This window comes from Triticum urartu, chromosome 3A (genome assembly GCF_056163025.1).
Source record: "Triticum urartu cultivar PI428250 chromosome 3A, HENAU_Tu73, whole genome shotgun sequence".
Lineage (NCBI taxonomy): Eukaryota > Viridiplantae > Streptophyta > Magnoliopsida > Poales > Poaceae > Triticum > Triticum urartu.
The window spans coordinates 389,979,608-390,051,696 of NC_141875.1; the positions used below are offsets into that span (position 1 = coordinate 389,979,608).

The window sequence follows — 72,089 nt, forward strand, 5'->3', positions numbered from 1 at the left end:
GTGCTGGTTATATTGTTAAATTCATTCATGATGCTACTGAAAATTATTATGAGGGAGGAATATGTGCTTGTAGGAATTGCAATAATATCAAGTTTCCTCTCTATGTGCTTAAAGTTTTGAAGTTATGCTTGTTTTGCCCTCCTATGCTAGTTGATTATTGTTCCCACAAGTTGTTTGCTCACAAAATCCCTGTGCATAGGAAGCATGTTAGACTTAAATGTGCTAGTAATATTCTTCATGATGCTCTCTTTATGTTTCAATTCTTATCCTTTATGTGAGCATCATTGAAATCATCATGCCTAGCTAGGGGCGTCAAACGATAGCGCTTGTTGGGAGGCAACCCAACTTTATTTTTGCTCCTTACTTTTTTCTCCTGTTTAGTAATAAATAAATCATCTAGCCTCTGTTTAGATGTGGTTTTATGCTTTTAATTAGTGTTTGTGCCAAGTAGAACCTTTGGGAAGACTTGGGGAAAGTCTTTGTGATCATGCTGTAAAAAACAGAAACTTTAGCGCTCACGAGAATTGCTGCCATTTTTATTTGGAGAGTGCTATTTAGTTAATTCTTTTTGCAGATTATTAATAGATAAATTACTCAGGTCCATCAATTTATTTGATAATTTTATAAGTTCCATAAGTATACGTTTGATCCAGATTACTACAGACTGTTCTGTTTTTGACAGATTCTGTTTTTCATGTGTTGTTTGCTTATTTTGATGAATCTATGGCTAGTAAAATAGTTTATAAACCATAGAGAAGTTGGAATACAATAGGTTTAACACAAATATAAATAAAGAATGAGTTCATTACAGTACCTTGAAGTGGTGATTTATTTTCTTATACTAACGGAGCTTACGAGTTTTCTGTTAAGTTTTGTGTTGTGAAGTTTTCAAGTTTTGGGTAAGGATTCGATGGACTATGGAATAAGGAGTGGCAAGAGCCTAATATTGGGGATGCCCAAGGCACCCCAAGGTAATATTCAAGGATAGCCAAGAGTCTAAGCTTGGGGATGCCCCGGAAGGCATCCCCTCTTTCGTCTTCGTTCATCGGTAACTTTACTTGGAGCAATATTTTTATTCGCCACATGATATGTGTTTTGCTTGGAGCGTCAATTTATTTTGTTAGGATTTGCTTTATTTCATTTATAACAATGTTTTGCATCTTTTATTTCAATAAAAGTGGCATTGATAGCCCTTACTATGCCTATGTTACAAGTATACATGTTGCTGTTTGAAAACAGAAAGTTTACCGCTGTTGCAATAATTCCCTAGAAAAGTCAGAATGTGATAAAATGTTGAAACCTTTTGCATATTAAGATCTGATAAATTTACTACAGTGGGAATTTTCTTTCATAATTTTTTAAGCTAGGGAAGTATGGATGTTGCAGCATTCTTTACAGACTATCCTGTTTAGGCAGATTGCTGTTATGTTTGCATTGTTTGCATATGTTTGCTTCTTTAATGATTCTATTTGAGGATAGGACTATTAAATATGCAGAGGAATTTAGTTTGAAATTTTTAATAATAATCTTAGTGATTTGCTACAGTATAGTATGATAAGGTTTTTGTAATGTTTTATACTAACTTATCTCACGAGTCCTTGTTGAGTTTTGTGTGGATGAAGCTTTTGAGATTTAGGGAGACCGTGATATGAGAGGAATTAAGGAGACACAAAAGCTCAAGCTTGGGGATGCCCAAGGCATCCCAAGATAATATTTCAAGAAGTCTCAAGCGTCTAAGCTTGGGGATGCCCCGGTTGGCATCCCACCTTTCTTCTTCAACAACTATCGGTTAGTATCGGTTGATCCTAAGTTTTTGCTTCTTCACATGATGTTTGCTATTCTTAGATGTCATTTTATTTTGTTTTGCTTGATGTTTGGATAAAATACCAAGATCTGAAATTATTAAATGTTAGAGAGTCTTCACATAGCTAAATAATTATTTAACTACTCATTGATCTTCACTTATATCTTTCGGAGTAGTTTGTCGTTGCTCTAGTGCTTCACTTATATCTTTTTAGAGCACAGTGGTGGTTTTATTTTATAAGAAATAGATTAACTCTCATGCTTCACTTAGATTATTTTGAGAGTCTTAATATCATGGTAATTTGCTTAAAATCCTAACATGCTAGGCATCCAAGAATAGTAAAAACTTTCATACAAGTGCATTGAATACTAAGAGAAGTATGATGCTTGATGATTGTTTTGAGATATGGAGGTAATAATATCAAAGTCCTGCTAGTTGAGTAGTTGTGAATTTGAGATGTGCTTGTGCTGAAGTTTGCAAGTCCCGTAGCATGCACGTATGGTAAACGTTGTGTAACAAATTTGAAACATGAGGTGTTATTTGATTGTCCTCCTTATGAGTGGCGGTCGGGGACGAGCGATGGTCTTTTCCTACCAATCTATCCCCCTAGGAGCATGCGCGTAGTGCCGAGGTTTTTGATGACTTGTAGATTTTTTCAATAAGTATGAGAGTTCTTTATGACTAATGTTGAGTCCATGGATTATACGCACTCTCACCCTTCCATCCTTGCTAGCCTCTTCGGTACCGTGCATTGCCCTTTCTCACATTGAGAGTTGGTGCAAACTTCGCCGGTGCATCCAAACCCCATGATATGATACGCTCTGTCACACATAAACCTCCTTATATCTTCCTCAAAACAGCCACCATACCTACCTATTATGGCATTTCCATAGCCATTCCGAGATATATTGCCATGCAACTTTCCATCATTCCGTTCATCATGACACATTCATCATTGTCATATTGCTTAGCATGATCATGTAGTTGACATAGTATTTGTGGCAAAGCCACCGTTCATAATTCTTTCATACATGTCACTCTTGGTTCATTGCATATCCCGGTACACCGCCGGAGGCATTCATATAGAGTCATCTTTGTTCTAGTATCGAGTTGTAATCATTGAGTTGTAAATAAATAGAAGTGTGATGATTATCATTATTAGAGCATTATCCCAAGTGAGGAATATAAAAAAAGAGAAAGGCCATAAAAAGAGAAGGCACAAAAAAGGCCCCAAAAATGAATGAGAGAAAAAGAGAGAAGGGAATTTTTCACACTTGTGCTTCAAAGTAGCACCATGATCTTCATAGTAGAAAGTCTCTCATGTTATCACTTTCATATACTAGTGGGAATTTTTCATTATAGAACTTGGCTTGTATATTCCAACAATGGGCCTCCTCAAGTGCCCTAGGTCTTCGCGAGCAAGCAAGTTGGATGCACACCCACTAGTTTCTTTTGTTGAGCTTTCATACATTTATAGCTCTAGTGCATTCGTTGCATGGCAATCCCTACTCCTTGCATTAACATCAATCGATGGGCATCTCCATAGCCCATTGATTAGCCTCGTTGATGTGAGACTTTCTCCTTTTTTTTCTTCTCCACATAACCCCCTCGTTATTCTATTCCACCCATAGTGCTATATCCATGGCTCGCGCTCATGTATTGCATGAAAGTTTATAGGTTTGAGATTACTAAAGTATGAAACAATTGCTTGGCTTGTCATCGGGGTTGTGCATGATGAGGGCATTCTTCTGTGAGGAAAATGGAGCATGACTAAACTATATGATTTTGTAGGGATGAACTTTCTTTAGCCATGTTATTTTGAGAAGACATAATTGCTTAGTTAGTATGCTTGAAGTACTATCATTTTATGTCAATATGAACTTTTGTCTTGAATCTTATGGATCTGAATATTCATGCCACAATTAAGAAGAATCACATTGAAATTATGCCAAGTAGCACTCCGCATCAAAAATTCTATTTTTATCATTTACCTACTCGAGGACGAGCAGCAATTAAGCTTGGGGATGCTGATACGTCTCCAACATATCTATAATTTTTGATTGCTCCATGCTATATTATATACTGTTTTGAATGTTTATGGGATTTATTATACACTTTTATATCATTTTTGGGACTAACCTATTAACCCAGAGCCCAGTGCCAGTTTCTGTTTTTACCCTGTTTTAGGGTTTCAAAGAAAAGGAAAATCAAACGGAGTCCAATTGACCTGAAACTTCACGGAACTCATTTTTTGGAGGAAAGAAGCCCAGAAGACTTGGAGTGCATGTCGGGGGCTCTACGAGGAGGCCACGAGGCAGGGGGTGCGCCCACCCCCCTAGGCGCGCCCTCCACCCTCGTGAGCCCCTCGTGGCCCCCCTGACGTACTTCTTCCGCCTATATATCTCCATATACCCTAAAAACATCCGAGAGCACAATAGATCGGGAGTTCCGCCGCCAGAAGCCTCCGTAGCCACCGAAAGCCAATCTAGACCCGTTCCGGCACCCTGCCAGAGGGGGCAATCCTTCTCCGGTGTCCATCTTCATCATCCCGGTGCTCTCCATGACGAGGAGGGAGTAGTTCTCCCTCGGGGCTGAGGGTATGTACCAGTAGCTATGTGTTTGATCTCTCTCTCTCTCGTGTTCTTGAGGTGATACGATCTTGATGTATCGCGAGCTTTGCTATTATAGTTGGATCCTAGGATGTTTCTTCCCCCCTCTACTCTCTTGTAATGAATTGAGTTTCCCCTTTGAAGAAATCTTATCGGATTGAGTCTTTAAACATTTGAGAACACTTGATGTATGTCTTGCCGTGGATATCTGTGGTGACAATGGGATATCACGTGATTCACTTGATGTATGTTTTGGTGATCAACTTGCGGGTTCCGCCCATGAACCTATGCATAGGGGTTGGCACATGTTTTCGTCGTGATTCTATGGTACAACTTTGGGGCACTCTTTGAGGTTCTATGTGTTGGTTGAATAGATGAATCTGAGATTGTGTGATGCATATCGTATAATCATACCCACGGATACTTGAGGTGACATTGGAGTATCTAGGTGACATTAGGGTTTTGGTTGATTTGTGTCTTAAGGTGTTATTCTAGTACGAACTCTAGGGCTGTTTGTGACACTTATAGGAATAGCCCAACGGATTGACTGGAAAGAATAACTTTGAGGTGGTTTCGTACCCTACCATAATCTCTTCGTTCGTTCTCCGCTATTAGTAACTTTGGAGTGACTCTTTGTTGCATGTTGAGGAATAGTTATGTGATCCAATTATGTTAGTATTGTTGAGGGAACTTACACTAGCGAAAGTATGAACCCTAGGCCTTATTTCCTATCATTGCAATACCGTTTACGCTCACTTTTATCACTTGTTACCTTGCTGTTTTTATTATTTCAGATTACAAATACCTTTATCTACTATCCATATACCACTTGTTTCACTATCTCTTCGCCGAACTAGTGCACCTATATAATTTACCATTGTATTGGGTGTGTTGGGGACACAAGAGACTCTTTGTTATTTGGTTGCAGCGTTGCTTGAGAGAGACCATCTTCATCCTACGCCTCCTATGGATTGATAAATCTTAGGTCATCCACTTGAGGGAAATTTGCTACTGTCCTACAAACCTCTGCACTTGGAGGCCCAACAACGTCTACAAGAAGAAGGTTGTGTAGTAGACATCAGTCTCCCGAGCGGAGACGAGGCGCAAGCGGCTGGGCCGGCTCGGCTGGGCTTCGGCCCAGTCGGGCGCTAAAACTTAAAAAAAATTCCGCCGAAACTAAAAAAAATCCTAGAAAATAAAATAAAATTCTAAGAATGCCAAAACAATTTTTCACCGTCTAAATAAAATATTTAGAACAAGGTGAACATTTTCTTGGCCCTAAAATGCAATTTTGAAAAACGTGCAATTTTTCTAATTCAAATAAAATAGCAATAAACTCCGGATAAAAATCAAATATTTGATTTTAATCTTTTTCCTCCAATATTTCGTTTATTTCGAAGAAGTCATATTATCTCCTCTCATGTATTTTAATATGAAATATTTTCGGAGAGAAAAATAATTAAAACCAAAAATCCTCATTTCAATATTTGATAAAACTCAAATATGAAAACAGGGAAATCCCCAACTCTCTCCGAGGGTCCTTGAGTTGCTTAGGATTTCGAGCATCGCAAAACGAAATGCAATAAAATATGATATGCATGAATGATCTATATATAACATTCCAAATTGAAAATTTGGGATGTTACAGTCACGAAGTTCCAGTATCCTATGAAGACGCACTTCTCCGATTTGGGTTCGAGCTTATCAGGTTGAAGCTTTTTCACATAAGCATCGCAACCCCAAACTTTGAGAAACAATAGCTTAGGTTTCTTGCCAAACCATAGTTCATACGGTGTCATATCAACGGATTTAGATGGTGCCCTATTTAACATGAATGCAGATGTCTCTAATGCATAACCCCAAAACAATAGAGGTAAATCAGTAAGAGACATCATAGATTGCACCATATCTAATAAAGTACGGTTACGACGTTAGACACACCATTAAGCTATGGTGTTTTGATACGTCTCCAATGTATCTATAATTTTTGATTGCTCCATGCTATATTATCTACTGTTTTGGACATTATTGGGCTTTATTTTCCACTTTTATATTATTTTTGGTACTAACCTATTAACCGGAGGCCCAGCTCAGAATTGCTGTTTTTTTGCCTATTTTAGGGTTTCAAAGAAAAGGAATATCAAACGGAGTCCAAACGGAATGAAACCTTCGGGAACGTGATTTTATCGCCGAACATGATCCAGGAGACTTGGACCCTACGTCAAGAAACAAAGGAGGAGGCCACGAGGTAGGGGTGCGCCTACCCCCCACCCCCCCCCCAGGCGCGCCCTCCACCCTCGTGGGCCCCCTGTTGCTCCACCAACGTACTCCTTCCTCCTATATATACCTACGTACCCCCAAACGATCAGATATGGAGCCAAAACCCTAATTCAACCGCCGTAACCTTCTTTATCCACGAGATCCCATCTTGGGGCCTGTTTCGGAGCTCCACCGGAGGGGGCATCCATCGCGGAGGGCTTCTACATCAACACCATAGCCTCTCCGATGAAGTGTGAGTAGTTTACCTCAGACCTTCGGGTCCATAGTTATTAGCTAGATGGCTTCTTCTCTCTTTTTGGATCTCAATACAAAGTTCTCCCCCTCTCTTGTGGATATCTATTCGATGTAATCTTCTTTTTGCGGTGTGTTTGTTGAGACCGATGAATTGTGGGTTTATGATCAATATTATCTATGAACAATATTTGAATCTTCTCTAAATTCTTTTATGTATGATTGGTTATCTTTGCAAGTCTCTTCGAATTATCAGTTTGGTTTGGCCTACTAGATTGACCTTTCTTGCAATGGGAGAAGTGCTTAGCTTTGGGTTCAATCTTGCGGTGTCCTTTCCCAGTGACAGTAGGGGCAGCAAGGCACGTATTGTATTGTTGCCATCGAGAATAACAAGATGGTTTTTTTTATCATATTGCATGAATTTATCCCTCTACATCATGTCCTATTGCTTAAGGCGTTACTCTGTTTTCATGAACTTAATACTCTAGATGCATGCTGGATAGCGGTCGATGAGTGGAATAATAGTAATAGATGCAGGCAGGAGTCGGTCTACTTGTCTTGGATGTGATGCCTATATACATGATCATACCTAGATATTCTCATAACTATGCTCAATTCTGTCAATTGCTCAACAGTAATTCGTTCACCCACCGTAAAATATCTATGCTCTTGAGAGAAGCCACTAGTGAAACCTATGGCCCCCGGGTCTATCTTCATCATATTAATCTCCTACTACTTAGTTATTTCCTTTGCTTTTATTTTACTTTGCATCTTTATCACAAAAATACCAAAAATATTATCTTATCATATCTATCAGATCTCACTCTCGTAAGTGACCGTGAAGGGATTGACAACCCCTTATCACATTGGTTGCGAGGAGTTATTTGTTTTGTGCAGGTACTAGGGACTTGCGTGCAGCCTCCTACTGGATTGATACCTTGGTTCTCAAAAACTGAGGGAAATACTTACGCTACTTTGCTGCATCATCCCTTCCTCTTCAAGGAAATCCAACGCAGTGCTCAAGAGGTAGCAAGAAGAATTTCTGGCACTGTTGCCGGGGAGGTTCGCGCAAGTCAAGATCTGACTCCCGACAACGAGCCATTTCTGGCGCCGTTGCCGGGGAGTCTACGCAAAAGTCAACATACCAATTACCCATCACAATCCTTATCTCCCACATTACATTATTTGTCATTTGCCTCTCGTTTTCCTCTCCCCCACTTCACCCTTGCCGTTTTATTTGCCCTCTCTCTCTATCCTCCCTCTCTTTCTCTTTTTGCCTCTTTTTCCCTGCTTGCTTTTTTTTGCTTGTGTGTTGGATTGCCTGCTTGTCTCGATGGCTCTTCCCCGATTTGGTGATCTTCACCTTAAAAGGTTAGAAGAAATCGAAAACAACGTTAGGAGTTTTATGGTCTTCCAATTTGAGCATAATAGTTTCTTTAGAAACGAGCTTAAGGAACAAAAAAGTTTTATGAGTTTTATGAATAAAGAGCTCGATGATATGTCTAAAGAATTTGATGGTTTAAGATCCCAAATTGCTCGTCTTGAGAAATTGACTGCTGAAATTTCGGATAAGCAAGCTACCTTAGTTAATAGGATGGTCGCTAAACCAGATTTTTATGAAAATAAAGATGAATATCTAAAAGTTATTGATGTGTCCCCTATTAAATCTTTGTTTTGCAATATGAATCTTGATAATGATGGGACCAAATATGATCCACCTTTACCTAGAAGACGTTCCAAAAATTCGGAGTTTTTTAGATCTTGATGCTAAAATTGATGAAAGTGGGATCGAAGAAATTAAAACCCTAAATGTTGCTAAACCCACTATTTTGGATTTCAAGGAATTTAATTATGAAAATTGCTCTTTGATTGATTGTATTTCCTTGTTGCAATCCGTGCTAAATTCTCCTCGTGCTTATAGTCAAAATAAAGCGTTTACTAAACATATCGTTGATGCCTTGATGCAATCTTATGAAGAAAAACTTGAGTTGGAAGTTTTTATCCCTAGAAAACTTTATGATGAGTGGGAACCAACTATTAAAATTAAGATTAAAGATCATGAGTTCTATGCTTTATGTGATTTGGGTGCTAGTGTTTCCACGATTCCAAAGACTTTGTGTGATTTGTTAGGTTTCCGTAATTTTGATGATTGCTCTCTAAACTTGCACCTTGCGGGTTCCACTATTAAGAAACCTATGGGAAGAATTGATGATGTTCTTATTGTTGCAAATAGGAATTATGTGCCCATAGATTTTATTGTTCTTGACATAGATTGCAATCCTTCATGTCCTATTATTCTTGGTAGACCTTTCCTTAGAACGATTGGTGCAATTATTGATATGACGGAAGTAAAAATATTAGATTCCAATTTCCATTAAGGAAAGGCATGGAACACTTTCCTAGAAAGAAAATTAAATTACCTTATGAATCTATTATGAGAGCCACTTATGGATTGCCTACCAAAGATGGTAATACCTAGATCTATCCTTGCTTTTTATGCCTAGCTAGGGACATTAAACGATAGCGTTTGTTGGGAGGCAACCCAATTTTATTTTTATTCTTTGATTTTTGCTCCTGTTTAGTAATAAATAATTTATCTAGCCTCTGTTTTGGTTGTGTTTTTTGTGTTTAATTAGTGTTTGTGCCAAGTAGAACTGTTGGGAAGACTTGGGGAAAGTCCTGATATCTTGCTGTAAAAAACAGAAACTTTAGCACTCACGAGAATTGCTGCCATTTTTATTTGGAAAGTGCTATTTAGTTAATTCCTTTTTGCAGATGATTAATAGATGCATTCCTCACGTCCAGAAATTTATTTTAGAATTTTTGGGGTTCCAGATCTTGCGCTAGCTACAGATTACTACAGTTTGTTCTGTTTTTGCTAGATTGTGTTTTTCGTGTGTTGTTTGCTTATTTTGATGAATCTATGGCTAGTAAAATAGTTTATAAACCATAGAGAAGTTGGCATACATTAGGCTTAACACCAATATAAATAAATAATGAGTTCATTACAGTACCTTGAAGTGGTCTTCTGTTTTCTTTCGCTAACGGAGCTCACGAGATTTTCTACTTTGAGTTTTGTGTTGTGAAGTTTTCAAGTTTTGGGTAAAGATTTGATGGATTATGGAACAAGGAGTTGCAAGAGCCTAAGCTTTGGGATGCCCATGGCACCCCCAAGATAATCTAAGGACACCTAAAAGCCAAAGCTTGGGGATGCCCCAGAAGACATCCCCTCTTTCGTCTACTTCTATCGGTAACTTTACTTGGAGCTATATTTTTATTCACCACATGATATGTGTTTTGCTTGGAGCGTCTTGTATGATTTGAGTCTTTGCCTTTTAATTTACCATAATCATCCTTGCTGTACACACCTTTTGAGAGAGCCATACAAGATTTGGAATTTGTTAGAATACTCTATGTGCTTCGCTTATATCTTTTGAGTTATATAGTTTTGCTCTAGTACTTCACTTATATCTTTTAGAGCACGGTGGTGGATTTGTGTTATAGAAACTATTGATCCCTCATGCGTCACTTAGATTATTTTGAGAGTCTTAAATAGCATGCTAATTTTCTTAAATAATCCTAATATGCTAGCTATTCAAGATTAGTAAAAAAATCCTATGAGTGTTTTTAATTCTAAGAGAAGTTTGATGCTTGATGATTGTTTTGAGATATGGAGGTAATAATATCAAAGTCGTGCTAGTTGAGTAGTTGTGAATTTGAGAAGTGCTTGTGTTGAAGTTTGCAAGTCCCGTAGCATGCACGTATGGTAAACGTTATGTAACAAATTTGAAACATGAGGTGTTCTTTGATTGTCTTCCTTATGAGTGGCGGTCGGGGACGAGCGATGGTCTTTTCCTACCAATCTATCCCCCTAGGAGCATGCGTGTAGTGCTTGGTTTTTGATGCCTTGTAGATTTTTGCAATAAGTATGTGAGTTCTTGATGACTAATGTTGAGTCCATGGATTATACGCACTCTCACCCTTCCATCATTGCTAGCCTCTTCGGTACCGTGCATTGCCCTTTCTCACATTGAGAGTTGGTGCAAACTTCGTCGGTGCATCCAAACCCCGTGATATGATACGCTCTTTCGCACATAAAACTCCTTATATCTTCCTCAAAACAGCCACCATACCTACCTATTATGGCATTTCCATAGCCATTCCGAGATATATTGCCATGCAACTTTCCACCATTCCTTTTATCATGACACATTCATCATTGTCATATTGCTTAGCATGATCATGTAGTTGACATAGTATTTGTGGCAAAGCCACTGTTCATAATTCTTTCATACATGTCACTCTTGATTCATTGCATATCCCGGTACACCGCCGGAGGCATTCATATAGAGTCATCTTTTGTTCTACTATCGAGTTGTAATCATTGAGTTGTAAATAAATAGAAGTTTGATGATCATCATTTTCTAGAGCATTGTCCCAAGTGAGGAATATAAAAAAAGAAAATAAAGGCCATAAAAAACAGAAGGCCCAAAAAAACAGAGAAAAAGAGAGAAGGGACAATGCTACTATCCTTTGCCACACTTGTGCTTCAAAGTAGCATCATAATCTTCATGATAGAGAGTCTTTTGTTTTGTCACTTTCATATACTAGTGGGAATGTTCATTATAGAACTTGGCTTGTATATTCCAACAATGGGCCTCCTCAAGTGCCCTAGGTCTTCGTGAGCAAGCAAGTTGGATGCACACCCACTTAGTTTCTTTTGTTGAGCTTTCATACATTTATAGCTCTAGTGCATCCGTTGCATGGCAATCCCTACTCCTTGCATTAACATCAATCGATGGGCATCTCCATAGCCCATTGATCAGCCTCGTTGATGTGAGACTTTCTCCCTTTTTGTCTTCTCCACATAACCCCCAACATCATATTCTATTCCACCCACAGTGCTATGTCCATGGCTCGCGCTCATATATTGCGTGAAAGTTTATAGGTTTGATATTACTAAAGTATGAAACAGTTGCTTGGCTTGTCATCGAGGTTGTGCATGATGAGAGCATTCTTATGTGACGAAAATGGAGCATGACTAAACTATATGATTTTGTAGGCATGAAATTCTTTGGCCATGTTATTTTGAGAAGACATAATTGCTTAGTTAGTATGCTTGAAGTATTATTATTTTTATGTCAATATGAACTTTTATCTTGAATCTTTCGGATCTGAATATTCGTGCCACAATTAAGAAGAATTACATTGAAATTATGCCAAGTAGCACTCCGCATCAAAAATTCTGTTTTTATCATTTACCTACTCGAGGACGAGCAGGAATTAAGCTTGGGGATGCTTGATACGTCTCCAACGTATCTATAATTTTTGATTGCTCCATGCTATATTATCTACTATTTTGGACATTATTGGGCTTTATTTTCCAATTTTATATTTTTTTTGGGACTAACCTATTAACCGGAGGCCTAGCCCAGAATTGTTGTTTTTTTGCCTATTTTAGGGTTTCGAAGAAAAGGAATATCAAACAAAGTCCAAACAGAATGAAACCTTCGGGAACGTGATTTTCTCGCCGAACATGATCCAGGAGACTTGGACCCTGCGTCAAGAAACAAAGGAGGAGGCCACGAGGTAGGGGGCGCACCTACCCCCCCCCCCAGGCACGCCCTCCACCCTCGTGGGCCCCCTGTTGCTCCACCGACGTACTCCTTCCTCCTATATATACCTACGTACGACCAAACGATCAGATACGGAGCCAAAACCCTAATTCCACTGTCGTAACCTTCTGTATCCACGAGATCCCATCTTGGGGCCTGTTCCAGAGCTCCGCCGGAGGGGGCATCCATCACGGAGAGCTTCTACATCAACACCATAGCCTCTCCGATGAAGTGTGAGTTGTTTACCTCAGACCTTCGGGTCCATAGTTATTAGCTAGATGGCTTCTTCTCTCTTTTTGGATCTCAATACAAAGTTCTCCTCCTCTCTTGTGGAGATATATTCGATATAATCTTCTTTTTGCGGTGTGTTTGTTGAGACCAATGAATTGTGGGTTTATGATCAAGATTATCTATGAACAATATTTGAATCTTCTCTGAATTCTTTTATGTATGATTGGTTATCTTTGCAAGTCTCTTCGAATTATCAGTTTGGTTTGGCCTACTAGATAGATCTTTCTTGCAATGGGAGAAGTGCTTAGCTTTGGGTTCAATCTTGCGGTGTCCTTTCCCAGTGACAGTAGGGGCAGCAAGGCACGTATTGTATTGTTGCCATTGAGGATAACAAGATGGGTTTTTTTCATATTGCATGAATTTATCCCTCTACATCATGTCATCTTGCTTAAGGCGTTACTCTGTTTTCATGAACTTAATACTCTAGATGCATGGTGGATAGCGGTCGATGAGTAGAGTAATAGTAGTAGATGCATGCAGGAGTCGGTCTACTTGTCTTGGACGTGATGCCTATATACATGATCATACCTAGATATTCTCATAACTATGCTCAATTCTGTCAATTGCTCAACAGTAATTCGTTCACCCACCGTAAAATATATATGCTCTTGAAAGAAGCCACTAGTGAAACCTATGGCCCCCGGGTCTATCTTCATCATATTAATCTTCCAATACTTAGTTATTTCCTTTACTTTTTACTTTGCATCTTTATCACAAAAATACCAAAAATATTATCTTATCATATCTATCAGATCTCACTCTCGTAAGTGACCGTGAAGGGATTAACAACCCCTTATCGCGTTGGTTGCGAGGAGTTATTTGTTTTGTGCAGGTACTAGGGACTTGCGTGCAGCCTCCTACTAGATTGATACCTTGGTTCTCAAAAACTGAGGGAAATACTTACGCTACTTTGCTGCATCATCCTTTCCTCTTCAAGGAAATCCAACGCAGTGCTCAAGAGGTAGCATGTTCCAGGTGGCGTGAGTTGTGAAACTATTCCACATTGTTTTAACTGAAGGCCAAACTCGTAACTCAAATATTCGCCTCTGCGATCAGATCATAGAAACTTTATTTTCTTGTTATAATGATTCTCCACTTCACTTTGAAATTCTTTGAACTTTTTGAAAGTTTCAGACTTGTGTTTCATTAAGTAGATATACCCATATCTACCTAAATCATGTGTGACGGTCAGAAAATAACGATACCCGCCGCGAGCCTCAACACTCATCGGACCGCATACATCGGTATGTATTATTTCCAATAAGTCATTAGCTCGCTCCATTGTACCGGAGAACGGAGTTTTAGTCATCTTGCCCATGAGGCATGGTTCACAAGTATCAAATGATTCATAATCAAGTGATTCCAAAAACCCATCTGCATGGAGTTTCTTCATACGCTTTACATCAATATGACCTAAATAGCAGTGCCACAAGTATGTTGCACTATCATTATCAACTTTGTATCTTTTGGCATCAATATTATGAATATGTGTATCACTATGATCGATATTCAATAAACCATTTATATTAAGTGTATGACCATAGAAGCTTTTGTTCATGTAAACAGAACAACAATTATTCTCTAACTTAAATGAATAACTGTATTGCAATAAACATGATATAATCATATTCATGCTCAACACAAACACCAAATAACATTTATTTTTGGTTCAACACTAATCCCGAAGGTAGAGGGAGTGTGCAATGGTGATCTTATCAACCTTCGAATCACTTCCAACACACATCGTCACCTCACCCTTAACTAGTCTCTGTTCATTTTGCAACTCTTGCTTCAAGTTACTAATCTTAGCAACTAAACCGGTATCAAATACCCCGAGGTTACTATGAACACTAGTAAAGTACACATAAATAACATGTATATCAAATATACCTTTGTTCACTTTGACATCCTTCTTATCCGCCAAGTATTTGGGGTAGTTCCGCTTTTAGTGACCATTCCCTTTGCAGTAGAAGCACTCAGTTTCAGGCTTAGGTCTAGCTTTGGGTTTCTTCATGGGGGTGACAACTTGCTTGCCATTCTTTCTTGAAGTTCCCTTTCTTTTACTTCGCCCCTTTTCTTGAAACTAGTGGTCTTGTTAACCATCAACCCTTGATGCCCTTTCTTGATTTCTACCTTCGTCGATTTTAGCATCGTGAAGAGCTCAGGAATCGTTTTCATCATCCCTTGCATATTATAGTTCATCACGAAGTTCTAGTAACTTTGTGATATTGACTAGAGAACTCTGTCAATCACTATCTTATGTGGAAGATTAACTCCCACTTGATTCAAGTGATTGTAGTACTGAAATATTCTGAGCACATGCTCACTGGTTGAGCTATTCTCCTCCATCTTGTAGGCAAAGTACTTGTCAGAGGTCTCATACCTCTTGACTCGGGCATGAGTCTGAAATACCAATTTCAGCTTTGGTAACATCTTACATGCTCTGTGATAACCCACAAGTATAGGGGATCACAAAAGTTTTCCAGGGTAGAGTATTCAACCCAAATTTATAGATTCAACACAAGGGGAGCCAAAGAATATTTGAAGGTATTGGCAGCTGAGTTTTCAATTAAACTACACCTGGATATTAATTATCTACAGCAAGGTGATCAGTAGCAAAGTAATATGATAGTTTTGATAATAGTAGTAGTAGTAGCAATGGTAACGGTAACAGTGATAGTAGTAGTTTTGTAACACGTGCAACAGTAACGATAGTAGTAGTAACTTAGCAAGAACAATATAGGATAAATTTGTAGGCATTGGATCGGTGACTTGTTGGATGATATTCATCATGAGACAGTTATAACCTAGGGCGATACGGCACTAGCTCCAGTTCATTAATATAATGTAGGCATGTGTTCCGTAAATAGTCATACGTGCTTATGGAAAGAACTTGCATGACATATTTTGTCCTACCATCCCATGGCAGCGGGGTCCATATTGGAAACTAAAGGATATTAAGGCCTCCTTTTAATAGAGAACCAGAACAAAGCATTAACACATAGTGAATACATGAACTCCTCAAATTACAGTCATCACCGGGAGTGGTCCCGACTATTGTTACTCCGGGGTTGCCGGATCATAACACATAGTAGGTGACTATAACTTGCAAGATCAGATCTAGAACATGGATATAATTGTGATAACATAAATGGTTCAGATGTGAAAACATGGCAAACTCATAGCAACATCAATCTTAGAACATAGTGGGTACTAGGGATCAAGCCCTAACAAAACTAACTCGATTACATGATGAATCTCATCCAACTCCTCACCGACCAGTGAGCCTACGAAGGAATTACTCACTCCCGAGGGAGCATTATGGAATTGGCGATGGAGAATGGTTGGTGATGACGAAGAATGAAGACCCCCCTCTCCGGAGCCCCAAAGGAACTCTAGATCTGGCCTCCCGATGAAGAACAGGAGGTGACGGTGGCTCCGTCTCGTGGATCGTGATAATTCTTTCTCCCTGATTTTTTCTGAAAAAATAGGATTTTATAGCGTCGGTTTCAGGGTCTACGGGGCCACCAGGTGGGGACAACCCACCTGGGCGCGCTAGGAGAGGGGGCGCGCCCTGGTGGGTTGTGCCCACCCAGGTGCCCCTCTCTTGTAGGTCTTGGCTCCAGAAATTCTTGTTTATTGTATAAAAATTCCTCACAAAGTTTCGTTCCATTCCGAGAACTTTTATTTCTGCACAAAAACAACACCATGGTAGTTCTGCTAAAAACAGCGTCAGTCTGGGGTTAGTTTCGTTCAAATCATGCAAATTAGAGTCCAAAACAAGAGGAAAAGCGTTAGGAAAAGTAGATACGTTGGAGACGTATCAACTCCCCCAAGATTAAACCTTTACTTGTCCTCGAGCAATTCAGTTGATAAACTAAAAGTGGAAAAGAAAAACTTTTACGAACTCTTTTGCTCTTGTTTACATAAATAAGCTTAAACGGCACCCAGGTTTTCAGCCAACATTATAACTAACCATGCCGACAATAACTCTTAAAGATTATATTAACTCATATCAATGACATAATCAGCTAGTGAGCAATAATAAGGTATCTCAAACGGAAACACGTTGTCAAAACAACCATGATATAATATGACAATAGCGGTATCTCGCTAGCCCTTTCTTAGACCGCAAAACATAAATGCAGAGCACCTCCAAAGTCCAAGCAGCGACTAAACACTGTAATTCATGGTAGAAAAGATCCAGCCATGATGCACCCAACATTAGCTACACACAATGCATAAGTCATGACAGTAGTGCTCTTAGGTTCTAGCGCTTGTTTTAGAAGGTGATGACACAACATCGAAGTAAATAGATAGTCCCTTCACATAGGGAAGCAGTGATTTGTAGAGGCGCCAAAGCTCAAGTTTTTAAAATAGAGGTAAATGATATTTTGAGACATGCACACTTCTCATTTACTTCACGACCATCAGTTATCAATATCTTCCATGCTAAGCATGTTAGTGGCGGTTCCCAAGCGATAAAAGTAACGGTTTTGTCTCCATTGGGAGTTTTTGTTTGATTATTTGTAAGCTTTTTCTGTTTGCAGTTTGGGATTGGGCATCCCTATTATCGCCCTTTTCTCGTGCGATGGCGAGTGAATAAACACTTGACCTGAGAATAACCCGCTCAGCATGGAAGATATCGGCCACCTCCTGTCGTTCCATGAACGATCCAGGCACACAAAAAGGATATATTTTTTAGAAGTTTTTAGAGGTGGCACATGCAAATTTACTTAGGACGATAGGGTAATACCGCATATAGGTAGGTATGGTGGACTCATCTGGAATAACTTTGGGTTCAATGTTTTTGATGTACAAGCAGAATTCCCACTTAGTACAGGCGAAGGCTAGCAATTAGATTGAGAAGCGACCAGGTAGAGAGCAACAACGGTCATAAACATGCATTATGCATAAGTAACATTGGACACTAGCATGAGTAGGATATGAACACCATGAACATAAATATCATAGAGGCTATGTTAGTTTTGATTCAACTACATGCATAAACATGTGTGCCAAGTCAAGCCACTCGAACATTCAGAGGAGGATACCATATCATCATACTACATCACAATCATTTTAACGCAATGTTGATATCCAAGAAAAATCATTATCCACTCCCAGCTACTTAAGCATGGCATGAGAAACTATAATCTTTAATTGTCATTACAAACATGTTTAATCATAATGGGCTGAATCATGGATACTAGGTTAAACATATTTACACAAATAGAACAAGTCGAGTTCATACCAGTTTCTCTCTGCCACGGCCAGTTCATCGAATATCATCATTATTGCCTTTCACTTGCACGACCAAATGATATGAAAATAATAATAGTGCAAGAGTGCCATGGACTAAGCTGGAATCTGCAAACATTTTATTCAACAGGAGAAGACAAGGTAAAATGGGCCCTTTATTAGAACAACAATTATTCAAACGAGAGCCATTCAACATTTTCATCATGGTCTTCTCCTCGGTACAACTCGAATAAAAAGAAAAGAAATTCAGAGAAACACACTGAAATATTTTTGGAGTTTTTGGTTTTCTTGAACAAGCAAATAAAAGGGAAAAGCTAAAACGAGAAAAACTATTTACACGGGAAAGCTCCCAACAAGCAAAAGAAGAACAAGGAGATCTTTTTGGGTTTTATTTTTAATACTACAACTAAGCGTGCATAGAAAGTAAACTAACAACAACTAATTTTTTTGGTTTTTCTAAAGTTTTTCAAACACACAAGAAGAAAGCAAGAAAAATAAATCTAAGCATGGATGATACAATGAAAAAGTGTGAACACCGACAAATGGAATAAGTGAACATGAATATAAAGTCGGTGGAAACACGTACTCCCCCAAGCTTAGGCTTTTGGCCTAACTTGGTAATCAATCAGAAGCCTGGATAGTAGTTGGGGTACTGAGGAGCGGGCATCCACTGATCCCACTGCCGAGGCTCTTCCTCCTCCTCTGCAGCAGCATGATCATTCTGGTAGGCGATGATGTCCGCAGGCATTATCCTATATCCGCCCCTGGCAACAGTATCTAACAAAGCAGGAGCAGGCAATGGAATAATATCACGAGTTCCAATGCTAAAAACCAAGTTATAAGGAATAGGGATGTCGGGGTAATCTCGTGCAATAAAATGGTGGTGATCCATGGCTGTGCGGTCGAGGTAAACCTTGGTCAGAGGGTAATCATGAAGGCGTATCTCAACATTGAAGTGAGCCGCCAAACAAGTAGCAAAAATCCCACCATGTATTTTGCCCTTGGACTTATTAATGTGGAGACGACGTGCCACATTAGCTCCCAAGCTATAAGTGTTGTCGCCCTCTAATGCATGATGCAAAATAGCAAGGTCTGGTGAGCTGAGCGCACCCACCTTCTCTCTAGCAAGCAAGCATTTTGCAATGAAAATAGCAAAGTAGTGAATAGCAGGAAGATGCAAGCCAGTGGTAGTGATAGCAGACACCGCTCTCTCATCTCCCAATGTCACGGTACGATATAAGTCCTCAAACTCTGCTGACCTAGGCTCAGCTAAGCTCCCATCAGAAGGGATCATGCATGTATTACAAAATTTAGTAAGTGGTATCTGACGGGTTCAACATATAAATCAAACCGCACTTCAGGAGGATTATTTCTAGGAAGGAAAGTAAAGCTTTGAACAAAGGAGTTTGTGAGGAGATGATACTGTTCGCATTCAGCTGCGATGAAGTCGGTGAGTCCAGCATTAGTAGCATATTGTGTGAACTCCTGAAGGATTCCCACCTCTTCCATGAACGGGGTGTGCGGCCATTCGCATGGTCGTACTTCCGTCAACCTCCGAGGATGGAGATCACTGTCAGATGACTCCCCAAAAACACCCTTGGAGTTCTTCTTGGAGCCAAACTTCCTAAAGATATTCATGGTTTTCCTATGAACAAAAATTCTGGAATTTTTAGTCCACAAAATTTTCTCAACAAAACTTCACAAAAATGATACCAACTACTCATAGGGATCCATAGAGGCCACATCAAGCATACAAACTACTTAGAACTCTAAGAATTTAACATGCAAGCTCATCCACAGCAGCACCAAGAGTAGCTAATTACCCAAATTATAAACCACTAAAACAAAAACTAATTGGACAAATGGTCGAGTCACATACCAAGCAACAATCCCTCAAAACAGTTTTGGAAATGGAGCTTCGAGCAAAGAGATCGAAATCCGCGGGCTTGAGAGCAAGAACACGAGAGAGAGAGAGAGAGAGAGAGAAAGAGAGAGAGAGCTATGGGGAAATTTTTCTGGAGGTAGGTGATGATGTGGTGTTAAGAGATAAGTGAGGGAGCCCACGTGGGGACCACAACCCACCAGGGCGTGCTTGGGGGTCCTGGCGCGCCCAGGTGGGTTGTGCCCACCTGGTGCACCTCCCTCTAATATTATTTGCACCAGAAATTCTTAAATTTTCAGAGCATTCTGAGAACTTTTATTTTTGGGTCCTTTTTTATTGCACGGGAAATTCAGAAAACAGACAAAACATGGCATTTTATTTTATTTAACTAATAAAAACAAAAAACAAAAAGTAGAGACAGAAGATAGTGCTTACTAAATTCATCAACTTCATACCTCTCAACAATGATCCATTAATAAGGTTGATCAAGTCTTATTAACAACCACTTTCGGTTAGCATGAAACCGAAGAACTTTTGTAAATCACTAACTTACCTCAATAGGGATATGAATGTCCCCAACAATAAGCATTTCATATTTCTTTTTGGCAGTAGGTAGAGGTATTTGAAAACTTCCAATAGTGATTGTCAGAGATTTTTCAATAACATTAATACCATTCACTTGGAATTGTTTCTTCGGAAAGTTGATACGTCTCCAACGTATCTATAATTTTTGATTGTTCCATGCTATATTATATTCTGTTTTGGACATTATTGGGCTTTATTATACACTTCTATATTATTTTTGAGACTAACCTATTAACCGGAGACCCAGCCCAGAATTGCTGTTTTTTTTGCCTATTTTAGGGTTTCGCAGAAAAAGAATATCAAACGGAGTCCAAACGGAATGAAACCTTCGGGAACGTGATTTTCGGAACGAACATGATCCAGAGGACTTGGACCCTACGTCAAGCAACCAACGAGGAAGGCACGAGGTAGGGGACGCGCCTACCCCCCCCCCCAGGCGCGCCCTCCACCCTCATGGGCACCCTGTTGCTCCACCGACATACTCCTTCCTCCTATATATACCTACGTACCCCCAAACTACCAGATACGGAGCCAAAACCCTAATTCCACCATCGTAACTTTCTGTATCCACGAGATCCCATCTTGGGCCTTTTCCGGAGCTCCGCCGGAGGGGGCATCGATCATGGAGGGTTTCTACATCAACACCATAGCCCCTCCGATGAAGTGTGAGTAGTTTACTTCAGACCTACGGGTCCATAGTTATTAGCTAGATGGCTTCTTCTCTCTTTTTTGGATCTCAATACAAAGTTCTCCCCCTCTCTTGTGGAGATCTATTCGATGTAATCTTCTTTTGCGGTGTGTTTGTTGAGACCGATGAATTGTGGGTTTATGATCAAATTTATCTATGAACAATATTTGAATATTCTCTGAATTCTTTTATGTATGATTGGTTATCTTTGCAAGTCTCTTCGAATTATCAGTTTGGTTTGGCCTACTAGATTGATCTTTCTTGTAATGGGAGAAGTGCTTAGCTTTGGGTTCAATCTTGCGGTGTCCTTTCCCAGTGACAGTAGGGGCAGCAAGGCACGTATTGTATTGTTGCCATCGAGGATAACAAGATGGGGTTTATATCATATTGCATGAGTTTATCCCTCTACATCATGTCATCTTGCTTAAAGTGTTACTCTGTTCTCTTGAACTTAATACTCTAGATGCATGCTGGATAGCGGTCGATGTGTGGAGTAATAGTAGTAGATGCATGCAGGAGTCGGTCTACTTGTCTCGGACGTGATGCCTATATACATTATCATACCTAGATATTCTCATAATTATGCTCAATTCTATCAATTGCTCAACAGTAATTTGTTCACCCACCGTAAATACTTATGCTCTTGAGAGAAGCCACTAGTGAAACCTATGGCCCCCGGGTCTATCTTCCATCATATTAATCTTCCAATACTTAGTTATTTCCTTTTCCATTTTTTTTACTTTGCATCTTTATCATAAAAATACCAAAAATATTATCTTATCATATCTATCAGATCTCACTCTCATAAGTGACCGTGTAGGGATTGACAACCCCTTATCGCGTTGTTTGCGAGGATTTATTTGTTTGTGTAGGTGCGAGGGACTTGTGCGCGGCCTCCTACTGGATTGATACCTTGGTTCTCAAAAACTGAGGGAAATACTTACGCTACTTTGCTGCATCACCCTTTCCTCTTCAAGGGAAAACCAACACAGTGCTCAAGAGGTAGCAAAAGTGCACCGTATGCTCATTACCTTTGATATGAAAAATGACCTTGCTTTTATTGCAATCAATAACAGCCCCTACAGTATTCAAGAAGGGTCTACCAAGGATAATCGACATGTTGTCGTCCTCGGGCATCTCGAGTATAACAAAGTCCGTCAAAATAGTAACATTAGCAACAACAACGGGCACACCCTCATAGTTACTGATAGGTATGGCAGTTGATTTGTCGGCCATTTGTAAAGATATTTCAGTAGGTGTGAGTTTATTCAAATCAAGTCTTTTATATAAAGAGAAAGGCATAACACTAACACCAGCTCCTAAATCACACAAAGCAGTTTTCACATAATTCTTTTTGATGGCGTAAGGTATAGTTGGTATTCCCGGATCTCCAAGTTTTTTAGGTACTCCATCCTTAAAAGTATAATTAGCAAGCATGGTGGAGATTTCAGCTTCCGGTATATTAGTGATGATGTCTTTCATATACTTTGCATAAGGAGGCATTTTCAAGATATCAGTCAAGCAAGTACGCAAAAAGACTGGCCTCAGCATTTCAGCAAAGCGTTCAAATTATTCATCATCATTCTTCTTAGTTGACTTAGGTGGAAAAGGCATTGGTTTTTGAACCCACGGTTCTCTTTCTTTACCATGTTTTCTAGTCACAAAGTCTCTTTTATCATACCTTCTATTCTTGGGTTGTGGGTTATCAAGATCAACAGGTGGTTCTATCTCAACATCATTGTCTGGTTCTTTATTATTATCAGGTTGAGAGTCTTCATGAACATGAACATTATCTTTTTCATTATCACTAGGTGAATGTTCATTACTAGACTGAGTTTCATCATCAGAGATAGGAACTTCATTATCATTGTTAGGAGGTTTTTCTATTCTAGGTTCACTAGGAACATGCAAAGTCCTATCAATTTTCTTTTCCTTTTTTTCTTTTTAGAAGAACTAGGTGTAATGGTGTTGTTACTTTGTGAATCTTGTTCAGTTCTTTTTGGGTGTCCCTCAGGAAAAAAGTGGTTCCTGAGTCATTTTACCTCCTCTAGTTGCAACTCTAACATCAAAGTCATGTATATTATTATTAATTTCATCAAGCAACTCTCTTTGTGATTTAGCAACTTGTTCTAATCGAGTTTGAACCATAGAAGCATGCTTTCCAACACCTCTAACACCATTTGAGATTCTAAATAACAAGTCACTCAAGTGAGCAATCATATCAGAATTGTATTTCAATTATTTCATAACATTTGCATTGAAGTTGTCTTGTTTTCTAATATAGTTTTCAAACTCATAAAGGCATTGGCTAGGAAGCATATTGTGAGAATTGTCATTATCATTCAACTTCATAAGAAAAATTACCTCTACCACCTTAGGCAGTGGTGGTTTATTAAGCCCATGTATTTCTTTAATAGGAGGTAAATTTTTAACATCCTCAGCTTTAATACCTTTTTCCTTTATAGATTTCTTTGCCTCTTGCATATCTTCAGGACTGAGATATAATATACCCCTCTTCTTCGGAGTGGGTTTAGTCGGTGGTTCAGGAAGAGTCCAATTATCATAATTTCTCAATATGTTATTCAATAATTCTTCAGCTTTCCAATAGTTCGTTCCCTGAAAACACAACCAGCACAACTATCTAGGAAATCCCTAGAAGCATCGGATAGTCCATTATAGAAGATATCAAGTATTTCATTTTTCTTAAGAGAATGATCAGGAAAAGCATTAAGTAATTGGCAAAGCCTCCCCCAAGCTTGTGGGAGACTCTCTTCTTTAATTGGAACAAAGTTAAATATTTCCTGTAAAGCAGCTTGTTTCTTATGAGCATGGAAATATTTTTCAAAGAAGTAATAAATCATATCCTGGGGACTACGCACACAACCAGGAGCAAGAGTATTGTACCAAGCTTTAGCATCACCCTTTAATGAGAACGGAAATAATTTGAGAATAAAGTAATATCGAGTTTTCTCATCATGAGTAAAAAGGGTGGCTATGTCATTCAACTTAGTAAGACGTGCCACAACAGTTTCAGTTTCATAACCATGAAAAGGATCATATTCAACCAAAGTAATTAACTCTGGGTCGATAGAGAATTCATAATCCTTATCATTAATAAAGATAGGTGAAGTAGCAAACTTAGGATCACATTTCATTCTAGCATTCCGAGATTTTTCTTTATACTTGCATAATAATTTCTCTAGATCATCTCTATCCCTACAAGCAAGAATATCTCTAGTTGTCTCCTCATTCATAACATAACTTTCCAGTACCTTAGGCAATTCATATCTAGGAAGGCTAGTTCTAGAAGGTGTTTCAGGAGTTTCAGTTTCAAGCTCGTCATCAGATTCAACAACATCATGTTGTATTACTCTAGCAATTTGTTTATCGAGAAATTCACCAAGTGGCACATCATCATTATCAAGCAAGGTACTAGCATCATCATAAGCATTATCCATAATAGAAGTAGCATCATCAATAACTTGCGACGTATCAGAATTGATAGCATGTGGTGGTGTTGCAAGTTTACTTATAACAGAAGGTGAATCTAAAGCAGAACTGGATGGCAGTTCCTTACCTCCCCTCGTCTTTGAGGGGAAAATGTTAGTCTTAGCATCCTTCAGATTCTTCATAGTGATAAATTGATAATAATCCCAAGTGACTCAACAAATATAGCTATGCTCCCCGGCAACGGCGCCAGAAAAAGGTCTTGATAACCCACAAGTATAGGGGATTGCAATAGTTTTCGAGGGTAGAGTATTCAACCCAAATTTATAGGTTCGACACAAGGGGAGCCAAAGAACATTTGAAGGTATTAGCAACTGAGTTGTAAATTCAACCACACCTGAAGATTAATTATCTGCAACAACGTGATCAGTAGCAAAGTAATATGATAGTTTTGATAATAGTAGCAGTAGCAATGGTAACGATAACATTGATAGCAGTAGTTTTGTAACAAGTGCAACAGTAACGATAGCAGTAGTAACTTAGCAAGAACAATATAGGATAAATTTGTAGGCATTGGATCGGTGACTTGTTGGATGATATTCATCATGAGACAGTTATAACCTAGGGCGATACGACACTAGCTCTAGTTCATTAATATAATGTAGGCATGTATTTCGTAAATAGTCATACGTGCTTATGGAAAGACTTGCATGGCATCTTTTGTCCTACCCTCCCGTGGCAGCGGGGTCCATATTGGAAACTAAGGGATATTAAGGCCTCCTTTTAATAGAGAACCGGAACAAAGCATTAACACATAATGAATACATGAACTCCTCAAACTACGGTCATCACCGGGAGTGGTCCCGACTATTGTCACTCTGGGGTTGCCGGATCATAACACGTAGTAGGTGGCTATAACTTGCAAGATCGGATCTAGAACATGGATATGATGGTGATAACATAAACGGTTCAGATCTGAAATCATGGCACCCAGGCCCAAAGTGACAAGCATTAAGAATGGCAAACTCGTAGCAACATCAATCTTAGAACATAGTGGATACTAGGGATCAAGCCCTAACAAAACTAACTCGATTACATTATGAATCTCATCCAACTCCTCACCGACCAGCGAGCCTATGAAGGAATTACTCACTCCCGATGGGGAGCATCATGGAATTGGAGATGGAGAAGGGTTGGTGATGACAAAGAACGAAGATCCCCCTCTTCGGAGCCCCAAATGGACTCCAGATCTGGCCTCCCGATGAAGAACAGGAGGTGACAGCGGCTCCATCACGTGGATCGCGATAATTCTTTCTCCCCAATTTTTTTCTGGAAAATAGGATTTTATAGCGTCGGTTTCAGGGTCTGCGGGGCCACCGGGTGGGACAACCCACCTGGGCGCGCTAGGAGAGGGGGCGCGCCCTAGTGGGTTGTGCCCACCCAGGTGCCCCTCTCCGGTAGGTCTTGGCTCCAGAAATTCTTGTTTATTGTATAAAAATTCCTAGCAAAGTTTCGTTCCATTCCGAGAACTTTTATCTCTGCACAAAAACAACACCATGGTAGTTCTGCTGAAAACAACGTCAGTCTGGGGTTAGTTTCATTCAAATCATGCAAATTAGAGACAAAACAAGAGGAAAAGTGATAGGAAAAGTAGATACATTGGAGACATATCACACCGTGGTGTTCAAAATGTTTTTGAAGTCCCGGTTCTAAGTCGTAAAGCATGGCGCACTAAACTATCAAGTAGTCATCATACCAAGCTTGTCAAACGTTCATAATGTCTGCATCTGCTCCTGCAATAGGTCTATCACCTAGCGGTGCATCAAGGACATAATTCTTCTATGCAGCAATGAGGATAATTCTCAGATCACGGACACAGTCTGTATTATTGCTACTATCATCTTTAAACTTATTTTTCTCTAGGAACATATCAAAAATAAAGGGGAGCTACATCGCAAGCTATTGATCTACAACATAGATATGCAAATACTATCAGGACTAAGTTCATGATAAATTAAGTTCAATTAATCATATTACTTAAGAACTCCCACTTAGATAGACATCCCTTGAGTCATTTAAATGATCACGTGATCCATATCAACTAAACCATGTCTGATCATCACGTGAGATGGAGTAGTTTTCAATGGTGAACATCTCTATGTTGATCATATCTACTATATGATTCACGTTCGACCTTTCGGTCCCCAGTGTTCCGAGGCCATGTCTGTACATGCTAGGCTCGTCAAGTTTAACTCGACTATTCCGCATGTGCAAAACTGTCTTGCACCCATTGTATGTGAACGTAGAGCTTATCACACCCGATCATCACATGGTGTCTCGGCACGACGAACTGTCGCAACGGTGCATACTCAGGGAGAACACTTATACCTTGAAATTTTTAACGAGGGATCATCTTATAATGCTACCGCTGTACTAAGAAAAATAAGATGCATAAAAGATAAACATCACATGCAATCAAAATATGTGACATGATATGGCCATCATCATCTTGTGCCTTTGATCTCCATCTCCAAAGCACCGTCATGATTTCCATCGTCACTGGCTTGACACCTCGATCTCCATCGTAGCGTCGTTGTCGTCTCACCAACTATTATTTCTACAACTATCGCTAATGCATAGTGATAAAGTGAAGCAATTACATGGCATTTGCATTTCATAAAATAAAGCGACAACCATAAAGCTCCTACTAGTTGCCGATAACTTTTACAAAACATGATCATCTCATACAATAATGTATATCACATCATGTCTTGACCATATCACATCACAACATGCCCTACAAAAACAAGTTAGATGTCCTCTACTTTGTTCTTGCAAGTTTTACGTGGCTGCTATGGGCTTCTAGTAAGAACCGTTCTTACCTACGCATCAAAACCACAATGGTGTTTCGTCAAGTTTGATGTTTTAACCTTCAACAAGGACCAGCCGTAGTCAAATTTGATTCAACTAAAGTTGGAGAAACAGACACCCGCCAGCCACCTTTATGCAAAACTAGTTACATGTCTTTCGGTGGAACCGGTTTCATGAACGTGGTCATGTAAGGTTGGCCCGGGCAGCTTCATCCAACAATACCGCCGAATCAAAATAAGACGTTGGTCGTAAGTAGTATGACTATCACTGCCCACAACTCTTTGTGTTCTACTCGTGCATATCATCTACGCATAGACCTAGCTCGGATGCCACTGTTGGGGAATGTAGCATGCAATTTCAAAAATTTCCTACGCTCACGCAAGATCTATCTAGGAGATGCATAGCAACGAGAGGGGAAGAGTGTGTCTACGTACCCTCATAGACCGAAAGCGGAAGCATTTGTTAACGCGGTTGATGTAGTTGAACTTCTTCTCGTTCCGACCGATCAAGCACCGAACGTACGACACCTCTGAGTTCTGCACACATTCAGCTCGATGACGTCCCTCGAACTCTTGATCTAGCAAAGTGTCGAGGGAGAGTTCCATTGGTACGACGGCATGGTGACGGTGATGGTGAAGTGATCTGCGCAGGGCTCCGCCTAAGCACTACGTGAATATGACCGGAGGCGTAAACTGTGGAGGGGGCACCACACATGGCTAACAATGTTTGTTGTGTTTTCTAGCCCCCCCCCCCACATATATAGGTTGGAGGGGAGGAGAGGCAGCCAAGGGGCGCCCCAAGTAGGAGGAATCCTACTTGGGGTCCTCCCAATTCGGCCTCCCCCTTTCCTATTCCTATTCAGAGTAGGAAGGGAAGAGGGGGAAGGGGGAATCCTATTCCCTTTTTCCTTTCCTCCTTCCCCTTTTCTACTCCAATTTGGCCAGCCCATATGGGGGGGGGGCGCACCAGCCCCTTTGTGGCTGGTGTGTTTCCCCTTTTGGCCCATAAGGCCCATATCTTTTGTTGGGGGTGCCCCGAACCCCTTCTGGTGACCCGATAAGTACCTGGTGCATCCCGAAACACTTCTGGTGTCCGAATACCATCGTCCTATATATCAATATTTACCTCTTGACCATTTCGAGACTCCTCGTCATGTCCATGATCTCATCCGGGACTCTGAACAACATTCGGTCATCAAGTCACATAACTCATATAATACAAAATCGTCATCGAACGTTAAGTGTGTGGACCCTACGGGTTCGAGAACTATGTAGACATGACCGAGACACCTCTCGGTCAATAACCAACAGCGGAACTTGGATGCTCATATTGGTTCCCACATATTCTACAAAGATCTTTATCGGTCGTACCGTAATGACAACATACGTTATTCCCTTTGTCATCGGTATGTTTACTTGCCCGAGATTCAATCATTGGTATCTTCATACCTAGTTCAATCTCGTTACTGGCAAGTCTCTTTACTCATTCCGTAATGCATCATCCCGTAACTAACTCATTAGTCACATTGCTTGCAAGGCTTATTATGATGTGCATTACCGAGAGGGCCCAGAGATACCTCTCCGATACTCGGAGTGACAAATCCTAATCTCGATCTATGCCAACCCAACAAATACCTTCGGAGATACCTATAGAGCATCTTTATAATCACCCAGTTACGTTGTGACGTTTGATAGCACACAAGGTATTCCTCCGGTATCTGGGGGTTGCATAATCTCATAGTCAAAGGAATATGTATATGACATGAAGAAAGCTATAGCAATAAAACTGAACGATCAAAATGCTAAGCTAACGGATGGGTCGTCTCCATCACATCATTCTCCTAATGATGTGATCCCATTCATCAAATGACAACACATGTCTGTGGTTAGGAAACTTAACTATCTTTGATTAACGAGCTAGTCTAGTAGAGGCTTACTAGGGACACAGTGTTTTGTCTATGTACCCACACATGTATCAAGTTTTCAGTTAATACAATTTTAGCATGGACAATAAACACTTATCATGATATAAGGCAATATAAAATAACAACTTCATTACTCCCTCTAGGGCATATTTCCTTCAGGAAGTGCACTCAACTATTTGAATTTGAGATAATGGCATTTGTAAATCACATCTGAAAGGGGGCATCAATCTTTGTTGTGCGTTTGAACATGCTATATATTTATAGGATGTCTAACTATTTTTTGCAACCAAGGAGATTATATCTGGAACCATGCAAGCTAAGCTGCATTTTTTAATATATACTTGCGTACAATGTAGATTCAAATGTACCCTCTAGATTCCAAAATAATCGTAGTTTTAGGGTTTTTAAGAGTCAAGATTTTTAAAGTTGACAAATCCTGAAAGTTCAATTCAAGTGCCAAATAAGCCCGTGGTCACCCAAAACCGTGCGATACCAATGTTTGGTGGTAGGAAGTTCCTGTCCTACTCTGACCCGTGTAGCCTATAGGCCCGATGTCCAAAGGTCTAAACCGTGGTAGGTTTGTAACTCCACAAAACGCCAGTCAACCACCTCTGAAAAACATTCATACACCTTGGGTGCCTAAACACCCATGCGCTCGGCCGAAATCACTCCCATCCACTATTTGGGACACTTGAGATTGTCGTCCTACCCCCGACCCGCAATATGTCTGAAATTTTAGACGGGGGCAAACTTTGTAACTTCCCCAAATTTCAAACAAGCGCCTCCCAAACTGAAAGATTGTTCCCCTTAGCCCCCTCCCTTCGTTACCCCATTCATCCTCCATGGGCACCAAAATGCCCTCTCCACCAGCCGCGAAAACCCAGCCTCCTTCGTCCTCCACCCCATGGCACCCAATCCACCATCGCCCTCCTCCAACACGCCGGAGATGGTACCCCGACGTCGTCGTCCACCACAACCACAACCGCAACACCCTCAAGGACTTAGTAGTTGAAGCCGAGGCAGGGCTGCCTCCACGACGCCGACACCAACATGCACCGTGCCTGAACCACTTCGACCACACTGTCCTACGCCTCACCGCTAACGCTCAATTGTTGCAACCGTCCACCGCACTGGAGTTGTTCCCGCTACGCCGTCGTTCGCCGCCTTGGATTTGCTTCCCCGCCGCCGACAGATAGCCACCGCACCACACTCAACAACTTGGTCATGGGTTCGTCCAAGGCTCCACCTTCCTTCACAATATCTTGTTTCCAGCGAACCACAAGAAGATCATCAAAAAACAGAAGAAGGACACAACACTGCCAGCCGAAAGTGGTACTCCTATTCCCTTATTCGTGCAAATCTTGCGTCTCTGCTCACACCGTATTAATCCGACGAAAGAAACTAGTTGATCGCTTCTTACTGCACCTTCTTTGTGATACTAAATGCACAAGGTTTCCCCCATTTACTATTTCATCTTAGCTAGAGGTCAGTCACCCGTCTGGATTTCAATTTAGGGTCAGCTGATTTCCAATTAAAAGAAGTAGTACTCACTGAGGTGCGCGGAGCACCTAGTCCGCCTGTTCGGTGGGGAATCGGCGCATCGATGTCTATCTTAGGGGTGTGGGGCGTAGGAGCTGCTAGCGCCCAATCTGGAGGTCAGCGGGGCTTAAAGGGATGGCCGAGGGCGGTGCCAAGCACGACAGTGGGGTGAGGTCGAGTGGAGGGCGGAGGCAGGGAACTGGGCCGGTGGTCGCTGGCGGTTCGAGGAAGATCATCAACATTGACTGGCTGGATGTAGATGAAGGTCATATGCCCGTTCTTTGTACATCGGACGATGCAGAAAAAATGGACTGACCTATTTTTTTCAGTCGACTCTTATTTTCATAGGACCACATCTTGTGGTGTGCTGGAGGAGTACCTGCATTTCCCAGCCATCCCTGTGACCATATTTCAAAATCCTAGAATCTAATTTCATGTGACATGCATGTTGTAGAGCTATCATATGTCTCCCATCATTTATTTTTCACCCACCTACTATCTGCTACTTTTACAGTGCCCTACTTGTGCACACACTTCACCCATACTCACACTATTATTTTTTATGCATGGGTATTTCAGACTCTGGCGCACTATTGTCAAATTCACAAAAGAAAATATAGAAGCTACTCCAGTCTAATTCGAGGATATGAACGAAGCGTTTGAGCGTTCTAAAGGATGCGATGTCAGTACATGGAGACAGTAAACATAGCTCTGTAGTTGATAATCTCAATTGCCACACACACAACCATCCCAAGTGCTTGCTTTAACTTCACAATGTCAAATGTGGTTGCATGTTGCATATGGTGTCTAGCTTGTATTGCTTCCAATTTGGTTAAATTGCATCTGCTTACTTTACACATTATACCTTTGATAATGACATACCTTCTGATGTCTACTACACAACTTGTTCTTGTAGACTCGTGTTGGGCCTCCAAGCGCGGAGTTTTGTAGGACAATAGCAAATTTCCCTCAAGTGGATGACCTAAGGTTTATCAATCCGTGGGAGGCGTAGGATGAAGATAGTCTCTCTCAATGATTAATATAATAGGTAGCATTCTGTTTTTATCATTTACCTACTCGAGGACGAGCAGAAATTAAGCTTGGGGATGCTTGATACGTCTCCAATGTATCTATACTTTTTGATTGTTCCATACTATTATAGTATCAATCTTGGATGTTTATTATGAAATTATATATATATATATATCATTTTTTGGGACTAACCTATTAACCTAGTGCCCAGTGCCAGTTGCTGTTTTTTTTGCTTGTTTTTGGCTTTTCAGAAAATCAATACCAAATGGATTCCTGTGACGCCCCCGATTTGACCGTACACTAATCATGCATGCAAATGTGTACGATCAAGATCAAGGACTCACGGGAAGATATCACAACACAACTCTACAAATAAAATAAGTCATACAAGCATCATATTACAAGCCAGGGGCCTCGAGGGCTCGAATACAAGAGCTCGATCATAGACGAGTCAGCGGAAGCAACAATATCTGAGTACAGACATAAGTTAAACAAGGTTGCCTTAAGAAGGCTAGCACAAACTGGGATACAGATCGAAAGAGGCGCAGGCCTCCTGCCTGGGATCCTTCTAACTACTCCTGGTCGTCGTCAGCAGGCATCACGTAGTAGTAGGCACCTCCGGTGTAGTAGGAGTCGTCGTCGAAGGTGGCGTCTGGCTCCTGGGCTCCAACATCTGGTTGCGACAACCAGGTAGAAGGGATAGGGGGAAAAGAGGGAGAAAGCAACCGTGAGTACTCATCCAAAGTACTCGCAAGCAAGGAGCTACACTACATATGCATGGGTAAATGTGTAAAGGGCCATATCGGTGGACTGAACTGCAGAAAGCCAGAATAAGAGGGGGATAACTAATCCTGTCGAAGACTACGCTTCTGGCAGCCTCCATCTTGCAGCATGTAGAAGAGAGTAGATTGAAGTCCTCCAAGTAACATCGCATAGCATAACCCTAACCGCTGATCCTCCCCTCGTCGCCCTGTGAGAGAGCGATCACCGGTTGTATCTGGCACTTGGAAGGGCGTGTTTTATTAAGTATCCGGTTCTAGTTGTCATAAGGTCAAGGTACAACTCCAAGTCGTCCTGTTACCAAAGATCACGGCTATTCGAATAGATTAACTTCCCTGCAGGGGTGCACCACATTCCCCAACACGCTCGATCCCATTTGGCCGGACACACTTTCCTGGGTCATGCCCGGCCTCGGAAGATCAACACGTCGCAGCCCCACCTAGACCAACAGAGAGGTCAGCACGCCGGTCTAAACCTAAGCGCCCAGGGGTCTGGGCCCATCGCCCTTAGCACACCTGCACGTTGCGAACGCGGCCGGAAGCAGAACTAGCCCCCTTAATACAAGAGCAGGCTTACGGTCCAATCCAGCGCGCGCTACTTAGTCGCTGACGTCACGAAGGCTTCGGCTGATACCACGACGCCGGGATACCCATAACTACTCCCGCGTAGATGGTTAGTGCGTATAGACCAGTAGCCAGACTCAGATCAAATACCAAGATCTCGTTAAACGTGTTAAGTATCCACGAACACCGACCAGGGCCAGGCCCACCTCTCTCCTAGGTGGTCTCAACCTGCCCTGTCGCTTCGCCTCAAAGTAACAGTCGGGGGCCGTCGGGAACTCAGGCCCACCACTACCTGGATGGAGCCACCTGCCCCTTCAGCCCCCATGTCCGAACAGTATCACAGGTAAGGTAACTGTGTAGAGTATATAGTATATGCCCGTGATCACCTCCCAAAGTGATCACGGCCCAGTAGTATAGCATGGCAGACGGACAAGAGTGTAGGGCCACTGATGGAACACTAGCATCCTATACTAAGCAGTAGGATAGCAGGTAAGGGTAACAACAGTAGTAGCAAGGACAGGCTATGCATCAGGATAGGAATAACGGAAAGCAGTAACATGCTACACTACTCTAATGCAAGCAGTATAGAGAAGAGTAGGCGATATCTGGTGATCAAAGGGGGGGCTTGCCTGGTTGCTCTGGCAAGAGAGAGGGGTCGTCAACACCGTAGTCCTACTGGGTAGCAGCGGCGTCGGTCTCGGTGTCTAGCGAGAGAAGAGGGGGGAAGAAACAATAAATATAATGCAAACAGATGCATAATGATGCATGACATGACAAAACGTGATGCTAGGTGTGCCCTAACGCGGTAAGAGGGGGTACCGGTGAAGGGGGGAAACATCCGGAAAAGTACTCCCGGTGTTCCGCGTTCTCGGACAGATGAAACGGAGGGGGAAAGTTGTGTGTTCGCTATGCTAGGGATGCGTGGCGGATAAACGGGCTGCGTATTCGGATTCGCCTCGTCGTTCTGAGCAACTTTCATGTACAAAGTATTTCCATCCGAGATACGGTTTATTTTATATGATTTTTCAAAGTTTATAGTATTTTCTATGATTTTCTGGAATATTTTTATTTAATCTAATCCGAATTTGACCAAGTCAATTTGACTAGTCAAAAGGGAGGATGTGGCCCACATGTCATTGACACATAATTTAATTGATGAATAAACTAAAATGGAGGGGTTAAATTAACATAAGGGGCCACATGTCATAGGCTAGCAATTATCCAAAGTACTAATTAGTCTAACTACTCATTAGCTACTAACCTAAATAGGGCCGGTCACATCCAGAGACACAGCCGGCCACACACACGCTGCACACACACACACAAGCACACTGGGCCGGCCAGAGGCACACAGCCGGCCACACACGGCGCACACACACAATGCTTGGGAGTAACTCTATTCCTTTTAACACAAGATAGCATTTTGTGATTTTTGTAGGATTTAATCCATGCATTATCTGAAACAGGTCCAATGAAACAAAATGAGGCTTGTTACGTCTACTTTCCGTTCATATAATTTTTACCCATTTTAGGACTTGCCTTATCGCTGTTTAGTGGCAGTTTAGAAGGCTAGTCATTGTAGAAATACAAAAGCTAGCTACTGCTACAGTAACTGAATGTTACTGTAGCCGTGTAGCATAGCAGACAGCGGCTGCGGGAGCAGCGAAGCAGGCAGCATGCACACGGCCGCGCATGCTGGGCGCAGGGTGGGACGGACGCGAGGCGTGGGCAGCCGCGGCGCGAGCAGTGGCACGGGGTGAGCGCGGCCACGGCTTCGGCGGCGACCAGAGCAGACTGCAGCAACGCAGCGGCAGTAGGCAACAGTGGGCGGGCGCGGGGCGTCAAAGACGGGCCGCGGAAGAGGCGCTGCAGGGCGCGTACTGCAGTGTGGACGCAGGGGCGGACGGTGTGCGAGCGCGTGCGGGAGGAGAGCTCCGGCCACGGCGGACCGCGGAGCCGAAGTTCGCGGGTAACGGTGCTACGGCGACTACGACGACGAGGGAAAGGGGGAACGGGGTGGTGCTCACCGAGCAGGCGCAAGGAGGCCCATCGAGTGGCTTAGGAGGAGCAGAGGTGACCGGCGTCGTCGTGGTTCGTCGGCGACCCGAGGAGGAAGAAGCTTCGATCCGGCGCTGCAGCGTGAGGAGCTCCAACGGGGTGGCACCAGTTGATGCATAGGAAGACGACGAAGCGGACGGACGCGGTCCTAGGCGGTGGGGGGCATGGTGGCCGCGGTAGGACGAGATGGCCGGCGACGCGGGCGCACGACGAGGTGGGTCTGGACCACGAGGGAGAGACGAGGAAGAGAGGGGGCGTGGGAAAAATATCTGCGCAGGGGGAGTGGAGCTGACGAGGCCGCGAGGGGGGAGGGCGCCTGCCTTATCCCCTCGCCGACGCCGACGAGGTGGTTCGGCGAGGCGTCGCTCCTGTTGCGACCGCGCCAGGGGAACAGGGGAGTAGGCGACCGGTGGGGGCTAGGTGGGCCAGCTGGCTGAGCTGGGCCGAGGCCCAGGGGCTTCTCTTATTTATTTAACCTTTTGGATCTCTTGTCTTTTTTTAATTACATTTCTATTTTTCTTTTAGTTTCATTTTATTTATTTATTTTAGTTTTGTAAAACATAAATTTTAGCATCTAAATTAGTAGTAATAATTAGGCCACTGCCACAAAAGTTTAACACTACAATAAAACAGATTTGTATTTGTTTTAGTATTAAAGGCATTTAATAATTGCTTTTAGCCCCTGTTTTAATTAGTTAAGGGCATTAAACCACATCGCAAAGATGTTGGTTCACAGCCATAATTAGTTATGCAATATTTGCCACACTTTGCACATTTTAGTTTGCATGTTTGAGAATTTTAAATTTTGACTTTAATTTGAATTTGGAATTTGAACAGTGTTTGAATGCAAAGGGGGATTAGTAATAGTAAGAGTGATGACATGGCACCATTAACATGGGATTACTATAGCTTAATTATCCGGGCGTCACAATTCTCCTCCACTACAAGAAATCTCGTCCCGAGATTTAAGGGGTGGAGTAAGGGGGAAAGACTCTGGAAGGACAGAGTTCAACACAAGATAGGTACCTGGGGGCTATCTCAGTGAGCGTGGCATAGAGGCATCTCGAGTTGAAATCCAAGAAAGTCATCGAGAACAAGGCTAGAAGGTGCAATAATACTCTTCAAGCAGATGGACAATCGTTCGTTTTCTGAAACGGAGTGTGAAAAGGGGTTCAGAGCATCGAGAATAAGTATTGCATCTGATAGCAGAACAGATCACAAGAAGGTGGCTCGTGAATTACATACGAAGCCAAGCGTGAGGAATAACTTTGGAAATCGGGCGTGTACAGGAGAGTCGGGTTTTGATCCTGCGGAACTATGGGTTATGGGCCCACCATGTGGGTTAAAAGTAGGAGGAGCGGTGACATCTTGCATGGTCATGATAGTAAGGCAGGTCAGAGGGTAGCCTGGCGATTATGTCGGCAACAACGTCGGTACCAAGGGCGAGGGACGAAGAGAACCATTTTCCTGCTCGTTGAACGAGGCGGACCAATAGGCAGAGTTCCCGTCCATCGGTGGCTACCGGAATGTCATCAACAATGGTAAACGGGGTCTTGCTGACAGAATTGTACACCGAGGTGTTTACATAAGCAGGAGAATGTTACTGCTTAGATCATATAGATCACAAGAAACGTTAAACCAACCAATGGAAAGGAAAATGTGTTTAAGCACATATTTCAAGGGTATATCCTTCCCAAGGTCAAGCAAAGCATGATATGCATGACAGGATATAATGTAGAAAACTCTTTGGGTAAGGGGAGAGAAATTTCATGACTTTACCCATACAACGGTGTTTGGATAATTGAGCAGGAAACATTTAGCATTGGGCTTCAAATGTTCTTGTTGAAAATCGGAGTACCATAGACATGCTTCGAGACAGTATTGACATGGTCTTCAAGCAAAGGTCGGACTTTGCATACGCAAAGGATTCATCAGGAACAACTTATAAAATAAGTCTTACGATTTCCTCATGGAAAAATGATTAACCTTGTTAAAAAGGAAACTATAACACTAGGTCCTCCGGTCAGGTGTGCTAGGCATGACATCATCTTACCGGCTCATATAAAGACCAATGTTATAACTCTTGGACATATGTTCCAATCATCATATCTGATCGAGATCCAGATATTATTGGTGCCAGGATGCCTCAGACTCGGGATGCCTGAGAAGAAAAGGTGCAACACAAATTGACGAGATGTCATTTCAAGATTCTCGGGATATGAACTATGGAAGCGAGTTCCAAAACAAGAGTTCATCATTTAACCAAGGAGAGGACGAGGAGGTGGCTGATGGACTCAGCGACAATTCCTCGAGATTTCCAAAAGGATGGATTTTCACAACTATGTGAATAAGGAGATAACATTTGTCAGATCAGATGACATAATGAGGTATGCTCGAGGAAAACATACACAATTAAACATGGGTTGAAAGGTGCACCCGAATATGGGCTGGGTTGCACGACCAACGTCGGAATGGTGATTCAACAATCAATAGTCTAAGAATAAACGGCCGACCATTAACTTCAAAGCAAGAGGGTTGCTAGAAGGGCAGAATCCAAACAGCACCGCTCACTTGTTGGTACCCCTGTTGGAATCAACACGAGGACCCAAGAAAGAATGGTGATGGTGAGAAGCAACACTGTAACAAGAATTCTTAAGAGGTGGAGCAATTCCCACAACATCCTTGACATAAAAGACGGCAATACGTCAAGGTAGAACATAATACAAGCTCGAAAGCAAGTTGCATCCATAACATGAACAAGTTTGTGATGAAAGTAAGGTAAGGATGTTGGCGATGGTAACTCAAATTACCAAGGGACGAGGATGACACTTATCATCATGAATTCGATCGATATCCTGGAAGGAGCCAAAATTTATTGATGATGATCACGACAATTGTTGTCGAGAGGCTCCACGGAGAAGCAATCGAACAACGACTGCATCGAGCAAAAGGACTGATGCAACGAAAGATTATTTGAACCACCTGTATGACACAAACTCGGAATCAAGTTTGTGGTTCGAGGTGAAACGATAAGACGAGGAAATCAACATAAGCTTAGCTTATATTCTAAAGCTGTGCTCCGAGAATAAGGACCGGGTGGCACAGTTAAACTATAGCACGATAACGATATAGTTGATCAGGCTAGGAATGACTTGATCGGGTACAAAATCGTACTTAAATAAGATTACTAAAAGTTGTTGAACCGTAGTGCAGACTCGGTTCAGTTATCGGTGTCTTTGAGTGTTTAATAACTCAGAGCCCATGAAAAAATGTAATCAGTGAGAATGTAGTACTTGATGAAGAACTCATAAGAAGTTATGTAGCTCCAAGATAATCTCGAGATCCCGGGGGTAATACTTGACAACAGATCAAAGTAAAGGTTGGACTGGGGTATTGATCCGTAGAAGACAAATATTTAAACTTGCACGAGAAATGGTATTTAAAGGAGAACATGGTCGGAATCCACGATCATAAAGGATCGAACCACGGATACAAGATGAACTTATTACAAAGGGGTAATTATTTTTACGAGCAGCTTCCATGATAAGGTATACATCGTGTCCCTGGGCATGAACGCAAGGTTCAAGGTCGACTCCCACTTCTTCAATGTATAACCTTCCATTCACTTTTCGCTTTGATAAAGGCATTAGTGTTGAAAGTTTTATCTGGTGAAATACCGGATGAGTATGACTCGTGAAAACTTCCGAGTTCACACATATAAAGGAAGGCATAGGTTCAACCCGTCAGGGTATCGTGGAAACATATACCACAAGCTTCAATAGTAAATACGACCAGCTCGAAAGCAGAGCTTGGTTGGCCAAGCAGATGATACAATTTACCAAGGGCATTATGTATCAGGTAAAGAACTCACAAGAATTTTGGTTGTGAAGGACATTGTCGGATAATAACCCGGCAATGGTTATGGCGGTCCACAACGGGGCTGATGTGAGTATCGGAACTCAATCAAAGGAAGAAGGAATGCCAATGCATCGGATTATAGAAACAACTGAGTAACTTAGAGCTCAATTGCAAAGGAATTAAGATTTACAAAGCGAAGGATCAGAAGCAGACGCTCTGATCAAGGATGGATAAGTTCAATATACTTAGGGGCACAATCGACGACAATTTGATCGGCGAGAACCAGCTCATGTTTAAAATGACGTCTGAGCCGGAAAGATAATTTAAAAGGATCAACTGATGATTGCGTGCATTCGCACTCATGTCGAATCAAAGGGATCAAAATGACGGTGCCTAAGGATACTCACGAATATTGCCAGACATATGGAAAGCATCCATCATGCAAGCAGACAAGTATTGCAGAGCAATAAGCTACTAAGGATTTTTGGAGGATCGAATAGTATTTCGATGACCATTGTGAAACACATGAACAACTGAGGGATGAGCGGATACTCGATAAGTGCGAGAATTATCCGTAGGGGTATTCAGGTGACAAAGAACAGCAAGGCAGTAAGCTCAAAGGATTATCGAAACAACGACGAGTATTTCGGGGTATCTTGTAATAAACTGGGGATGAATGTAAGAATACCAACTGCAAGTAGTTACCCATAAGGGTTGACGGTGGAAGGGGAATTGCAAACGCGACGAACACAAGTTCTCGGGTTAACAGCGGAGAGTATCTTCAGGGTCTTCCCGTGCAGCAGACGATCGTCAGTAATAAGGGGCTCTCCGGGTGAAAGTGATAACGAGATCCTAATGTTAGATTTAGCAAAATTCATTTAACCCGAATAGAAGAGAGATCAGAGTTCCAGAGTATAGACGAGGAATAAAAGATCCTAATACCACCCAGATGGCGACGTGGGCCCGTAAGGCACACAGCCATGTTAGTAAAAAGTTTCGTAATGTCTAGACTCGACTTCGGCCAAGGAGTGTGGAAGGGGGATTCCTACAAGCACTCGGCTCTGATACCAACTTGTGACGCCCCCGATTTGACCGTACACTAATCATGCACGCAAATGTGTACGATCAAGATCAAGGACTCATGGGAAGATATCACAACACAACTCTACAAATAAAATAAGTCATACAAGCATCATATTACAAGCCAGGGGCCTCGAGGGCTCGAATACAAGAGCTCGATCATAGACGAGTCAGCGGAAGCAACAATATCTGAGTACAGACATAAGTTAAACAAGGTTGCCTTAAGAAGGCTAGCACAAACTGGGATACAGATCGAAAGAGGCGCAGGCCTCCTGCCTGGGATCCTTCTAACTACTCCTGGTCGTCGTCAGCAGGCATCACGTAGTAGTAGGCACCTCCGGTGTAGTAGGAGTCGTCGTCGAAGGTGGCGTCTGGCTCCTGGGCTCCAACATCTGGTTGCGACAACCAGGTAGAAGGGATAGGGGGAAAAGAGGGAGAAAGCAACCGTGAGTACTCATCCAAAGTACTCGCAAGCAAGGAGCTACACTACATATGCATGGGTAAATGTGTAAAGGGCCATATCGGTGGACTGAACTGCAGAAAGCCAGAATAAGAGGGGGATAACTAATCCTGTCGAAGACTACGCTTCTGGCAGCCTCCATCTTGCAGCATGTAGAAGAGAGTAGATTGAAGTCCTCCAAGTAACATCGCATAGCATAACCCTAACCGCTGATCCTCCCCTCGTCGCCCTGTGAGAGAGCGATCACCGGTTGTATCTGGCACTTGGAAGGGCGTGTTTTATTAAGTATCCGGTTCTAGTTGTCATAAGGTCAAGGTACAACTCCAAGTCGTCCTGTTACCAAAGATCACGGCTATTCGAATAGATTAACTTCCCTGCAGGGGTGCACCACATTCCCCAACACGCTCGATCCCATTTGGCCGGACACACTTTCCTGGGTCATGCCCGGCCTCGGAAGATCAACACGTCGCAGCCCCACCTAGACCAACAGAGAGGTCAGCACGCCGGTCTAAACCTAAGCGCCCAGGGGTCTGGGCCCATCGCCCTTAGCACACCTGCACGTTGCGAACGCGGCCGGAAGCAGAACTAGCCCCCTTAATACAAGAGCAGGCTTACGGTCCAATCCAGCGCGCGCTACTTAGTCGCTGACGTCACGAAGGCTTCGGCTGATACCACGACGCCGGGATACCCATAACTACTCCCGCGTAGATGGTTAGTGCGTATAGACCAGTAGCCAGACTCAGATCAAATACCAAGATCTCGTTAAACGTGTTAAGTATCCACGAACACCGACCAGGGCCAGGCCCACCTCTCTCCTAGGTGGTCTCAACCTGCCCTGTCGCTTCGCCTCAAAGTAACAGTCGGGGGCCGTCGGGAACTCAGGCCCACCACTACCTGGATGGAGCCACCTGCCCCTTCAGCCCCCATGTCCGAACAGTATCACAGGTAAGGTAACTGTGTAGAGTATATAGTATATGCCCGTGATCACCTCCCAAAGTGATCACGGCCCAGTAGTATAGCATGGCAGACGGACAAGAGTGTAGGGCCACTGATGGAACACTAGCATCCTATACTAAGCAGTAGGATAGCAGGTAAGGGTAACAACAGTAGTAGCAAGGACAGGCTATGCATCAGGATAGGAATAACGGAAAGCAGTAACATGCTACACTACTCTAATGCAAGCAGTATAGAGAAGAGTAGGCGATATCTGGTGATCAAAGGGGGGGCTTGCCTGGTTGCTCTGGCAAGAGAGAGGGGTCGTCAACACCGTAGTCCTACTGGGTAGCAGCGGCGTCGGTCTCGGTGTCTAGCGAGAGAAGAGGGGGGAAGAAACAATAAATATAATGCAAACAGATGCATAATGATGCATGACATGACAAAACGTGATGCTAGGTGTGCCCTAACGCGGTAAGAGGGGGTACCGGTGAAGGGGGGAAACATCCGGAAAAGTACTCCCGGTGTTCCGCGTTCTCGGACAGATGAAACGGAGGGGGAAAGTTGTGTGTTCGCTATGCTAGGGATGCGTGGCGGATAAACGGGCTGCGTATTCGGATTCGCCTCGTCGTTCTGAGCAACTTTCATGTACAAAGTATTTCCATCCGAGATACGGTTTATTTTATATGATTTTTCAAAGTTTATAGTATTTTCTATGATTTTCTGGAATATTTTTATTTAATCTAATCCGAATTTGACCAAGTCAATTTGACTAGTCAAAAGGGAGGATGTGGCCCACATGTCATTGACACATAATTTAATTGATGAATAAACTAAAATGGAGGGGTTAAATTAACATAAGGGGCCACATGTCATAGGCTAGCAATTATCCAAAGTACTAATTAGTCTAACTACTCATTAGCTACTAACCTAAATAGGGCCGGTCACATCCAGAGACACAGCCGGCCACACACACGCTGCACACACACACACAAGCACACTGGGCCGGCCAGAGGCACACAGCCGGCCACACACGGCGCACACACACAATGCTTGGGAGTAACTCTATTCCTTTTAACACAAGATAGCATTTTGTGATTTTTGTAGGATTTAATCCATGCATTATCTGAAACAGGTCCAATGAAACAAAATGAGGCTTGTTACGTCTACTTTCCGTTCATATAATTTTTACCCATTTTAGGACTTGCCTTATCGCTGTTTAGTGGCAGTTTAGAAGGCTAGTCATTGTAGAAATACAAAAGCTAGCTACTGCTACAGTAACTGAATGTTACTGTAGCCGTGTAGCATAGCAGACAGCGGCTGCGGGAGCAGCGAAGCAGGCAGCATGCACACGGCCGCGCATGCTGGGCGCAGGGTGGGACGGACGCGAGGCGTGGGCAGCCGCGGCGCGAGCAGTGGCACGGGGTGAGCGCGGCCACGGCTTCGGCGGCGACCAGAGCAGACTGCAGCAACGCAGCGGCAGTAGGCAACAGTGGGCGGGCGCGGGGCGTCAAAGACGGGCCGCGGAAGAGGCGCTGCAGGGCGCGTACTGCAGTGTGGACGCAGGGGCGGACGGTGTGCGAGCGCGTGCGGGAGGAGAGCTCCGGCCACGGCGGACCGCGGAGCCGAAGTTCGCGGGTAACGGTGCTACGGCGACTACGACGACGAGGGAAAGGGGGAACGGGGTGGTGCTCACCGAGCAGGCGCAAGGAGGCCCATCGAGTGGCTTAGGAGGAGCAGAGGTGACCGGCGTCGTCGTGGTTCGTCGGCGACCCGAGGAGGAAGAAGCTTCGATCCGGCGCTGCAGCGTGAGGAGCTCCAACGGGGTGGCACCAGTTGATGCATAGGAAGACGACGAAGCGGACGGACGCGGTCCTAGGCGGTGGGGGGCATGGTGGCCGCGGTAGGACGAGATGGCCGGCGACGCGGGCGCACGACGAGGTGGGTCTGGACCACGAGGGAGAGACGAGGAAGAGAGGGGGCGTGGGAAAAATATCTGCGCAGGGGGAGTGGAGCTGACGAGGCCGCGAGGGGGGAGGGCGCCTGCCTTATCCCCTCGCCGACGCCGACGAGGTGGTTCGGCGAGGCGTCGCTCCTGTTGCGACCGCGCCAGGGGAACAGGGGAGTAGGCGACCGGTGGGGGCTAGGTGGGCCAGCTGGCTGAGCTGGGCCGAGGCCCAGGGGCTTCTCTTATTTATTTAACCTTTTGGATCTCTTGTCTTTTTTTAATTACATTTCTATTTTTCTTTTAGTTTCATTTTATTTATTTATTTTAGTTTTGTAAAACATAAATTTTAGCATCTAAATTAGTAGTAATAATTAGGCCACTGCCACAAAAGTTTAACACTACAATAAAACAGATTTGTATTTGTTTTAGTATTAAAGGCATTTAATAATTGCTTTTAGCCCCTGTTTTAATTAGTTAAGGGCATTAAACCACATCGCAAAGATGTTGGTTCACAGCCATAATTAGTTATGCAATATTTGCCACACTTTGCACATTTTAGTTTGCATGTTTGAGAATTTTAAATTTTGACTTTAATTTGAATTTGGAATTTGAACAGTGTTTGAATGCAAAGGGGGATTAGTAATAGTAAGAGTGATGACATGGCACCATTAACATGGGATTACTATAGCTTAATTATCCGGGCGTCACAACTCCAAACGCTACAATTTTTTTGATGATTTTTATGGACCAAAAGGGACCCTAGAAGCTTCGGGAGAATACCCGAAGTGCCATGAGGCAGGGACAAGCCTACCAAGTGCGCCCCAAGGGGCGCCCCGGGCTTGTGGGCCCCTCGTGGCACCTCCTAGCCTAATTCCTGCTCTATAAATCACAAATATTCCACGTACATCACAGAGCCACCCCAAATACATTTTCCGCAACCGCAAGTTTATGTTCTTCGGAGATCCCATCTACAGACCTTTTTGGTACTCTGTCGGAGGGGGAATCGATCACGGAGGGCCACAACATCAACCTTGTTGCCCCTCCGATGATGTGTGAGTAGTTTACCATAGACCTACAGGTCAGTGGCTAGTAACTAGATGTCTTCTTCTCTCTCTCTCTTTGATCTTTAATACAATGTTCTCCTCGATGTTCTTGGAGATCTATTCGATGTAATCCTTTTTGCGGTGTGTTTATTGGGATCCGATGAATTGTGGGTTTATGATCAGATTATTCATGAATACTATTCGAGTCTTCTCTAAACTCTTTTATGCATGATTGTTATGGCTTTGTATTTCTCTCCGATCTGTCGGTTTGGTTGGGCCAACTAGATTGAATTATCTTGCAATGGGAGAGGTGCTTTGTGATGGGTTTGATCTTGCGTTTCTCAATCCCAGTGACAGAAAGGGACATGCCACGTACTTGTAGCATTGCCATTAAGGATAAAAGGACGGGGTTTATTCATATTAGTTGGTTTACCTTGTCTACATCATGTCATCTTGCTTAAGATGTTACTCCGTTCTTTATGAACTTAATACTCCAGATGCATGCTGGATAGCGGTCAATGTGTGGAGTAATAGTAGTAGATGCAGGCAGGAGTCGGTCTACTTGTCTTGGACATGATGCCTATATACATGATCATTGCCTTGGATATCGTTATAATTATTTGCTTTTCTATCAATTTCCCAACAGTCATTTGTTTACCCACCATATGCTATGTTCAAGAGAGAAGCCTCTAGTGAAAACTATGGCCCCCGGGTCTATTTTAATCATATATTAATATCCAAAAATCCCTTACTGTAATTTATTTACTTTTATTTTTTGTGTTTTTGTTTATCACTACGAGATTTGATCCTTGCAATTAACCGCCAAGTGATTGACAACCCCTTGGTTGCGTTGGGTGCAAGCATTTGTTATTTTGTGTGTAGGTACTGCTAACGAGGTGTTACATGGTTCTCCTACTGGATTGATAACCTTAGTTCTCAACTGAGAGAAATACTTATCTTTACTGTGTCGCTTCATCTATCCTCTTCGAGGAAATCCCAATACAGCTCACAAGTAGCAGGGGACCTAAGTTGTTTGTGATACATCCATTTTTGCATCATTGTTTTTAGTATTGGGGCTAGCTTTCTATTGGTCCACGTGTATCTTCCTCCACTCTTCAAATTTCCCTAAGAGACATGTTGGAGACAGTATTGTTGAATTTATGGATACGTGGCCAACATAAGATGTTGGTTCTTTTATTACCAACTTCGCGAATGAGATTGAAGTCGCCCCTAAGAACCACTGGGAGAGTGGTGTTGGAGATCTTGAGCTTGATCTCCTATAGACAATCTTCTATAAGTGAGTGATCAGCCGGATCGTAAACCATCTCAAGTTCCCAAAACTTGTCGACACGAGATGTTTTTTATGGTAGCGCTAAGGAAGTAGCGCCCAATGGACCAAGAAGAGACCTCGAGCAACTCCTTACTGATGCCCAATAGTAAACCACCGGAACGCCCCTTAGCTGACACCCACCGGCCACTGGCAGACGGTTTTTTATTGAGGAACAACCGAGAGCGAGTCAAAGAAAGTAAAGTCTGATGGTTTCTTAAAGGAGCAATGCTACACGCATGGGCTTTTTTTACTTAACTTTACGGGGGTGCTTAGCTGGGACAAATTGATTGGAAGAAAAAGGGATGAGGGGCCCACACCCATTGAAAATCAGGGGGCGGTAGAGATTAGTTAACGAAGATGGTTAGTAAAACCCCCGTATTAGTCCGTTGGTCTAGAATTTTCCTTCTTAAAGCGTGATGTAGTCGATTCTTTCCTGGGCGACATATTCCTTGAGCCGGGTTCGCCTCCCTGTGTGGTCAAACCCTTTGATGTTCGAGAAAGGATACCCACTAAAGGATTCCTTTGTGGAGACGCGCGCCTTGGTGCAAACTGACTTGGACTTTGTTTTAGGCGCGTTAGGCCCGACATCGTCATCACTCTCCACAGTCTCCACTAGATTTACTTCTAACCGAGTGTTGTGGGTGGGTGGGAGGGGGTGGAGGCCTCCCGAGCCTCCTTCATGGCAGCCTCGTCTGTCACCTTTCGGTGTGCTACTGCTCTCAGAGCATCTTGGGTGAGCTATTTAGCTCTGATGTTGTCAATAATATCCCTCAACGAACCTACACCCCTTCTAAGACCACACCAGTATCCCTAACGATCTTAGGAATTTGTGAATCGTCAAAAGAGCAGAACTGAGTAGTTGATGAAAGGGTTACCTGGTTTCTCCAAGTTTTTTCTGCGGTGAGTTGTTGATCGCACTTGAGTGAGGATAGTTCGTCAAGACTCTTCTTGAATCCATATTTTTTCGGTTGCATTACTATTGCATTTTTGTGTTTTTACCCCACATTCGAAACGGGCCTTCCATGCGACACTTTAATGAGTCAGACCAACCATTAATAGTAGCCCTTGACGACCCACGTCCCTTTCTAAAACAACACCTGCACCCCTAACGAGCTTAGAAATTTGTGAGTCGTCAAAAGAGTGTAGAACTGAGTAGTTGGGGAATGGTTTATCTGGTTTCTTGAAGTTGTTTCCTGCGGTGAGGTGTTGAGCACGCTTGAGGGAGGTAGTTCGTCGAGTCTCTTCTTGGACCCTTGGTTTTTCGGCTGCATTACTATTACACTGTGTTTTTCCCTACCCCACGGTTCAAATAGGCCCTCACTGCGACACCATGAATTGGACCAACAATTATAAGGATACTACAGTTTTCAATGTATTATGAGAATACTATAGTTTTTTTTACCATAGTTTAAATTACTGTGAGCTATTTGACAACCAAAGAAAACTGCAATATTAGTAGAAAGTATTCCCTAAACCACGGTATTTTCTCTGCATTGAAAAAACAACCATGGACCTCTTTTTTTTAAACATAGCACCTGAAAAAAGAGAGCCCACCCTTAGCCACCGCCGCGGCCTTGTCCCGACACGGACGCTATTTAATTGTGGCGACCCCTTATAAGCCGAGATTACGGCTTTCTCTACACTGGACGAACCTGCCGCTGATTGTGGAAACGGAATGTCCGAGCTGCTGAAGTTGGTTCAATCCAAAAACGGTAATCGATCGAGGTATGCATATCAGGTTAATGAGATCAGACGAATTCTGGCTCAAGAAAGGAACATTAGTCTAGCGAAGATTAGTAGACACATGAATGTGGCGATCGCGTACTTTGTTATATCAAAACTGTGGTTTTTAGTACCTATAAATTAAATTGCTGTAGTTTTCAATACTTTGATTTTTACAATACTTACTATCAAAGACAACCTAAACTATAATTAACGCGGTGATATGTACTGGAATGTACATCGTTATTAGTACTAAAGATAAAGAGCGAATAAGTGGCTAAGATTAAGCTTACACATAAGGATGTCAGCTCATGCCAAAACGTTGTTGTCTTTAGCTTTGGTGATAAGATGTGGTAATATCGTGGCCAGAGACAGCTGTAACCTGCCTGCAAACCATGGTTATGGTTAACTAACAGCGGAAGGAAAGACTGGTAACGCAATGATTGTCCTCGCACAAACTAGTAGTACAAGGTGCCATCGATCGTGAAAGGCAACGAGGCTTTCCCGGTAGGAATGCAGCAAGTGGAGATCCTCTTCATTTTCACGTACCACAGGGAACACGCAGGTATGTACGTATACGTATACATATAATAATAATAACATTTATTTTTTACATAGTAATACGTATCACATTTATATCATAAAAATCATAGCACTTTTTTTTTATTTACAATAAGAGCGCCGCCGTGTATCCATATGTCCATTGGACAGGTATCATTTTCTTTCACCCAAGGGTGACCTGGCCTCCACCGCCAGAGAGCCTCCTTCCGCCGTCGTCCTCTGGCGGCTCCCCTCTGCCGACAAGGTCGTCGGGGGTGAGGGGGATCGTCGGATCCATGCTTGTTGATCGTTTTAAGCATTAGTAGCCCAGGGTTAGGGCTGTTCATCGTCTTGGCTCTCTGCGACGGTGATGGCGACACCGAATAAAAAAAAACTTCGGATCCTTCTTCTACGAGGCGCTCCGCGTTGGGGTTAGATTTGGAAACCAGTCTGTTCAAGTAAGGGTGGTGCGATGGCGGCGACATCCTCATGATGGACATGTGTTCTCGGACTGCGCCAGTGCAACGATGTTTGCTCCAGAGTCAACGCGGAGCTTGAAAGGTAGTTCAGAAACAGACGCAGATTGTGGCCTGCATCGGCGACATCTAGAAGATGGTGGATCGTGGCAAGGAGGTATGGTTTCCTCCTCTTACGTCTTAGTCATGCAGGGGGAGCCAGCTCTGGAGTTCGACGGAGTGTCCGAAGTGTTGCTTTGCTATGATTCGTTCAACGGCAATGGCTTTGCCTCCATTGACGAGCCACCTTGGAGGCCCACAAAGCTGCATATCAGCGATGGAGCCACGTCAAGCTCGGATGTGGTGGTGATCCGTCATTTTTTCCTTTAGTGACTGTTGTGGTGGTGTCAAAGATAGGTTACGGACGTTGGTGTCAAACTAAGAAGTTTCTTCGGTCTTGTTTATAATTTTACGTTTTGACTGATGTTCCTTTGCGCAAAGGCTAGCGTTCTATTTTTTTAGTTTTGTCACGTGACTTATATCTATCCATATAAATGAGACTTATTATCCTGAAAGAAAGACACATAGTACTAGCAATTTTCTTTTTATTTCGAGAGACAGAGAGAGGACAATGCGACAACCCGATTGCTCCATCCATCCATGTTTTCGTCGTCGCGGCGAGGGCAGGGCAGTCGGTCCCGGCAACGGCAACCGATGACGCCAAGAATGACTACATCATAAATCGGGAAACCATTTTCTTTTGCTTTCTTCCTTTCCTCTCGGTTGTCGTATGCGCCCCCGCCCCCGCCCCCACCACCCTCCTCCCCTCCCAATCTCCCTTTCTTATTGGCCATTTCGCCCCATGAAACCCCAAACCCTCGCCGGCCTCGCCACACCCGCCGCGTAGCACCGCACCATCGCGCCACCCCCCTCGCCGTCGCCGGGGAACCCCGCCACCGATCCCGCCCCGCCTCCTCCCAACCGCGCCCGCGCCCACGCGTCCGATCCAACCCTACACGATGAACGGGGCAGCGGCGCCCGAGCCCACGGAGGCCCCGGCCCCGTCCCCCCAGGTGCCGCTCGACTGGAGGTTCTCGCAGGTCTTTGGCGAGCGTGGCGCCGGCGAGGACGTCCAGGATGGTACCGATCGACCCCTCTCTGCCCTCTATTCTCCCTCCTTTTGGTTTCTTCGTCGCTGGTACCAGCTGGATCTTAGTGTTTCTCTGCTCCCGAGCTGTGTATGAGGCTAGGAGCCGTGAATGGATGCTTATCATGCGATGTCTGGGGGATTCCTGCGCGGATCGACCCACGAACTCGCCCGCTGTAGAGGTGGCTTCGGATATCTTGTGCCAAAGCTCGATGCTTTGGTACTGGGGACGTGGGATTTGTTGCTTCGTCTCCTCCAGATCAGTGATGCATCCTGTTGTTTATGCTGTGTAGGTAGTTTTCACTAGTACCTACATGTGTAGGCACCGTGCCATTCTGTGGAGCAGTCAAGGTCTTTCCATCAGGGCATCTCCAACAGTTTGTATGTTAGTTTGTTGGTAAAATATGCCATGTCATCAACCAACACCTTAACATACAACAACTCCAATGGGTTGTATCTAGTTTGCCCAATAGGATGTGAGATAATAAATAAGGTGCTCTCTCATTCTACATTGGAGCTTGTGTAAGGGGTGTTGGTTCATGTACATACAACCTTCCCCTCTTTCCTCATTTATTGTATGACACATCATCAAAAATCCTATGTAGCAAATTCTACCAACAACTATCTTACAACCATTGGAGATGCCCTTATTGGGTAGAGCAGTGTGTCATATAGGAGTCAAGCTGAATACCATAAGTTGGGCTGTATATATGTAATTATCACGGTTGCGTGTTTAGGTTGACAATTAACTCTGGCCAGACAAATGCATTTTGTCGTGCAGCGAGTGTCGAACAATCATGATTGTCTGTTCTTGTCGTTCTGTAAGCTTAGTGCTATGAAATAGGATGCTACAATAGAGCTTGGGTTTGGGCGTACGCCTTATTATTTCTTGAAACAGTAGGCAGATGATTAAAAAAAATATCCAAACACAGAATTCATGATTTTCAGGCAAAGATGGACATGCACTGGAACATGTATGAATGGATTTAGTTTCTGTTCATTTTCATTTTTATACTTGATTATTGTTCGTCTATCCCAATCTAGCTTGCTGCAGTGTCACTTGGCATACACCTAAAAGGTCAAACCCTTTTTAGGGAAAAGAAGGTCAAGCTCTTGATAGAACATGAAACTGTTGCTTTGTTCTTCAATCTTAATTGCTAATTTCACTATCTGCTTCTGATTGTCATATCTGTGAATCACATGGATTTTTAAATGCTTGGTCATGTCCATTATGTTGGTCTGTAGCCCTAACACCTAGTTTAACACAATCACTTAGTTTTGGTTAATGTTGATCCTCAGTCTTTTTATTGTTTTGCTCAGCTGAATTAAACTTGTTATGAGTCAATCTACTGCTTCAGTGGTGGTGCTAGAACAAAACCCTGTGGGGCCAATTTCTACAAAAGCTTCCACACTTGATGGAGTTTGGTGTGTATATGAGCATATGAGCATGGTGGCAATGTTCTCAAAAACCTGTGATGCCAATTGATCACACAGCTCATGTAACACTGACACTCTACTGCTTTCAAGTTACTGAAGGCTTGCAAACACTTGATGAAAACAGTGCTATTCTTGGCACCTTTTCCTCCTGTTGCATCTTGGCTTTTAACCTTGTTTTTCTATGTGCTTGTTAGTCATGAAATTAATAAGTATGTATGATTGCATGCTATTATACATGTTTATCCCCAATGCTTCTTGTATGACCAAACTATAGGCTGCCATAATATGGTATGTCTTCATTATTAACTTAATCTTACTGTTTTTTCGTATTGTTCTCTGCAGTTGACATCATCTCGGCAATAGAGTTCAATAAATCAGGACATCATCTTGCCACTGGAGACAGAGGTGGCCGAGTTGTTTTGTTTGAAAGGACAGATGCCAAAGATGTATGTACATAGAACTGACTTGTGTTTTGTGATTAAAAAAAAATCAAAGGATGCATGTACTTCTGGGATTTTATTGTTGTGCTCCGATGGCTGAACATTTTCTGTCTGTTTTTGTTTAGCACGTCTCTAGAAAAGATGCTGAGAAAGCCGATTATTCTATCAGCAGGCATCCAGAATTTCGTTACAAAACTGAGTTTCAAAGCCATGAACCAGAGGTATACCTTTATGAGAACTGTTAAGTGCAGCATTAGTTTTGTGAAGTACCTATTTGACCAAGCGGTCTTGTTATGGAAATAGTTTGATTACCTTAAAAGCTTGGAAATTGAAGAGAAGATTAACAAGATAAAGTGGTGCCAAGAAACGAATGGCGCATCGTTTCTCCTGTCCACGAATGACAAAACGATCAAGTTTTGGAAGGTATGCTTTATTGAACAATAACTGGACATTTCCTCTTAAAGTCAACTGCTCCACACCTTCTAGCTTGCAATTTCTTGAAAACCTTTTGTAGTCAATCTGCTAATGTAAACAACCCTATGATGTTTTTTAGTTTGTCTGCTTGGTGTACATTTTTGCTTCATGTACATATGTCTGTGCAGCCTATTGATGATTTTATTTTGTTTTATGTTTACATTTTACACATTTCTCTGTGTGAATACGTTTTTGGTTACTTTATTTACCTACTCTTTTGAAGGTCTATTTACTATTTGCATAGTAAGGTGCAACTGAGAAAGAATTTGTGCTTAATGAAGCTAACTTGTATAGGTCCAAGAAAAGAAGGTTAAAAAAATATGTGAGATGAATATGAACCCTTCAAATGCTCCTGCAAATGGTAGCCCTGCTGGCAGTACTATGTGTGGTTCAAGCGCACGTACTCCAAATGGTGGAATTTTGAAGCCTGGTGGACTTCCTTTACTTCGCCTGCCTGTGGTAGTTGTACTCAACTCAAATCTGAAGAATTATTTTTTGAACTTATCAGACACTACCATCGTGTTAATTTCTGATCTTCTTGTTGAGCTGAACATGATCTTCATATGATTCTCAGTCTGATACCTGTCCTTGATTTTACCTGTATCTTCTTGATTTACTACATTTACCTAACCATTCCTATACAACAGGTAACAAGCCAGGAAACAAGTCTCGCTGCAAATTGCCGTAGAGTCTATGCTCATGCACATGACTACCATATCAATTCCATTTCAAATAACAGGTCTTGGACATTACTGATGCTTAACAATTAGTTGTACCGTAGTTAATATTACAAAGTTGACTTGCAAACCTTACAAGCTCATGACGCTAACTTTGGAAGTATGGGTAAAGTTCACCCGAGTTGTTCTGCATAATACACATTTATTTAGTCTTCATATATAGAGTTAATTATATACATGCAGGATTATACCTACGAAAAATCATGCAGTGATATGATTAAATGTCCTCCAAACTAGTGTGGTGCATGTCTGTTCATAAATTTGCATCTTTTTTTGCTGGTGCACATAGTCTAACATGATGTACATATGTGCTTGTTTTCCGACTTGCTCAAGTACCTAAATAAAGTCACCCACCCTTGCATGTACAAACATAATTCTCTTTTAATGCATGATCTCCCACTTTCAAGGTAGTCACCGGGAGTATATACTTTACTGTTGTGCACCTCATGTACGTTCATTCAGCTTAGCTAAAATCTGTTCGTTTTTATGCAGTGACATAAATTGCTTCTTGTTCTTTCCTTCGCAGTGATGGTGAGACATTTATATCAGCAGATGATTTGCGGATAAATCTTTGGAATTTGGAAATTAGCAATCAAAGTTTCAACATTGTTGACGTTAAACCAACGAACATGGAGGATCTCACCGGTATAACTTCCAATCTACAAACTCTCAGCTGTGCTTTCTAGAAGCATGCTTTGTATAGCTAAAGCTATATGTTCGAGAACAAAAACATTTATAGCCTCAACTCACTTGGTTAGAAAAAGATACCCTCCCATACAGCTATGATTGACTAGTTTAGTCCTCGTGTCATATACTGCAGCTACAAGTGTTTATACGGTCCTGAGTCATCGGAACATTATTTCTTTAGATGAAAATAACGAAATATTGGACTAAAATTGGTTTTAGGTGAAATGGATGCATAGTTCTTACTTCTAACACGGGTTGTAGGTGTTAGAGGTCTATCCTAATTGACCTTTGTATTTACATGTTCTTCAAGTTTTTGAGGTGATATCTGTTTGCTTAACATGTCTCTGGCAGTTACGTTTTTGTTCTGTAAATCTGCAGAGGTTATAACATCTGCGGAGTTCCACCCTTCTCACTGTAATACACTGGCATATAGTAGCTCAAAGGGCTCCATTCGACTCGTTGACCTGCGGCAATCAGCTCTTTGTGATACTCACTCCAAACTGTGAGCTTCCATTTGACTTGTTCCTTTTAATATTTCAATATTCAGTACTATGTTTAGAAGAACAAACAGTGGACATTGATTTGTTAGCACTGTCTCAAATTGATCATCTTAAAGTTGCCTTTTGCTCTTGTAGCTTTGAGCAGCATGAGGCCCCAGGTTCAAGATCCTTTTTTACTGAGATTATAGCCTCAATTTCTGACATAAAGTTCTCCATGGATGGGAGACATATTCTGAGTCGTGACTACATGACTTTGAAGGTCTCTTTCTGAAATTTCTTTGCGCGACTGCTCTAAGTTCCATAATCAATTCATTTGTTGACCCCCACCCTGCACTTTGTTTCCTCAATTAAAATGAAAGTAGTTGATTGCATTGTAATCCCTGATACAGTATAACCAAGTTAACATGTCTACTGTAGAGATATTTTTATTTTCTTTGTAAGCTGATATTGAAGATCAACCCGTAGGTTCTGATTGAGGTGACCCTTTATATATACACAATTCACTCTTCACAAATCAATCATAGTCATACAATCACCAATGTGCCATCACTCTGTCTATCTTTGTAATGCTTAAATTATTTCTTGTACTTAGTAGTTCGTTTCATCATTGAAGCTGCTGCTCTATAGAACTTAGGTAGTATACTACTACATTTAGCTATGTAAGCGTTATCTATCTGCAGTAACCCAGTAGCAATCATATTGCAAACAGTTCTATTTTGGTGCTTTTCCACGATTAGATTGTTTATCTCCTATTACAGCTATGGGATGTTAATATGGATTCTGGTCCAGTTGCAACGTTCCAGGTTCACGAGTACCTAAGGCCTAAGGTAATTTCTCCGATGTTAAGATCCATGATTTGATAGTTCTTTGAGGATGATGAGCAACTCATATTTCTCTGGAGTAACTCTATTTCACGTGTTTTCTTAAACTGCAGTTATGTGATTTATATGAAAATGACTCGATTTTTGACAAATTTGAATGTTGTCAAAGTGGTGATGGGTTGCGAGTAGCAACTGGTTCTTACAGGTAAGTTGGTATGCTCAGCTCCGTTGTAGCACAACTTAGTTTCCTTCATGGAATTAATGGTTCGTTAATCTGTGTTCCTTCAGCAATATTTTCCGAGTGTTCAATTGTGGTGCTGGTGGCAGCGAGGTGACAACGCTTGAAGCAACTCGAAACCCCACAAGGTAATTCCTCTTTTCACATCATATAAATCAGTGTATGTTCGCTGCTACTATGCGTGCTTGTGAAATTGATTGTTTGTTTACCAATGGTTGCTAAAATAATATACCATGGTGCTAGGGCTTCTTGATTCCATCATTTTTCCTACTTTTGCAGAAGGCAGATTCAGAATCCCGCACGGCCTGCGAGATCTCTAGGTAGTCTGACAAGGGTTGTTAGACGAGGTTAGCTTCATTGCAGCTATTTATGCTTAGTACTTGAGCTGCAGAGGCTTTTCATTGCAGCTATTTATATTGTAAATCTTATGCAGGTGCAGAGAACACCGGAATAGATGCGAACGGGAACTCCTACGACTTAAGCACAAAACTGCTCCATTTGGCATGGCACCCGTTCGAAAATTTAATTGCCTGTGCTGCAGCCAACAGCTTGTACATGTACTATGCGTAAAACACGGGAAATGAGCGAAGGGAGAGTATTTTTTGGTAGCTGCTCCCGGCGAGAAGAGGAGTTACATTATCCCTGGTGCGGCAAATCAGGGAGATGGTGTATTTTGGGCCAGTCACATGCTGTTCTTTTGAGTTCCATATATAGAGCTGTCCAAGAGTCCAAGAGGAAGTGACTGGATCATTCCCGGGAAGCAGCTTGATTCTGATTATTTTTTATTTTATAGGGGAAAGGCCTGTCTTTCCCCTATAGGTTCATTTAGGTTTTAAGATAAGATTCTGGTTCACCATTTGGAAGGAACAAAACTTTTGGGCATCTCCAGTAGATGACAAGGGGATGACCTGCAGTTGTGATGGAATCGTGGGGCTTGTAACATCAGGGGCATTCATGTTTTTGATAATTTTCTATTTCAATAGTGACCTTTCTCATTCCTCCCGGCGTCACTACAGACACCGTGCTATATGGAAACTGCTGTCTACTGCACATGTTCTGCGATGTCCATTTGTTGCGTGAGCAGAAAAGCTATGTGAGTGACATGTTTTATTTCTTGCATCACTAACAAATACTGATATCATCCTGTAGGCTTGTTTCTTTATACCTCAAATGCCTTCAAAAGTACAAGCATTTGAAATTAAATTCATTCTGGAGGTAATTTATCAGGGCAGATGTGCTGATGGTAGAAGCCCTTGCTCTCAAGTTTGGTTTAACTCTGGCGCCAAGGGCGGGATGTAATCGCCTTATTATTAACTTAGATAACCTGGAGGTAGTTTATACTATGCAGGATGGAGGACAATCAGCGGGTGTGGCAGCAGCAATCTTTGACGATTGTTTTCATTACGCTTGTGATTTTAGTATTACTAGATTTGAACATTGTAATAGAGAAGCAAATAAAGTAGCTCACGAGCTTGCTAAATTAGCTAGATTTTCTTTGACTTCTGTCTGGTTTGAGGAACCTGTAGATGAAATTGTAATGATCCTCATGAACGATGTACTTTCTATATCTAATAAATAAAGTCTCAATATTTTTCAAAAAATAATAATTCCTATGAGTTCGAAAGTGAGTTTTTTTTCTTTTTGAGAAAATCCAAAAAGGGATCGGCATTTTCTCTCTCTCTAGAGATCAAGAGATTCTCATACCCGTACGTGGAAGATGGATTGATGGAATGACTATATCAATGCTACAAAAAGGATGTAAGAGATGAGATCAACCACGTGACATGTGGTAAGCAATTCAAACTAATCCAAAAAAAAGATACAAACAGACTAGTTGCACGGGAAAGTTTTCTTATATGCAGGAAGGACGACATTGTCTACATTTTCAAAACCGAGGTGGTCTACGACAGAAGAGCGGCCGTGTGGTGACACCGTTTAGGAGAAGTTTCGTTGAGCCAGTTTCAAGCCGGTGACCGGAGATGCCGTGCAACTCAGATGACCTGAGGTGCAACCAAGCTTGAAGATCGCTTTAGGGGCTACTGTCGGCGTCCCGATCGAGGGGGTCCTCGCCATGTCGATTCCCGACTGGGTAGGTCGTGACGCCCCTAAGTCGGTTTTGTCTTGGGCCACTTTGGACGACCCATAGCTCTTTACATGGAGATTCTGGAAGACTTGGAGTACAATCCGAAGATATCAGAGCTGTGGAGGACTCTGTGACAGAGTCGATTTCGACAGATCTTGGGTAGGGGGTCCCGAGCTAGTAGCCTAGATGCGATGGTAACAGGGACACATGATTTAGCAAGGTTCGGGCTCTCCGAGGAGATAAAACCTCACGTCCTCCTTATGTTGTACTCCCCCTATAAAAAATATAGAAGCGTTTAGATCACTACTTTAGTGATCTAAACGCTCTTATATTTATTTACAGGGGGAGTATTGATTTGGGATGGAACACAAAGCACAAGTTGATCTACCATGAGATCGATGATTTCATCAACGAGCCGTGTCCCCTGGTTTATATAGATACGGGGGGTGGCTAGGGTTATAGCAAGGTCGACCATGTATAAGTTAATTGTGTTGTAGACGACATCTAAGTCTTGGAGTAGGCGCCAAGTCTTCAGAAGTATTCCTTCTTCAAGCCATGGGCCGCCTTGATGTGGTCCGCTAGTGAACCGACATGGGGTCCTCGGCCGGGCCCACCTGTCCGGGAGACAACATGGTGAGTGACCCCAATTCCAAGACACCATCAGTAGCACCTAAACTAGTCTTCAAATTTGGAGATGTTCCTCGGATCTTTCGAGCTCTTCTTCGTTTTGGGTCGTCGTTCTTGAAAACTGCTTCAACGAATTCCCCCCGCGTCCGATGTCTTGTTCGTCCAAATGTATCCGAAGAGTTATCGCGCCCTCTCTACATTTCCCAGTAAGTTCTTCGTCATCTCCTCGCCGAGTTGGATACCGGAAAATTTTCTGCGTAGCTTTTCCTTAGTTGCTAAGTATTCCCGCGCTTGACCCGTGATGATAGCCTAGCCTGGTTCTGACAGCACAGACCAGTCTCTTCTATCAAACCATGTGGCTATGCGACGCCACTGACTGTCGGTCAATATAGCGTGTGTGAGTGCATTGTGCCCCTACCTTTGTCACGTCTTATCTTAAAGAGATTGTGTGCCTTGATATGGTCATTTAATCAACCGCCCTCACAATTCATGCGCGTGATGATCCCGCCGTCGCTTCACGTTTACCACTGCCTATAAAATGCCAAGGGTAAGGGGGAGCCAAGTTTACGCTCCCATTCCTTCTAGCTCTTGTCTTCTTCATCATGCTCCTGGACCCAAGCATCTGCTGTTCTTGAGCCCGAAAACTTCCACTAAGCCTCCCATTCCACCTACCTGCATCCATGGCTGGCAAGCAAGCCCATGCGATGAAGGCTTCCAAGGCCGGGAAGAAGGTGGCATGGGAGGCATCGACAGCCTCCCACACAAAAGGGAGATGGAAGGGCACCACAATTTCACAGGAGCAGATCACCCAGCTCTCCAAGGCTGGGTACTTGCTGGCTTCGGAGGTCGCTCTGGCCCATTCTACTCTGACCAACGGTGAGGGCGGCCCCTATATATTCTGTCACCGTACTTTGCTACCTCTTGAGCACTTGCGTTGGTTTTCCCTTGAAGAGGAAAGGGTCGTGCAGCAAAGTAGCGTAAGTATTTCCCTCATTTTTTGAGAACCAAGGTATCAATCCAGTAGGAGGCTACGCGCCAGTCCCTCGCACCTACACAAAACAAATAAATTCTCGCAACCAACGCGATAAGGGGTTGTCAATCCCTACACGGTCACTTACGAGAGTGAGATCTGATAGATATGATAAGATAATATTTTTGGTATTTTTATGATAAAGATGCAAAGTAAAATAAAAGCAAAGTAAATAGCAAAGTATTGGAAGATTAATATGATGAAGATAGACCCGGGGGCCATAGGTTTCACTAGTGGCTTCTCTCAAGAGCACAAATATTTTACGGTGGGTGAACAAATTACTGTTGAGCAATTGACAGAATTGAACATAGTTATGAGAATATCTAGGTATGATCATGTATATAGGCATCACGTCCAAGACAAGTAGACCGACTCCTGCCTGCATCTACTACTATTACTCCACACATCGACCGCTATCCAGCATGCATCTAGAGTATTAAGTTCATAAGAACAGAGTAACACCTTAAGCAAGATGACATGATGTAGAGGGATAAACTCATGCAATATGATGAAAACCCCATCTTGTTATCCTCGATGGCAACAATACAATACGTGCCTTGCTGCCCCTACTATCACTGGGAAAGGACACCGCAAGATTGAACCCAAAGCTAAGCACTTCTCCCATTGCAAGAAAGATCAATCTAGTAGGCCAAACCAAACTGATAATTCGAAGAGACTTGCAAAGATAACCAATCATACATAAAAGAATTCAGAGAAGATTCAAATATTGTTCATAGATAAACTTGATCATAAACCCACAATTCATCGGTCTCAACAAACACACCGCAAAAAGAAGATTACATCAAATAGATCTCCACAAGAGAGGGGGAGAACTTTGTATTGAGATCCAAAAAGAGAGAAGAAGCCATCTAGCTAATAACTATGGAGCCGAAGGTCTGAGGTAAACTACTCACACTTCATCGGAGAGGCTATGGTGTTGATGTAGAAGCCCTCCGTGATCGATGCCCCTTCGGCGGAGCTCCGCAACAGGCCCCAAGATGGGATCTCATGGATACAGAAAGTTACGACGGTGGAATTAGGGTTTTGGCTCTGTATCTGGTCGTTTGGGGGTACGTAGGTATATATAGGAGGAAGAAGTACGTCGGTGGAGCAACAGGGGGCCCACGAGGGTGGAGGGTGCGCCTGGGGGGGGGGGGGTAGACACGCCCCCTACCTCATGGCCTCCCTGTTGGTTCTTGACGTAGGGTCCAAGTCTCCTGGATCTTGTTCGGTGAGAAAATCACATTCCCGAAGGTTTCATTCCGTTTGGACTCCGTTTGATATTCCTTTTCTTCGAAACCCTAAAATAGGCAAAAAACAGCAATTCTGGGCTGGGCCTCCGGTTAGTAGGTTAGTCCCAAAAATAATATAAAAGTGGATAATAAAGCCCAATAATGTCCAAAACAGTAGATAATATAGCATGGAGCAATCAAAAATTATAGATACGTTGGAGATGTATCAAGCATCCCCAAGCTTAATTCCTGCTCGTCCTCGAGTAGGTAAATGATAAAAACAGATTTTTTGATGTGGAATGCTACTTGGCATATTTTCAATGTAATTCTTCTTAATTGTGGTATGAATATTCAGATCCAAAAGATTCAAGACAAAAGTTTAATATTGACATAGAAATAATAATACTTCAAGCATACTAACTAAGCAATTATGTCTCTTAAAATAACATGGCCAAAGAAAGTTATCCCTACAAAATCATATAGTCTGGCTATGCTCTATCTTCACCACACAAAGTATTTAAATCATACACAACCCCGATGACAAGCCAAGAAATTGTTTCATACTTTTGACATTCTCAAAACTTTTTCAATCTTCACGCAATACATGAGCGTGAGCCATGGGCATAGCACTTTAAGTCGAATAGAATGGTGGTTGTGGAGGTGACAAAAAAGAAGAAGATAGTCTCACATCGACTAGGCGTATCAACGGGCTATGGAGATGGCCATCAATAGATATCAATGTGAGTGAGTAGGGATTGCCATGCAACGGATGCACTAGAGCTATAAATATATGAAAGCTCAAAAAGAAACTAAGTGGGTGTGCATCCAACTTGCTTGCTCACGAAGACCTATGGCATTTTGAGGAAGCCCATCATTGTAATATGCAAGCCAAGTTCTATAATGAAAAATTCCCACTAGTATATGAAAGTGATAACATAGGAGACTCTCTATCATGAAGATCATGGTGCTACTTTGAAGCACAAGTGTGGTAAAAGAATAGTAGCATTGTCCCTTCTCTCTTTTTATCTCATATATTAGTTTTTTATTTGGGCCTTTTCTCTTTTTATGGCCTTTTTTATTTGGGCTTCTTTGGCCTCTTTTTTATTTTTTGTCCGGAGTCTCATCCCGACTTGTGGGGGAATCATAGTCTCCATCATCCTTTCCTCACTTGGGACAATGCTCTAATAATGATGATCATCACACTTTTATTTTCTTACAACTCAAGAATTACAACTCGATACTTAGAACAAGATATGACTCTCTATGAATGCCTCCGGCGGTGTACCGGATATGCAATGACTCATGAGTGACATGTATGAAAGAATTATGAACGATGGCTTTGCCACAAATACAATGTCAACTACATGATCATGCAAAGCAATATGATAATGATGGAGTGTGTCATAATAAACGGAACGGTGGAAAGTTGAATGGCAATATATCTCGGAATGGCTATGGAAATGCCATGATAGGTAGGTATGGTGGCTGTTTTGAGGAAGGTATATGGTGGGTGTATGATACCGGCGAAAGGTGCGCGGTATTAGAGAGGTTAGCAATGGTGGAAGGATGAGAGTGCGTATGATCCATGGACTCAATATTAGTCATAAAGAACTCATATACTTATTGCAAAAATCTACAAGTTATCGAAGCAAAGTATTACGCGCATGCTCCTAGGGGGATAGATTGGTAGGAAAAGACCATCGCTCGTCCCCGACCGCCACTCATAAGGAAGACAATAAATAAATAAATCATGCTCCAATTTCATCACATAACGGTTCACCATACGTGCATGCTACGGGAATCACAAACTTTAACACAAGTATTTCTCAAATTCACAACTACTCAACTAGCACAACTTTAATATCACCATCTCCATATCTCAAAACAATTATCAAGTATCAAACTTCTCATAGTATTCAACACACTCATAAGAGAATTTTATTATTAACCTTGTATACCTAGCATATTAGGATTATTTAAGAAAATTACCATGATATTTAAGACTCTCAAAATAATCTAAGTGAAACATGAGAGATCAATAGTTTCTATAAAACAAATCCACCACCGTGCTCTAAAAGATATAAGTGAAGCACTAGAGCAAAACTATATAACTCAAAAGATATAAGTGAAGCACATAGAGTATTCTAATAATTTCCGAATCATGTGTGTCTCTCTCAAAAGGTGTGTACATCAAGTATGATTGTGGTAAACTAACAAATAAAGACTCAAATCATACAAGATGCTCCAAGCAAAACACATATCATGTGGTGAATAAAAATATAGCTCCAAGTAAAGTTACCGATAGAAGTAGACGAAAGAGGGGATGCCTTCCGGGGCATCCCCAAGCTTTGGCTTTTAGGTGTCCTTAGATTATCTTGGGGGTGCCATGGGCATCCCCAAGCTTAGGCTCTTTCCACTCCTTGTTCCATAATCCATCAAATCTTTACCCAAAACTTGAAAACTTCACAACACAAAACTTAAAGTAGAAAATCTCACGAGCTCCGTTAGCGAAAGAAAACAAAATACCACTTCAAGGTACTGTAATTAACTCATTATTTATTTATATTTGTGTTAAACCTACTGTATTCCAACTTTTATATGGTTTATAAACTATTTTAGTAGCCATAGATTCATCAAAATAAGTAAACAACACACGAAAAACAGAATCTGTCAAAAACAGAACAGTCTGTAGTAATCTGTAGCTAGCGCAAGATCTGAAACCCCAAAAATTCTAAAATAAATTTATGGACATGAGGAATTTATCTATTAATCATCTTCAAAAATAATTAACTAAATATCACTTTCCAAATAAAAATGGCAGCAGTTCTCGTGAGCGCTAAAGTTTCTGTTTTTTACAGCAAGATTAACAAGACTTACCCCAAGTCTTCCCAACGGTTCTACTTGTCACAAACACTAATTAAACACAAAAAACACAACAAAAACAGAGGCTAGATAAATTATTTATTAATAAACAGGAGAAAAATCAAGGAATAAAAATAAAATCGGGTTGCCTCCCAACAAGCGCTATCATTTAACGCCCCTAGCTAGGCATAAAAAGCAAGGATAGATCTAGGTATTGCCATCTTTGGTCTTAGGAAAGAAAAGAGCAAACTTGATATCTATGTAATTAATCTTTCTATTTTGATAAAGCACATGGCTATTAATGGTAGAGGAAATATTAAGTATGTTACGGAAATTTGTATCTAGGATAGCCTTTACCTCTTTGATAGATTCGTTTTGGTAAGAGAGCAAAAGAGATGTAGATTCAACTTTCTCATTCATGGGGTGCCCAAATATGGTTTTCATTTTTTCGTAAGTGTCTACGGCGTCCCCTTCAATAAAGCCTTCTTCAAATATAGAATCTATGACATGCTTAAAAGAAGAAGGAAGGGCAATATAAAAGCTTATTAAGGCACATAGCTAGCCCTGATCCTTAATAGTCTATACCAAGCATCTTTCAAAGATTCATCAAGTAAATAACGAAAAATTCTGGAATCATCTTCATCAAAATTATTAAGATTATCATTGATAACTCCGGTAGGTTTTTCCATAGTATCCCTATTTATAAGCTTAGCGAGAATAGAAGGGTTGTCCAAAGTACTAAAACTCGGGAGAGAACCCCCAACCCTTTTTGAGTCAGACATGGAGCGAGCGAGAAAAAGAAAGGGCGGATAAAATGGCAAGGGTGAAGTGGGGGAGAGGAAAACAAGAGGCAAATGGCAAATAATGTAATGTGGGAGATAAGGGTTTGTGATGGGTACTTGGTATGTTGACTTTTGCGTAGACCTCCCCGGCAACGGTGCCAGAAATCCTTCTTGCTACCTATTGAGCACTTGCGTTGGTTTTCCCTTGAAGAGAAAAGGGTGGTGCAGCAAACTAGCGTAAGTATTTCCCTCAGTTTTTGAGAACCAATGTATCAATCCAGTAGGAGGCTACGCGCCAGTCCCTCGCACCTACACAAAACAAATAAATCCTCGCAACCAACGCGATAAGGGGTTGTCAATCCCTACACGGTCACTTACGAGAGTGAGATCTGATAGATATGATAAGATAATATTTTTGGTATTTTTATGATAAAGATGCAAAGTAAAATAAAAGCAAAGTATTGGAAGATTAATATGATGAACATAGACCCGGGGGCAATAGGTTTCACTAGTGGCTTCTCTCAAGAGCATAGATATTTTATGGTGGGTGAACAAATTACTGTTTAGCAATTGACAGAATTGAGCATAGTTATGAGAATATCTAGGTATGATCATGTATATAGGCATCACGTCCAAGACAAGTAGACCGACTCCTGCCTGCATCTACTACTATTACTCCACACATCGACCGCTATCCAGCATGCATCTAGAGTATTAAGTTCATAAGAACAGAGTAACGCCTTAAGCAAGATGACATGATGTAGAGGGATAAACTCATGCAATATGATGAAAACCCCATCTTGTTATCCTCGATGGCAACAATACAATACGCACCTTGCTGCCCCTACTATCACCGGGAAACGACACCGCAAGATTGAACCCAAAGCTAAGCACTTCTCCCATTGCAAGAAAGATCAATCTAGTAGGCCAAACCAAACTGATAATTCGAAGAGACTTGCAAAGATAACCAATCATACATAAAAGAATTCAGAGAAGATTCAAATATTGTTCATAGATAAACTTGATCATAAACCCACAATTCATCGGTCTCAACAAACACACCGCAAAAAGAAGATTACATCGAATAGATCTCCACAAGAGAGGGAGAGAACTTTGTATTGAGATCCAAAAAGAGAGAAAAAGCCATCTAGCTAATAACTATGGACCCGAAGGTCTGAGGTAAACTACTCACACTTCATCGGAGAGGCTATGGTGTTGATGTTGAAGCCCTCCGTGATCGATGCCCCCTCCGACGGAGCTCCGGAACAGGCCCCAAGATGGGATCTCGTGGATACATAAAGTTACGTCAGTGGAATTAGGGTTTTGGCTCCGTATCTGGTCGTTTGGGGGTACGTAGGTATATATAGGAGGAAGAAGTACGTCGGTGGAGCAACATGGGGCCCACGAGGGTGGAGGGCGCGCCTGGGGGGGGGGGGGTAGGCGCGCCCCTACCTTGTGGCCTCCCTGTTGGTTGCTTGACGTAGGGTCCAATTCTCCTGGATCTTGTTCGGTGAGAAAATCACGTTCCCGAAGGTTTCATTCCATTTGGACTCCGTTTGATATTCCTTTTCTTCGAAACCCTAAAATAGGCAAAAAACAGCAAATCTGGGCTGGGCCTCCGGTTAGTAGGTTAGTCCCAAAAATAATATAAAAGTGGATAATAAAGCCCAATAATGTCAAAACAGTACATAATATAGCATGGAGCAATCAAAAAATATAGATATGTTGGAGACGTATCATGCTTCAACCCCGCATGGGCGAGCGGGTAATTTTTGTCTCACATCTCCCCCGCGGCCTCGGTTTCCCTACTCACCCTTTTCCCCGAAGTCTTCTTCAATTCAATTCCACCACCTAGCCCCAAAGTCCACCTTGCACATAACCTGCTTCATCACATTCTGTGAAGCCTTCCTCTCATGTGAGCAAAATTTTGAGCTTTGGTGCAAATATTTCACCATCAAGCTCCAGACCACTGACCACGAGGCATGCGAGTGCGGGGGCTCCATGATCAGCAAGATTCAAGGCACCGGATGGCTGAAAGGGGCTTCATCGACACAGTGAAGAATTGGTATGAAGAGTGGTTCTACATCTCAGATGTACCACGAACCGACCCTCCTTGGGCGGGGATTGCCACCCTCCTTGGGCGAACTCCTGTCCTGGAATCTGAAGAACATTAACTGGTCGGATTACGAGGAGGTTGGCAAGCTCACCAAAAGGGTGACTGCCATCCGAGATCATGGGATCACCCTCGTCGAGGTGATGCATGTGGATCTAAGCCAGGATATCCAACCCCTCTAAGACCGAGCCCACCCCATGTTGGTTTATACCTGAGAGGACGACAACACCCGGGCTATCCGCGGTGATCTTTATCAAGGCAAGTCAATGCAGGAGATGTTCTCCTTGTTGTTCAAGGACAAGGTCATAGACTTCTTGAAGTGGGTATGATACTGGGTCGATGACCTTCCGAGGGAGTTATGTTACCGACTCCTTCATTTTTTAGACATAGGATGTGGCCGAGCAGTAGGAACTAACCAACCTTTATTATTGTTTTTGTTGATGTAGAAGTGGTTGTCCTTCTCAACCGAGGTCCGGTCTCCACCCCGATACATATCAAACGTATCTATAATTTTGATTGTTTAATGCTATTACATTTTCACCTTTATAATTTTATAGCATTTTAAATTATTTTATGGACTAACCTATTAATTCAGTGCCTAGTGCCAGTTCCTGTTTTCTGCTTGTTTTTGGTTTCACATGAAATCAATATCTACGGAGGTCAAAATATGTTGCTGCTTTAACATGATTTATTTTGGGCAACAAGAAACACAAGAAGCTTTGGGAGAGATTGAGACGAGCAGCAGGGGCCCACACGGGCAGGGGGCGCAGCCACTCACTGGTGCAGCGCCCTGCTATACAAATGGTTTTTACCACCTTTCCGCGATGGAGTTTTAAACTGTCGCCTTGTCAGTGTGCGATAGGGGAGTCCTTCCCACACGACCCAGAAACCGTCGGGGATAGCCCCCCCGGTCACACACGCGGGGTAAAAAGAGCTCGTGTGCCATTGGGCGAGCCATCGCAGACAATTATACAGGCCCAATCGTTTCCGTTTGTAAGTACATCCCACATAGTCAATCCAAGCCATATGTTTCCATTTGCATGTACATCCCACATAGTCAATCCAAGGAATACGTTTCCGTTCATATGTACATCCCACACAGTCAGTCCAAGAAATACATTTCCTTTCGTATGTACATCCCACACAGTGAATCCCAGACAAACGTTTTCGTTCTCATGTACATCACATACAATTTTCCCCATCAAATCGTCCATGATAGCGTTGTCATTGCAGACGATATTAACAATAATATCATTTGCATTATTGAATTGGAGCTAGTTCTGTGTCACCCTATGTTATGATTGTTACATGACGAACCGCATCCGGCATAATTCTCCATCACCGATCCATTGCCTACGATCTTTCCATATATTGTTCTTCGCTTATTTACTTTTCCGTTGCTATTTCTATCATCACTACAAAATACCAAAAACATTACTTTTTCTACCGTTACCTTTTGCTACCGTTACCACTACTATCATATTACTTTGCTACTAAATACTTTGCTGCAGATATTAAGTTTCCAGGTGTGGTTGAATTGACAACTCAACTGGTAATACTTGAGAATATTCTTTGGCTCCCCTTGTGTCAAATCAATAAATTTGGGTTGAATACTCTACCCTCGAAAACTATTGTGATCCCCTATACTTGTGGGTTATCAAGACTATTTTGTGGCGCCGTTGCCGAGGAGCATAGCTCTATTCTTTGAGTCACTTGGGATATATATCTACTTATCATTATGAAGAACTTGAGAGATTCAAAAACCAAGATTTATCCCTCAACTATGAGCGGAGGTAAGGAACTGCCATCTAGCTCCGCACTTGATTCACCTTATGTTTTGAGTAAGCTTGTGACACCTAAACCTACTTCTGCTATTCGTTCTGATATGTCACATGTTATTGATGATGCCACTTCTTCTATGCATGATACTTATGATGAAACTACCTCTATGCTTGATACTAATGTGCCACTTGGTGAATTTCTTGATGAACAACTTGCTAGGGTTAGAGAGAACGAAAATATTGAATCTGATAATATTGATGAAAGTGATGATGAAGACTTGCCCGTTATTCCTAAGGGTTATGTTTTTGATAAAGAAGCTTCTTTAGCTATTTTAGCTTGCAAAGATAGTTATGAACTTAAGAGGTTATGAGCTAAATGGAATAAGCAATCTCTAAATGCTAGGATGAAACCTGACCCTGCTTTTGCTACTTCACCTATCTTTGTTACTGATAAGGATTATGAATTCTCTGTTAATCCTGATATAATTACTTTGGTTGAATCTGATCCTTTTCATGGCTATGAATGTGAAACTGTTGTGGCAAATCTTACTAAATTAAATGATATAGCAACCCTGTTCACTAATGATGAGAGAACTCGTTACTTTTATATCCTTAAAATATTTCCGTTCTCATTAAAGGGTGCTGCTGAGATATGGTTTAATTCTCTTGATCCTAGTTGTGTGCGTAGTCCCCAGGATATGATTTATTACTTCTCTGCTAAATATTTCCCTGCTCATAAGAAACAAGCTGCTTTAAGGGATATATATAATTTTGTGCAAATTGAAGAAGAGAGTCTCCCACAAGCTTGGGGGAGGCTTCTCCAATTACTTAATGCTTTGCCTGATCATCCTCTTAAGAAAAATGAAATACTTGATATCTTTTATAATGGACTAACCGATGCCTCTAGAGATTACCTGGATAGTTGTGCTAGTTCTGTTTTCAGGGAAAGAACGCTGGATGAAGCTGAAATTCTATTGAATAATATGTTGTCAAATGAAAATAATTGGACACTTCCTGAACCAACTTCTGAGCCTATTCCTAAACCAACTCCAAAGAAGAGGGGTGTTCTATTTCACAGTCCTGAAGATATGCAAGAGGCAAAAAAATCTATGAAAGAAAAAGGTATTAAAGCTTAAGATGTTAAGAATTTACCTCCTATTGAAGAAATACACAGTCTTAATTTACCGTCTGTTGAAGAAACATATGACCTTAATCCATCTCTATTGAAGAAACTCATGGTCCTGATAACCCGACACAGGTAGTAAAGGTAAATTCTCTCTATAGATATGATAAAGCTGAAATCCCGTTTACTAAATTTGCTAGCCCATGCTTAGATGAGTTTGATAAATTTATGGTTAAGCAAGAAGATTTTAATGCTTATTTTGGTAGACAATTGAAATACAATTCAGATATGCTTGAACACTTGGGTAATTATATGGCTAATGTCAAAGGTGAACTTAAACTTATTAGTAAACATGCTTCTATGGTTACCACTCAAGTAGAACAAGTACTTAAAGCTCAAAATGATTTGATCAATGAATTGAATAGTAAGAATAATGACAACGTTGTTAGAGTTATGACTAGAGGTGGTAGAATGACTCAGGAACCTTTGTATCCTGAAGGCCATCCTAAGAGAATTGAGCAAGATTCTCAAAGAAATAATGTGGATGCACATAGTCCTTCTAATAGGAAGAAAAAGAAAAATGATAGGACTTTGCATGCTTCTAGTGAACCTATTACTGAAACACCTGAGAATCCAAATGATATTTCTATCTCTGATGCTGAAACACAATCTGGTAATGAACCTGAAACTAGTGATAATGTTAATGATAATGTTCATGATGATGCTCAACCTAGTAATGACAATGATATAGAAATTGAACCTGCTATTGATCTTGATAACCCACAATCAAAGAATCAACGTTATGATAAGAAAGACTTTGTTGCTAGGAAACACGGTAAGGAAAGAGAGCCTTGGGTTCAGAAACCCATGCCTTTTCCTCCCAAACCATCCAAGGAAAAGGATGATGAGGATTTTGAGCGCTTTGCTGAAATGATTAGACCTATCTTTTTGCGTATGCGATTAACTGATATGCTCAAAATGAATCCTTATGCTAAGTATATGAAATATATTGTTACAAATAAAAGAAAGATACCGGAAGCTGAAATTTCCACCATGCTTGCTAATTATACTTTTAAGGGTGGAATACCAAAGAAACTTGGAGATCCCGGTGTACCAACTATACCATGCTCCATTAAAAGAAACTATGTTAAAACTGCTTCATGTGATCTTGGAGCCGGTGTTAGTGTTATGCCTCTCTCTTTATATCGTAGACTTGATTTGAATAAGTTGACACCTACTGAAATATCTTTGCAAATGGCTGATAAATCAACTGCTATACCTGTCGGTATTTGTGAGGATGTGCCTGTTGTGGTTGCAAACGTTACTATTTTAACAGACTTTGTTATTCTTGATATTCCCGAGGACGATAGTATGTCTATTATTCTTTGAAGAACTTTTTTGAACACTGCAGGGGCTGTTATTGATTCCACTAAAGGCAATGTCACTTTTCATGTTAATGGTAATGAGCATACGGTACACTTCCCGAGGAAACAACCTCAAGTTCATAGTATCAACTCTATTGGAAAAATTCCATCGATTTTATTTGGAGGTTTTGAATTTCCTCTTCCTACTGCCAAGAAGAAATATGATATTCTTATTATTGGGGATGTGCATATCCCCGTTGAGGTAACATAGTGTTATTTGAAATTTCTCTGGTTCCATGTTATTCGGAATGAGTTCGTTAACAAGACTTGATCAACCTTGTTAGTGGATTCCTTTTGATGATCATGAGATGGATGAAACTAGAAGGCACAACCTTCTGTACCCTCCTCTTACTTTCTGTTATTTATATTAAATAAAATAAAAATAGTATTTTTCTATCTGTTATCTGATTTGTCCGTGCAATATAAAAATACCCCAAAAATAAAAGTTCTCCAAATGCCCTAAAATTTAAATATGATTTTTTCTGGAATATTTGAGAATATTTGGCACTGAGAACACAGCAGGAGGAGCTGGCACCTGGCCACGAGGGTCAGGGGCGCGCCCTACCCCCTGGGCGTGCCCCCTGCCTCGTGGGCCCACGATGACTCTCCTCCACTTATTCCTGCACCCACACACTCCTTCTTCCTCCCACAAACACGAATATCCAGCTCAAACCCGAGTCCAAGCTCATTTTGCTGCCATTTTTGATCTCCTTGCTCAAAGCACCTCTCACAAAACTGCTTGGGGAGATTGTTCCTTGGTATGTGACTCCTCCATTGGTCCAATTAGTTTTTGTTCTAGTGCTTTATTCATTGCAAATTTGTGCTGCTTAGGTGACCTGTTCTTGAGCTTGCATGTCAAATTTATATGGTCAAAAGTAGTTTTGATGCATGATATAGGCTCTAGGCACTTGTAGGAGTAGTTGCTATCAATATTATTGAGTTTGGTTCACTTTTATTTCGAAGTTACTAAAAATTTCAGAAATTTTTCAAAGGAAGAAATATGTTTAGGAAAATGAACCAAGGGGGCTCTTCAAGGAAACAAGACCCAGGCTTGCAATGCGTGATGCTGATGATGAGCCACCAAGAAACGCTCCAGTGCTTTCTTGTGAATGGCCTTCGAAAAACTTTATGGATCAAGTGGGAAAAGGAAGAATTTAACGCATATTTGCGTAACGCTGATCTTGTGAGCTTCGAGGAAGAAAAATGCCGTCAGTACCACTATCTCACTAGTTCCTTTGTGAGGAGGTTTGAATTTTCATCTTCACGTAATTCTCCAACTGTCCTATTTGATCTTTATGAAAATTCTTACACTATGGACTTAGAGGATTTTACCACTTCTTGCAAACTTTCACAATGGGGTAGTATCAGGGAACCTCGCAAATATGAATTTAGAGATTTTCTTGCTAGTATAACTGTGGGGGAATCTAGAGATATAACACAAGCTACCATAGGGAGCATTCATTTTCCTGCTATACATTATTTTGCTGTCTTCATAGGTAGATGCATTAACGGTAAAGATGAAGCATGTCACATGTGTGTCCATGACCTCAGTATTCTTAGGAGTGCTGTGTTGGGAGATAAATCTTATAATTTGGGAGCCATTGTTGCACGTAGGTTGCATCTGAATAGATTTAATGGAGATTTCTTTGGTGGAATTTATGCAACCCGCTTAGCTGATTTTCTTGGTGTAACTATACGTAACGATGACATTGAATTACCTC

The 72,089-nt window shown here is 42.0% G+C and overlaps 1 protein-coding gene and 1 long non-coding RNA gene across 3 annotated transcripts; one reads left to right on the forward strand and one right to left on the reverse strand.

Moving 5' to 3' along the window:
• Positions 1-32,427: 32,427 nt before the first annotated feature.
• Positions 32,428-43,966, reverse strand: LOC147979799 (uncharacterized). The gene is made up of 5 exons (XR_015619017.1): positions 43,489-43,966; positions 42,091-42,165; positions 35,431-40,791; positions 34,033-34,107; positions 32,428-32,733 (listed from the first exon to the last, which is right to left on the reverse strand). It is a non-coding gene; the product is annotated as an uncharacterized LOC147979799 (long non-coding RNA).
• A 5,688-nt stretch (positions 43,967-49,654) lies between these two features.
• On the forward strand, positions 49,655-56,306 carry LOC125544117 (serine/threonine protein phosphatase 2A 55 kDa regulatory subunit B beta isoform). 2 transcript variants are annotated; one of them, XM_048707693.2, is made up of 14 exons: positions 49,655-49,970; positions 51,757-51,860; positions 51,980-52,075; positions 52,158-52,277; positions 52,623-52,787; positions 52,976-53,067; positions 53,592-53,710; positions 54,131-54,254; positions 54,388-54,511; positions 55,011-55,079; positions 55,187-55,278; positions 55,362-55,439; positions 55,591-55,658; positions 55,745-56,306. In XM_048707693.2, exons 1-14 carry the CDS (start codon positions 49,850-49,852, stop codon positions 55,879-55,881), a joined length of 1,509 nt encoding a protein of 502 aa, XP_048563650.1. In that variant the 5' UTR covers positions 49,655-49,849; the 3' UTR covers positions 55,882-56,306. The 2 variants fall into 2 exon arrangements, with proteins under 2 accessions (XP_048563650.1, XP_048563649.1); XM_048707692.2 differs by having other exon boundaries at positions 49,656-49,970; positions 52,623-52,790.
• The last annotated feature ends 15,783 nt before the right edge of the window (positions 56,307-72,089 follow it).

Excerpts from the sequence above, each read along its gene's own strand:
- LOC125544117 (XM_048707692.2), top strand. The coding sequence starts at position 49,850 with ATGAACGGGGCAGCGGCGCCCGAGCCCACGGAGGCCCCGGCCCCGTCC. Across the intron at positions 53,068-53,591 it reads AATTCCATTTCAAATAACAG|TGATGGTGAGACATTTATAT; the intron begins GTCTTGGACATT and ends TTTCCTTCGCAG. Across the intron at positions 54,255-54,387 it reads TGTGATACTCACTCCAAACT|CTTTGAGCAGCATGAGGCCC; the intron begins GTGAGCTTCCAT and ends TTGCTCTTGTAG.